Source organism: Cupressus sempervirens, chromosome 1 (genome assembly GCF_028749045.1).
Source record: "Cupressus sempervirens isolate cs-2001-9-10 chromosome 1, ASM2874904v1, whole genome shotgun sequence".
NCBI lineage: Eukaryota > Viridiplantae > Streptophyta > Pinopsida > Cupressales > Cupressaceae > Cupressus > Cupressus sempervirens.
Genome location: NC_143118.1, coordinates 90,449,734 through 90,521,822, shown reverse-complemented (window position 1 = coordinate 90,521,822; position 72,089 = coordinate 90,449,734). Strand labels below are relative to the sequence as shown.

The 72,089-nt window shown below is 32.5% G+C and overlaps 1 pseudogene; it reads left to right on the top strand.

Annotated features, from left to right (window-relative positions):
* The first annotated feature begins 53,469 nt into the window (after window positions 1-53,469).
* LOC149576372 (uncharacterized) lies at window positions 53,470-67,773 on the top strand (annotated as a pseudogene).
* Window positions 67,774-72,089: the final 4,316 nt, after the last annotated feature.

Here is a 72,089-nt window from a genome sequence, read left to right as displayed (position 1 = left end):
AATAGTATCATGTGAACTTGGTCATTGAAGAGTATAGTTGCTAGTGATAGGTATATAGAATGGCCAAGTAACCAGTGTCTATATAGCTACTTGTTCTTCTATTCCAACAGTCAACTTTTCCTCTTTATCCTATTCATTCCACTATTTTTCTTCATTCTATTGAAATGGGGTTGTTGTTGGGATTTCTTCCTTGTCATTTCTATTCTCATTTCCTTCAACATCAACTTCCACAATAGCTGGTAGTCTTGAACTTTGTAAACTTGGTAGTAATGTACATAATGTGTCTGCCTTTTTGTCCTTCATATGAATGACTATGGTAGGCATTTTAGATGGTGCTTATGTGGGATTTTCTTTCTATTCAAGAGTTACACCTTGATCTTTGATATTGTCTTGTAGCTCAACTACTTTTCCCATTGTAATGCTTTATGGCACTGAAAATGTGTCTTTTTTCTTCTTAGTCTTAGTAGATGCAATGTCAACCTTTTGAGATTCAACAATATTCACCAATAAAAGATTTGTAAATTTTTTGTATTGGAAGATTCCTATTGCAATTTCCTTATTGCCTCCTCAATCAATGGATTGACATTCTAAGTGGAGTTATCTAGTATGTCCTCAATAGTGACTATGTCCTCCTGACTTTCATTAGCTATATGTCGAGGACTAGTGCTTGGCACTTGAGCATTCTAAGAATCATGTTTCTCTTCTTCAGCTATATCAACCTTATTTGTTCCTTCTTTAATTTCCTCCACTATACCTTCTTCTGTTTGATCTTCAGTAGTTTTTACCACCTTTCTCTCCTTTTTCTTTAATAGCTTTTGTGGATAATTGATAAATTGATTTCCAAAGAAGTGTGCTCTTAGTTACCACATCTTCTACTTGTTTCTTCAAGATATGAAATGCTCTATATTTCAGAGAAAATTTTCCTTAGTGTTTCTCCATTGCCTCTACATTCATCTACTTATCCAAAGTAGGTATAACTTGGGCTAGTATAGCCTCTCTAATTTTTCTTTCAGTGGTTAAAATGAATTGCCACTTTTCTCAACTCTATCATATAAGCTCTTTGGTATGGAGTTGGAAATCTCTAGAGGAGTGGTCTTGAATGTTAACATAATATGTTATATGGTCTCTTCTATATTATTCTTATCCACACTCCCGATCTTATCAAAATCTATATCTAAAATCCAAATAGATCTACATTGGTTTTAATATTTTCACATAGATTGTCAATGTCAAAGGAAGGATTGTGGTTTGCCACTTTGAATTGACTGTTGTCATTTGATTTAGTCCTTTCCTCATCTATTTCCCCTTGTGGCTTGTATTTCTTCCTCAATCTCTTGGTAGGATTTATTGACTATATTGTAGCACATTTTCTCTTATCTTTTACCTTTGATTCTTCTTTCACATGTGCACTGGGCCCTTGTACTTCACCTTGTTGGAGTTATTGTTGGATTCTATTGTGACTTCTTCATAGTCTTCTTTGGCTTGTCCATTGACTTTTTTTATTCTTTCCTCTTCCTCTTTGTAACCTTGGGTGCTTCCTTGTCTTATTCTTTATTGACATTTCCTCCTCAACATCTTTGTCTTCACCCAAACCTTGAGTTAATTCAAGAGGTCCTTGACCTTGTTTTTATTCTTCTTCTTCTTCTTCTTCTTTTTCTTCACCTTCACCAAATTTCTTAGTTAGTTTCTTTACCATATTATTCTTTTTCCTAATGAATAAGGTAGTCTAAAAATTGATTGTAATTATGGATTTTGCCTCACCATTGCTTCCAAAGGATGTAGCATCCTTATCAATTTCTTCTCCTAGTAGTACAGTGATGGTTTTTGAAGCTTCACCAACATTTATTTCATATGGTAAGAGTCTCAACCATCTTACCCTAGGAATTCATGCTTGCACATTTGTGTAGTTGACATCTACAAAAAAAAATCATTGTAGTGTTTTTCTACTAGGGATAAAAGTATTCTTAACCTTTTCTTCATGGTTTTCTTAAAATCCTCAAAGTAACTAGTCATAACTAACTCAAAATTCTCACAAAGTTGTTCAATAAACTTTGTTATCTGGTATGTAATTGGTATTTTTTTTTCAAATGAATTTTCCAAAAGTGGGAAAAGTGTTCTGCACATAAAAGAATATGAAAATAATCACTGAGCAAAACTTACATGATGCACTTTTGGCCTTCCTAATGGCTTCTAAATTCTCTAAAAGTTGTTGAAGCTACAACTCAGCTAGGTCATATGAGTGGTTTCTCTTTACAATTTTATAGCCTAAGTCAATTGCCATGTAGGATACACTATTCAGTCAGCTTGACTAAAAGAATTTGTGTGCTATAACTCTAACTGCAAAGGGTACCATGGGATCTGAAATTGCATCAATTGACATTCTTTTTTTAATCCACATGACTCTAGTATTCTTTTTGATAAGTTCCTTTGCATCTCTTCTCATACTCTTTGGTCAGTCAAGGGTAGGATACCCCATCACTCTATGTATGGTTCTCTTTGAAATTCTAATTGGTCATCCATTCTCTAATCATATATGGTTATCATGTATTCATCTCAAAATGATCTTAATCCATTCATTTTTAAAAACTTGAGGAAAACATAGGGCATGTGTCAACCCTTTTCACTCCACAATCTTATTTTTCTCCTTTAGCACTCTATTCTAACATAGCTTTCTTTAGATATTCGTAATCTCCATGTCTCCTACTTCTCCTACCTTATTGGTGTAGCAACCTCACACATCTTGAATCATTAACACTTTTGGTGGTATCATGGATAACGTACCAGATGGATCTCCCTTATACACAATCTTAAGAATTTCACAAAATGAGGGCTTCCTAATATCATTTCTAATCAATTTCAAATTAAAAAATTTCTTCCTCTCTTCCTAGGTGCTTCTAAAGAGATGGTTGTCATTTTTGACTGACCGCATTTTGCAAAAATGAAATAGCATAACTTGGCGCAAGCTAAATACCTTTTGAATCCATGAAATGGTATTCAATAGAAGTTGAATTTGGTTCACAAACACTTGAATCTCATTTTTCTAATCTTCATGCTCTCCATGCTCTTCAAACTCTAGTAGGTGAAAATGAGTCAAAAATTAACTATATAACCCTTCAAAATCAACATTAATTACTCATTGCTTATACAGTTGTAAGATCAACTATCATAGGACTTTCAACATGCTTTAATATCATAAGATGTTTAGTATGCTTGGCTAACATAGCGAGCTCAAAAAAAACTATAATTCCTTTCATGCTCTATTGCAATTGTAATTTTTTCCATGCTTAGCAATAACATAGAAAATAACATATCGATAGAATAACTCTTTCTTCTAACTTCTTCATTTCATCTTAATTCATACATATATAATATTTTCATATCTTAGATATTTGGCACTGATGCATAATTTTATATTTCAAATATCAACTCCACACATACATTTGATTGCCTAGTTAGGGGTGATGTGATCATCCAATCCACTAGATAAAGTGACCTCATCTAAACTTGATGTGCTACAATCTTCCTTCTTTCTCCATGTTTTATTCATCTGCATCTTTACCTTTTTAGCATCAACCTTTTCTTTACCTTACCTAGATTCATTTCTTAGTATAGGTGACTAAGTTGGATAGTTTCTACTGACATGACCAGTTTTAAGAGAACTAAAGCATACAATCACATTCAACCATATGTTGTAGTTACCTCTAAAGTGTGTTCTAATGCAATTTCAAGGATATGACCATATTCTTGGCAATAGTGACAATTGTACCCTATATTATAATCCCAATCATAAGAATTTCAATTATGGTGTACCTTTGTCTATTTTTTTGATGTCCACTTGGATTTAGACCTATATTCATATGTGTTGTGTCCATATTTATGACATTTGTAATAATAACCTTCAAATCTTTGAGTTTTGGTGATAATTTTCTACATTCATGTGCCTGATGTCCTTTACATCTTGTAGTTATGATAACTTTCCTTGAAGTTATGCTTAGAGTTTTGATTTCTAGTGTTGCTCCTATAGACATTTATTGTGTGACCAAATTTTCCATAGTGATGACAAGTGGGCTTGATGTTCTTTCCCTTATTATTCCTTTTTTCACCAATCCTAGATGATTCTCCTTACTCACTAGTAGAATATCCCAAACTAGTTGTGTCATTTCTTGAATTTGGTGCTTCCATCTACCTTTGAAAGTACTTAATGACTTCACTAGACTTGTTAAGCTTTTCTTTCTTAGTTTGTAATTCATTCTACAATAGGGTATCATGTGTTTCCAAAGTTGTAATCTTAATGTCTTTCCTGTTTAGTTCTTGGTTTGCAATCATCTATTGATTCATTGCATCTGATTGCATGTTTGTAGAATTTTTTACATCTAATGTCTTCTCCTCAAGTCTATTATCCAATAGTATTTTATCTTCTTCTATCATAGATTTTTTTTTTTCAACTTTCTTTTTTAGTTTAGTTGTCTCACACAACAATATTGATTGTGCTTTTTGTTCTATTTTTAGATTCCTAACTTTTTCAATTACGGCATTATTCTTTCCCATTAGATCTACAATTGGTGCATCAAACTCTTCTAAGATTTCATCCTCAAATAATCCAGTATTGTCTACTTCTTGACATTTAGTGTCATCTCATTGAATAACTATCTCCTATCTTCTCTTCAATGAATGTTGTTGTTCATCTCTTGTCTCCTTGAGTTGATGTAGGGAAAGCAATATTTTGATCTTCTAGTTCTCAACAGTCTTTCACAACTTGTAGACTTCCATCTTCAAGATCTTACCTCCAAAGTTGTCAAACTTTCCTTTCTAGAGAACAGAGCCATGATACCAATTGTTGGAAATACCAATAGGAAAGTAAGTTCTGGGGGGTGGGGGGTGAATCAACATTTAAAACTTTTAATCTTAAAATAATTCACCATACATGCATCACATAGCTTTACATGTAAACTAAAATAACTAATCATACATCACATCCATAGCATAAAGTAAATCAACACATACCACATAAGATTTTGTTTATCTAGAAACCCTTTAAGGAGAAGGTAAAACTAGGGTGGGGATGACACCCAAAAATCTTCACTACTGTAATTGTAAAGGGTGGCCTATTATGGCTATAAAGTTTTGATCATAAACTATGATATAACCTATGAGGGGTTTGCCCTGTTAAATGCTTACAAAGACTATTATGACTCACCTTGCTAAAGGATTTTAACTCATAATAAAGTAAGCACTTGGTTAAGAGATTTACAATATCATGTTAGGACTACTCTACTAAGATATTTACTCTATATCACTTGTTAGAATGATTTAACACTTGATCCTTCAGTTAGTACCTTGTTGCTTAATGTTAAATATCCTCTTTACTATTTAAATCTTAATCCTTTGGATTAGATATCTCTCCTTTGTCCTTTCACTTCTTCACTTTGTTCTCCTTGAACTGATTCTACAATGTATGACTCTATCATAGCCACCATAGCCACCATGAATGCTCTCTATACTGTTAGTATTCATCTCCTAGCATACCCATAAACTCTTTTTGCTTTTACCTCCTTAAATAGGCATTGGCGGAGATGGGCTAGGTTATATATAATCAATGACTGTGGTTGATCCTTATTTCCACCTAATGCTTCCCTTAATCTAATTGGTTGCATGTATTGCATAGGGATAAATAATATGATTGAACCTTATCCCATAATATCAAAATTTCATGTTTATGTCGGCCAAAAATGGTTTACATAGAATTTTATACCATAACAAATATCTATGCCAAAAACTATTTACTTGGCATCAATAGTATTTGATGCTTGTCCTTCACTATACTCTAGTAACTTGACTTCTATATAACTTGACACTTGAATCACTCAACATTTATAGACTACTCAACACTAGAGTGAGTTGACACATATTATCTTCTCAACATATACTAGTGCTCAACATTGATTAATCATATTACTCAGCATGTACTCTCTGGAGGCTTATGCTCGACATATGTTATGTACTCGACTCACACTATTTTATGTTAGATAATGACTAAGTGTTTGATCAATGCCTTGTCAAAACCAAAAATGAGATTAACTAAGATCAACCAAGGGAAGATACTTGAGCTGGTCCCCATACATCTATATGCACAAGCTCTAATTTCTCATTTTTCTTTTCCTTCCCACTCTTCACAAAACTCACTCTCTTTTATTTTCCATACACACAAATTTCATAGAAATCTATACTGACACATCTCAAACCTGATTAAAACTTCTTTGAATGAAGTAATTTCATACCTTTCTTACTCATGTGTCCAAGTCCATTCTACCATAGCGTTGTATTAGAATCTACAACAATTGTTTTGTTCTCCCTACTCAACTGCAACAATTGTTCCTAAACTCATTTTTCTCTAAAATAATTAAAGTAACTATGCAACCCTCATCATCCAATTACTTTGCTGAAATTAAATCCCTACTTAGTCTTGGAACATGTCTTACCTCATGTAGTATCCAATGATTCTCATTCTACAACTTAATCTTAAATTTTCCCTTTTCAACAATTTGACAAGTTTCATTATCCCCTAAATAAACAAGCCTAAAATCTCTTTGGACATAATCAATAAAATAACCTCTATGGGGTGTAGCATAAAATAGAGCCATGATATCTAAAACCCAAAAATCATCAACACTTCCTAAATAAAGAAGAAAAGCATCCTCTTTGGATTCGTTACTTAGCACATTTTCCTCCATGTTCCCTTTTGTTTTGTCTCCTTCATTGTTCTTTTGAGTCCAAGAATCTTTCTTCTTATGCCCTGGTTTCCCACAATATCAACAATCTCTTTGTCCTCTAGATTTAGACCTTTTTCCTTTTAACTTTCCTCTTGATTTTCCATGATTTCTAGAATTACTTCCTCTCTTAGTCATTATGTCTCTACTTTGTTCATTTAAAGTACTTCCTAATGTAGATCGACCTAATTTTTTCCTATGAGTTTCCTCACTCAAAATAATACCAATCACATCATCAAATTTTAGGGTATTAGACCCAAAAGAAAAATTACTCACAACCATTACCAAGCCATTCTAACTATCAAGAAAAGATCACAAAATCAAGAGAGGCCTAATTTTATCATTAAAATTAACATTTACAAAAGATAATTGAGTAGTAACTGCATTAAAGTTGTTTCAATGATCTAGAATAGATCCACCTTTTGCCATCTTCATATTAAATAAATGCTTCATGAAAAATACCTTATTTGAAGTGGAGAGCTTTTCATATAGCTTTTCTAGGTTTTGCATCAACTCTTCCTTTGTCTCCACTTTTCTAATGTTAAATGTCATTGATTATGCCATGCATAATTGAATACTTTCACATGACTCTGTATCCAAAATGTCACACTCCTCATCTATCAAAGTTCCTTGTTTCTTTTCTTTTCCTTCCAATGGCTTCCATAAATCCTTCTGATAAAGACAATCCTTTATTTTCATTTTCCATAACCAAATTTTTTTCCCATTAAACTTCTCAACCTTCATCTTACCCTAATTTTCCATCACTCCCACTCAACTATGAGACTTTTCTATAGAGGATAGCTAAAAAAAAAAATGACAATCTAGGCTAAAAGCAAATGATGATAGTTTGGCTCTAATACCACTTGTTAGGATTAACCATAGACATAAATAAAAATTACATGCAAAACCAATATAAGAAAATAATAGATTGCATAGAAGAGAACACAAGACACAATGATTTAACATGGCTCATCCAATCCCTAGGCTACATCCACCAATAATAAGTCCAATATTATTATTATCCAATGGTTACAATCCACAATCCCTTACAATTCAATAATACCACAAGAAGCTACAATATCATCATACATTATTAAATCCTAACCCTAATATATTTTATACAAGACTTTATCACTTATAAAAGTAGGGCTCGAATAAGTTGTCCAATAGAAAAATAGTCGCACTACCCCAAGACCCCACAAGGAGCACTACTCCTTGAACCCATCTTGGGGGTGTTGCCCCTGAACCCCTATAGATATAATTTGGGGAAAAACCATGCTGAATAAATCTCTAAGTCTGATTAGGTTCTACATCACAATAATTCCATCATACTTTCTCCTCATTAATGAACAACTAAACTAGTTCACATGGTTATCTCTCTTTTCAAATCCTCTTCCTCAATCAACTAATATGGCACTCTACATTGTTAGTAAATGTCTTTCTAGTAGGTTTTACATCAATAAAAACATAATACTTATTCCAATTTTAATTTCCAATAGGAGCGTGCATTGATCCAAGGTTCGATGATTATAATGAGGACAATTAGTATGGGGGTCCCCTATTTATAGATGTGGTCCCTTGGAGAGGTGCACAATACACACCTTGGAATTTTTGGTGACCAAGGAGAATGATGAAGGTTGTGCACCCTACACATGTGCCCATGGTGTACACTTTTCCTTTGTGCATTGAGATTTCCTTTCTAGCTATTAGGTTTCAAATGATGTGAACTTTCCTGAATCCTAAACCTAGCTCACAATAGTTTCACTCCTTCAGGAACCTTAGGAGATACCCTATTTTTAGGGGTAGGCTTATGGTCAAAAGGAAAAAGGGGGGCCTCCCTAATTTTGAAGTAAAAAATGGGGTGTGCATTGTGAGACCAAAATATCTACCTAAAGATTTTTTCATCCTAGAATTCCAAAGGAAGGATAGAAAGCCTTACCCAAACTACATAAAGGATACAAATATCTATTATTGTATGAAACTTAGGACACCATTTAGCCAAAGCTAGATTTTACTTCCCATAATTCTAGGAACCAAAAAAGAAAAATGTAAAATCTTCAACAATAATAAATTCAAACAAGAAGAGGCCACCTAACATAGCTGAAGTGCATGTTCTACCATTTAGTTTCCAACTTTGGCTACACCACTTTCAAACCATGTCAATCAATGGTCTAAACTCAATGAAGCATTCAACAAAGTGTAAATAGGGAGATACATTAATAATTGCCACCACCTATTGTGAAAGAAGGATCTTTGGTTCATCAGTACCTTGAAAATTTTTGGGATCTTCATTTTTGTAGTTTCATGTTTGCTTACCCACCAAGATATCCTTCCATTTTCCCACACTAAATTTCAAAGGTGTTTCAAACTATTCTTGTTAGATAACTAAGAGAGTGGGGGGATGAATCAATAATTTTTAGTTATGATATAGTCTCTCCAAACAATTTCAATACCAAAAACACTTCATAATCATCATAAACATTCACTCGATATACTCATTCATCTTCAAAATTAATTCAATCAATCAATTTACTCCAAAATTATATCTCTATGTTTCATTTGTTACCGTCTGACAATAATAAAAATAAGTTATTACCAAATATTAACCTAGTTGTAATCGACTTATAGTAAAATACAACTAACATGAAAATAAACTTGTAACATAACAACAATCACACATTTGACACCAAGATTTTTAATGTGGAAACCCTCTAAAGGGAAAAACCACCTGGGTTCAGTGACCCAAAATGTTCACTCTTCTGAAATGAGCTCTCCTAGGAGCCAACCTTGTTAAAGGTTTACATAAACATTGTTAATGTAACCTTGTTAGAGCATTTGCACCAAAAGATCATCTAGAGCTTATAATTCATTGATCTTGACTAAATAATGGCTACCTCTAAAGGACTTTAAAATACTACTAATCAATGTCACCATATAGGATTTCATAGACTTGCTAGTGTTCAAATCTAATTGAAAAAGAGATAGTTAAGAAGGAGATTGTTGAAGAAAATTCTATGTTTCAATCATTATTTTATCACTGATGTCAAACCTACTATTTTCTGGTAAGGCAATTACTTATAAGATTCGAGTGCTATCACCTAGTTGATTGATGAGAAGGATTTGATCAATAAGATGTATCAAAAGCATCTGGAGGAAAGGTTGAGTTATGATTATGTAATGTAGTACAAGAATTAGTTAATACAATGATAACATGGTGAATTGATGATCTACTTAAGGTTCCAAAATGGATAGATACACTTAAAAAAGTTTAGAAGAATAAGTTAAACAAAGTTTGTCTACCAAGCTTGATCGAGTGGATAGTAGGTGCTAAGAAAAGTTAGTGCAAGCCGAGTAGAAATTCAGTTAGAGCCAAGTAAAAGAAAAATCTAGTAGATGCCAAGCAAAATAGTTGATTCCCAGTAAAGTTCAATTGAGGCTAAGCACTAGTAAACTTTAATTGATGCTGAGTGATTTTAAAGTTGATGTCGAGAAATGCATTATGTGTTGAGCATCAGAAGGTTGATAATGTTGAGCTGATGCATTATGATAAAGATCAAAGATTCGCCAAATATAAGCCAACAAGATTATTTTCTTGAAACTTGTGAACTAGGAGGAAGATAATATTGACGAGCTGGTGACACAAAATTTGATGTAAACTATTTTTAGGTGAATTCAAATGGATTCTAGGAAAAGTTTCTAGAAAAGACAAGATATGGGTAGATACGTTATATCCTACCTAATCCATCCAAAGCCCTAGTTTGGATGATGGATAATGAGTAGGAAAATATATTGATTTCCTATTTATAGGAATGTCTAGTCATGAAGCAAAATAGGTTGATGTCATGTGCAAGGACCTAAGGAGAAGAAAGAATTAAGGGTTTCACTTCATCAAGCGACCCAAGAGAAGAGTTTGTAATGGCATATTAAGCAAGAAGGATTAAGGAGATGAATGCTTAAAGGGTGAAAAAGTTGTCAGAGTTGCAAAGTATGAAAGCCAAGTAGAATTGAGGACTGAACAAAGATCTATAATCTACAAGAGAAATTGTAAGTTGTATTAGATCAAAGCTCTACTATTACTCTCTAATAATTGTATCAGTCTAGTGTAAATCCTTTGGGGTAGGGTTGATCTAATAGTGATTAGAAAATCCTTTAATAGGGTGGCATTCCAAGTGAATAGCCTAAAGTTTTCTAACAAGGCTCACTTTTAACAGGGTGATTGAAATCCCTTAACCATGTCACATTCATCAACATGTATTGTAACATTTAACAGGGTTGGCCTACATAGGGCATCACTTCAGAAGAGTGTAAAGGAGTAGCATGTTACTAGTGGTTTTTCTCAAATTGGGTTTCCATGTAAATCATTGTGTCAAGTGTGCTAATGAATGTGTTGTGTTTCATGCTTTACACTTTTGCAAATTGACTTGACACTAACATACAAGTTTTAGTAAATACACAATGGATGCATGCATGAGAATGAATATTTTATGGGTTCACTGAATTGTGAAATTTTTTATTTATACATATAGACCTTGGATAATTGATTCATTAGTTATTCTAAATTAATTCCAACAATTGGTAACAGAGCCATCTGCTTAAGCAGACTAGTTTTAAGGTACTAGAAGCACAAAGATTGAGATGTCTAAAAGATAAGTACCTGAGCTCAACAAAGATAACTTTCCTACATGGAAAAGTTAGATGAAGCTACACCTTGGAGGACTTAGAGATCATACACAATCTACCATTACAGTGGAACATGTTGATCTAGTTGGAGCCCTAACTGCTGAAGATATGAAGAAGAAAAAGGAACACAATTAGGTGACGTTGGAGATTGCCTCTACCCTAAGCTATGCGGAATTTGATGATATCAAAGGCTATGAAACTGCAAAGAAAATGTGGGATGCCTTGAACACCATCTATGGAGGAGACAAAAATGTTCAAAGAGCCAAATATGATAGCCTCAAAGGTAAGTTTGATGATATGAGAATGGAAGAAGGTGAAAATATTGCTCAATATGTTGCTAGGATAAAAGAATTTGTTAGTCCAATAAGAGGAGCTACTGGCCATATAGATGATGATATTGTCTTAACTGAAGTCTTGAGAACATTACTACTTATTTATGCTATTAGAGTTTCTACAATCCAAGAATTGAGATGTATTCCAAGAAATAATCTAACTCTTGAAGGTCTGGTAGGTAGACTCACTACTTTTGAGCTATCTAACTTTGAAAATTACAAAGTAGAGAGTCTTGAGTCTGTTTTCAAAGCTAAGTTGTTGTTGAAGGATCCTGATGAGGTGAAGTAAAAGAAGAAGGAAAGAAAGATGAGATATGTATCCAGTGATAATGATACAGATGAGGAAGATGTGGAACAATTGGAAGCACTACTAGAAAGAAGATTTCACAGAGGTAAAGGCAAGTTGAAAGGTAAGTTACCCATCATTTGTTTCAATTTTAATGAAGTTGGTCATATTGCTCCAAGATGTACATAGAAGAAGAACTACAAAGTAGGAAACAAGTACAAAAATGAAAGAGAAGATGGCAACATAGATTACAAAGACAAAGGAAAGAAGTCATGCTACATCATTGATAAACATGATTCTGATGAACATGATGATGAAGTGGTATATGTTGCAATGAAGGATGAATTTGATGAAGATGAGGCAACTACATTTGTGACTTGTGTGAAAAAATGATAGATGGATCATTGATAGTGGATGCTCACATAACATGACTGGAGATAAAATTAAGTTCATTACCTTAACTTGTTATGATGGAAATAGTCTAAGATTTGGTAATGATGCACCGTGCTTGATAAAAGGAAAAGGCTCTATCAAACTCACAGAAAATATTTCATGTGAAAATGCTTACTATATTGAAGGACTAAATTATAACTTTTTAAGTGTATCACAATTGAATAATCTAAGATGCAGGGTTGAATTTGGAAACAAAACTGCCAAGATATATGACACAAATGGGAAACTGATTAAAAAAGTTGATCAAACTAGAAGTGATTTGTTCTATCTACATATAGAGGATGCTACTTATTTTGTTTCAAAACTTGATGATGTATGGCTTTGGCACAATATATTATGTCATGTTAATTTTGATAACTTGGTTAGTATCAGTAACATGAAGAAAGTTAGAGGATTTCCTAAGTTGAAGAAACCTGATAATATAGTGTGCAAACAATGTTAGCTAGGCAAAATGTCAAAGTCAAGCTTTAAGAGTAAAGCTTATACCTCTAAAGAAATATTAGAGATTGTTCATACTAACTTATGTGGACCAATTGAAGTGAAAAGCTATAGAGGAGATAAGTACATAATGCTATTTGTTGGTGATTACTCTAGAATGATGACAGTCATGTTTCTAAAATAGAAATATGATGTTTTTCAAATATTTAAGTGGTACTTGAAAAGAGTTGAGAAAGAGATAGGTAAGAGTCTAAAATTCTTGAGATTATATAGAGGAGGAGAATTCGCCTCAAACGAGTTTGAGATGTTATGTAATGATAGAGGAATCAAAAGACAAACATCTACCCCTAGGATCCCTCAACAAAATGGAATTGTTGAAAGGAGAAAGAGGTCTATAATGGACTATGCCAGAACACTTATGATGGAGAAGAATGTTGCTCTAACATACTAGAGAGAAGCTGTATCTACTATTGTATATACCTTGAACCATGTGCAAGTCAAGAAAGGTACTCATTCAACACCTTTTGAACTATGGTATGGATATCCACCCAATGTAAAATACTTTAAGGTATTTGGAAGTAAGTGTTATATTCTTAAAGATGTTAGGACTGGAAAGTTTGATGCAAAAAGTGAAGAAGGTATATTCCTTGGATACTCCATAAGAAGAAAAGCTTATAAGTGTTTAAATACTAACACTAAAAAAATTGTAGAAAGTGCAAATGTGAATTTTGATGAAATTACAGAAGTACATGTGGCTGAGCCTATGAAAGAATTAGAAGAATGCAAATCATTTGTATAATTTTATGAAAGAATGCCTATTGAGGAAGATGTTGCAAATCAAGTTACAAATTAATAGCAAGTATTGGTGACTACCGAGTCACACCCTATGAATGCTGAGTTGCATTCAAGAATCGAGCTACATTTAGATGTCGTGTTGGAAAATAAAGAAGATGCACATTCTGATTCCAAAACTAGGTCACATGAAATAGATGTTGAGATACCTTACAAAGATGTACACAGTGACTCTGAAGCTGAAAGACAAAATTTAGAGACAAGGGCTCAACCAAGCTTGTCTAAATAGGTCAAAAGACATCATCCTGCTAATCAAATCATTGGAAACAAAGATGCTAGGCCAATGACAAGAAATTGATTAAGAAGTGAATAATGTTTGTTAAGCATGAAGGAGCCCAAAAAAGTAAAAGATGCATCAGAAGATTATGACTAGTACAAGGCCATGGAAGAAGATATTCAACAGATAGAGAAGAACAAAACATGGAGTCTAGTTCCTAGACCAGAAGACAAGATTGTGATTGGTACCAAGTCGGTATTTAGAAATAAGTTAGATGAGAATGGTGAAGTTATAGGAAACAAAGTAAGATTATTTTGCAAGGGATATGCACAAGAAGAAGGAATTGACTATGGAGAGAAATTTGCTCCTGTTGCAAGAATGGAAGGACTAAGAACTCTACTTGCTTATGCTGCATACAAAGGTTTCAAAGTTTATTAGATGGATGTGAAATCTCCATTTCTAAATGACATACTAGAAGAGGAAGTCTACATAGAACAACCAGAAGCATTTGTTGATGATAATAATAAGAACACGGTATGTAAACTACACAAAGCCCTATATGGATTGAAGCAAGCACCAAGAGCATGGTATGAGAGACTTCATACTTATCTTGTGAAGATTGGATTTGAAAAGACTGATGATAAAAAAAACCTATGCATAAAGAATAAAAAAGGAAAAGGTATTTTTCTATCTAAAATATTTTTTGATGATATCATATTTGGAGGACAAGTTGCTTTATGTAAGGATTTTGCAAATTACATGAAGCAAGAATTTGAAATTTCTATGTTTGGAGAAATCAAACTTTTTGTGGGATTGTAAGTATATTAGATGAAGTATGGTATATACATCACTCAGTCAAAGTATGGCAAAGAGATATTGAAGACATTTGGATTAGAGGATTCCAAACTAGTAAGTACACCCATGGTCATATGACACAAGTTGTCAAAGAACAATGATTCAGCTAAGGTGAATCAAATATTGTATAGGTCTATGATTGGAAAATTATAATATGTAGTACATAGTAGCCTTGATATTGCATTATCTATAGGGATAGTTTCAATATTCTCTTCTAATCCCAAGGAGAATCACTTAATGATTGTGAAGAGGATAATGAGATATTTGAAAATAATAGAAGAGTTTGGTCTACACTACAAGAAGAATGAAAGGTTTGACTTAAAAGCCTTCACTGATGTTGACTAGGCTAGAAACATTGATAACAGAAAGAGCACCAATGGAGGAGCATTATTCTTAGGCAAAAGACTAGTTACATGGAAAAGCAAGAAACATAGTTGTACTTCACAATCTACTGCTAAAGTAAAATATGTTGCTACTGCTATAAACTGCACAAACATTGTACATATCAAATAGGTGCTCAAAGGAATGAAGGAAAAAATCATAGAACTAGTGACACTTTATTGTGATAATACAAATACTATCAATATATCAAAGAATCTAGTGATGGACACAAAGATAAAGCACATTGCAATCAAGTATCATTATATAAGAGAATTAGTTCAAGACAAAGAGGTGAAGATGGAATATGTTAACTCAAAGGAGAAAATCATTGATATCTTCAAAAAACCATTACCTAAGGATGCTCATGAGTATCTAAGAGGTAAACTAGAGGTGATACCCTATCAAAGGATATCTAAGAAATAGGAGTGCCCTGCATCAAATAAGCTGATGTTCATATAATAAAAATTGATGCAGTAGATCTTACTTTAGGAACTGCCTAAACTAATCATAGAGATGAAAATTCAAATTAGTCACAAGCAAGGTGACAGAGGGAGAAACTGAGGAAATTGCAAATTTTATATCTGCATATTTTAAGGATGACAAGTTTTTGGTATAGGTCTTTGGCATTATTGTCAAAGAGGGAGAAAGTACATTAAAATGATCATCACTAGAAGAAGATTTTTACTGATCAAGTGCAAGAGATAAGAGGGAGAAAGTCCTAAATTGATCTGTTGATTAGAGAGGAAGAAAGATATCAAGAATTGAGTGAGAACAAAGAGGGAGACATTGATTAGAGAGCCAGAAAGATCACATCAAAGGGAAATACTCTACTAATCAATCTAGTATATAAGAAAGAGGGAGAAATCATAATCTACCTAGTAAGGGGGAGATACAAGAAGGAACTCAAAGGGAGTTTTAAGAAAGAGTTTTGTAATCTAATCAGAAGATGGAAGTTGTTGATAAAGGGAGGAATACAAGTTCTTTCTTTGGTATTGCCTTACTATTTTAACCTAGTCAGATTAGTTGAACAAGATGTTCATCATTTGATTGACTTGGTTGATCAGTTTGGTTTGTCATCAATGCCAAAGAGGGAGATTGTTGAAATTTGATTGAAAAAGATATTGTTAAGAAGGAGATTGTTGAAGAAAATTCTGTATTTCAATCATTGTTTTTTCATTGATGTCAAACATGTTATTTTTTGGCAAGACAATTTCTTATAAGATTCAAGTACTATCGCTTAGTTGATTGATGAGGAGGATTTGATCAACAAGATGTAACAAAAACACCTAGAGGAAAGGTTGAGTTATGTTTATGTAATGAAGTAGAAGAATTAGTTGAGACAGTGATGACATGATAAATTGATGATCTACTTAAGGTTACAAAATGGCTGGCTACACTTAGAAAGTTTAGAAGAATAAGTTAAACAAATTTTGTCTACCAAGCTTGATTGAGTGGATAGTAGGAGCCGAGAAAAGTTAGTGCAAGCCGAGTAGAAAGTTAGTTGGAGCCAAGTAAAAGAAAAATCTAGTAGATGTCAAATAAAATAGTTGATGTCGAGTAAAGTTTAGTTGATGCCAAGCACTAGTAAACTTTAGTTGATGTCGACTAATTTTACAGTTGATGTTGAGAAACACAGTATGTGTCCTGCATCAGAAGGTTGATAATGTTGAGTTGCTACATTATGATAAAGACTAAAGATTCACCAAATCTAAGCTGACAAGTTTATTTTCTTGAAACTTGTGAACTAGGAGGAAGATAAGATTGATGAGTTGGTGGCACAGAATTTGATGTAAACTATTTTTAGGCAAATTCAAATGGATTCTAGGAGAAGTTTCTAGAAAAGACAAGATATGGGGTAGATACATTGTATCGTACCTAATCCATCCAAATCCCTAATTTGGATGATGGATAATGAGTGGGAAAATATTTTGATTTCCTATTTATAGGAATGTCTAGTCATGAAGCAAAAGAGGTTGGTGTCATGTGTGACAACCTAAGGAGGAGAAGGAATTAAGGGTTTTGCTTCATCAAGTGCCCCGCGAGAAGAGTCTACAATGACATATTAAGAAAGAAGGCTTAAGGAGATGAATTCTTGAAGGATGAAAAAGCTGTCAGAGCTGCAAAGTATGAAAGCCAAGCAAAATTGAGGACTGAACAAAGATCTATAATATGCAAGAGAATTCATAAGTTTTATCAAATCAAGGCTCTATTGTTACTCTCTAACAATTGTATTAGTCTAGGGTAAATTCTTTGGAGTAAGGTTGACCTAATAAGCATTAGAAAATTATTTAACAGGGTGGTATTCCAAGTGAATGGCCTAAAGTCCTCTAACAAGGATCACTTTTAACAAGGTGATTGAAAACCCTTACCAGATCATGTTTAACAGTGTGTATTGTAACCTTTAATAGGGTTGGTCTTTCATAAGGCATCACTTCAGAAGAGTGAAAAGGAGTAGCATGTTACTAGTGGTTTTTACCAAATTGGGTTTCCATGTAAATCATTGTGTCTAGTGTGCTGAAGAATGTGTTTTGTTTCATGCTTTACACTTCTGCAAATTGATTTGACAGTAACATACAATTTTAGTAAATAAACAATGGATGCATGCATGGGTATGAATGTTTTATGGGTTCACTGAATTGTGAAATTTTTTATTTATACATCTGGACCTTGGATAACTGATTCCCCCCCCCCAAGTTATTCTAAAGTAATTTTCCAATAGTTAGGTCCACTCCATTAAGATATTTTTCAATTACAATGATTAGAAAGTAATAATAAAAATGATTTGTTAGTTATAGCACTACCTTACTTGTCTATATCTCCTTTTTGTTTGATCTCTTTCTGATCGCAATCCTTTGATCTCTTTACTTTGCTAATTCACTCATTCAATCATTCTCTTTCTTTCAAATCTTCTTGATCTTCTCTCTTTTCTCATTGGTACACCTAGTCTTTTTTTCTTCTTTCATCTCTAAAAAATTTACACAATCACCACCTTAACAATAGCAATCAGCAACATCAGCAATCAAAATCTTGATTTAACTCCTCCTTAAATAGTAGTCTTTGTGGTTCCCAATTCTTCCAATTATTGGGGGTCTTAATCACGATCATTGATCTTAGATTCACACTAATTGCAATGAATTATCAAGATATTAAAAAAAAAAAAAAATCATAGAACTTTGTTTCCATCCTTATCCTTCTTCAATCTCCATCATCATGTCTTCTTTGCAGTTTCTTTGTTGTTGATCTTGTAACAAAGTTTGACTTGTGCCTTTGAACATCTCAAACATTTGTTATTTCTACCAAAAGTCAGCCTCAGATTCCATCTTTACAATCTTGTTGTTCTTACTATAACTTGGTGAGAATTACATTTTAGTAAAGTAATTTATCACTTGGTCAATACTAAACTTACTCAGGCAATACTTAACTTCCAACTTTACTTTGCCAACTGTTTGGTGAACACTCTAGTCAATTGACAAATATTGCCTTCCTTCTTTAACCTTGTCACTCAATGTAGTTTGTGTAGCATATTACATTACAATATTCTATGATTGTAAAAATAATCAAACCAACATTACATTATCATTTTCCAACTAATTCAAGTTCCCATTGAATAACATACTTATCAACTTCATCTTCAACATAGTTTCTTCAAATCCTCTTCATCAATCAAATGATATTTCACTACTGAATTGTCATAATGTATAATGAACTAAGACTCTACATCAATGATAACATAACAATTGAGATGATTCTTTTATATACATTTGCAACAATCATTAATTACATTATAAGTTGGTGCTAACAATTCCTTCTGAGATTCACATACTTAAAGGAGGTGTCATTTATGCACTTGTTGTATGCACTCAATTATTTCTAAGTACTAAATTACTAAGTGCACCTTGTTCTAATTTGAGCTTTGAATTTTCATATATTAGTGCTTATATTAGTTGATAATTAGTTATGTGTTTTGATAGAAAGAGGATATTTTGCTCTCACACACATGACATGATTCATAATTCTAGGCTGCAATACCTAAATTACTAAGTCAAATTCAATAGACTTGGAGAGCTTGGATAGGCATGAGTTCATACAATATTTTATTAATTTAAAAATTGGTTTCAAATAGAAAACCATGATTCTAGAATTTGATTATAATCTTTAATATTTCTTTAATGCAAAAACACTTATGCCTCTAACATCTTTAATTGTGTGGCTTAATATTCTTTTTTTGCCTTTTCTTTACGTCTTGGAAGGTTTTGAAGGTAAGCTTTGCGTAATGCTTCTTCCTTTGTATTTGCAATGCTTTATTTTAATTCTTTGTTAGTTATAATCATTCATATTTTGGAATACATAATGCTTTCTTGGGTATCTTCTAAAAGTTGGTTTATATAAAATAATCTTTATAAATGAAGATTCTTAATGAATAGACTTGGACACTATGAAATATAGTTAAATTCTCAAGTAAGATCATTTATATATTGATAAACAAATGTGATGCATGCTCAATCCGAGTAAACTTAGTTTAAATTTGAAGTCTAGTTACATTAATTAAAGGATTTCGCTAGAGGTACCACAAGAATAAATGTTAAGAACTAAAGAAACTTGACATCCTTTATGTAGAACAACGCTAAGAAATTGTTTTTTTAAAAATAATTTACCCTTTGGAAGAATTGTATAAGTTCTATGAATGAATGATAGTTGATTACTTCTTAAATGTCAACAACGTTATATTTTTTTTCTCAAATGTTGAAACAATAGTGTATGCATTTTAAAGTTGTGTCACAACATTATATTTAGAATACACATTCTAGCATGCTAACTTAGACAATAGCTATTGGGAATTTTTTTTTCATCAAAGCCTCATTAGCTCATTCACAAGGCCTTCCATTCTATAACCATGCCCATGAGATAGTTTTTGTGCATTTGTCCAATCTGAACACCATACTATGCAATCTCTAAGTTGCCCAACCCAATCTCCTTAATAAATCTAAATAAATGTATATTATTTTTGTTCTATGACTTATTTTTATTTAATTTAAATACATTTATTTAAGTTATTTTGATTTTTTATTGTGATATTGCTATCAAGATTTCACTGTGTAGTTTTTGAGTCAATGAGTTTGACCCATGTTTCACGAGTAGTGATTCACACGAATCCACCTCATGAGAATAAATAGAACACTTAGCATTCATTGGATCTAGATGATGCTCACAGAGGTGAAGCACTGATACTTCTCGAGAGGCCACCCATCCTAACACTTCTCAACATGAACACACTTAACTACAGAGTTTCCTCCATAGTTATACCAACTCTACTTGCAATAACATTTGCAAGACCTTCAAAAAAGTTTATAGTTCTTTTTTAAAGAAACCTTTATTATTTTAATGTGAACATATTATATTTTCTTTTACAATTTTTACTATTTTAATATCAATATATATTTTGTAAGACTTAAAAAAAATAAAATTTTAAGTATTTTTTAAATTCTAAGCTATACTTACATTTTTGAATTCCTAAGTTAAGAATGAACTCAATACAAGTTTTCGGCCCCATAGCTATCAACATAACCTTTGTATCCCTTTTAGTATATCTTTATTATTATTTTAATAATACTCCACATTTCTAATTTATGACCAAGCAATTGAACTTTCAATGTAGATACACCACTTACCCAACAAAAGAACACAAGATAGATTTGCTTTTCTCTAAAGTAAATTAGAGAATAAGAAACCACTTGGTACATGAATTTGGAGGAATTTGGAGGAAGATAGGCCGGCTGAGGAAAAGTTTGCTTTGTCGCATGTCATCTGAAATGAAATGACTCGAAAGGAATATATTACTTTCATATCTTAGCTTATCTAATAGAATCTTTGCTTTTTGAAAAAAAACAAGATTTAAGGAGATGACGACAATACATTTATTTATTTGTCATATAAATTCTTTTTCAAAGTTAGAAGTCCTATAGAGTGACTTTGAAGTTAATAATATACCATCTTGGCTCTCTCCAAGTAAGATAAAAAGAAAAATTCAACATTACGTTTGCAACAAATTCCTTTCCTTTTATTTTCAAAATATAAAGCCACGTCAGCATAAGCACTTTTGTTCATATGCATGGTAAACAAAGGTATCTTTGACAAAACTGATTCCACTCCTACCAATTCATAATATTTTTAAAAAAAAGATGAAAAAAATGGAGAAAAGATTAAACACAAATTTCAACGATGAATTAATAATAATAATAGTTGGCCCAACTTAAATAAATAAATAAATAAGCAATGACTTATTCGAGGGAAGGAATACTTACCAACTTTACACACAAATATATTTAGTTACATTTCAATTAAATTTTTCAAAATAAAAAACTGTTAATATTATATTATTATCATTATATTGTAAAATCATTGTCTTTTTATTTTTATTTATTTTTAAATAGATTTTGTGTAGCATTGTTTCAATTTTTAATAATTAATATTTTTTTTTACAATATCATGATATGATTATCTTATTGTATTTAAAATAATGTATAAGTAATTATTTATTTATATTTTAACAATATTAACAATTTTATCTTGTGATGATACATTTATGCTTCTCTATGGAAATGGATTGGTGCTTTTGCTTCTATTATCTAATCTTCCTTGTGTGCCTCTTCCACAAACATGGCTGATTGAGAGTGGTGGTTTGGGGTATGCTCAATGGAGGGACCAACTTCTATTCTTTAGTTGACTATGTGTTATTTTGTCTGCACCTCTTGAGTTTCTCTATTTCACATGGAGAGTAGATGCTTTGACTTTGATCAAGGGTGTTACCTTAATACATTAAACACATAACATAAACAAAGAAGAAACAATAATATGTGAGAAAAAAATATGGGCTCCTTATTATCATTGCAAATTCAGAATTATAGAATTTAGAATTACAATATACTAACCCACGTGGGCGTCTTCATCATAGTAATCTACAAGACAAAGTTATGAACTATCGCCTAGAGCTATCATAAACAATGTTCGAACATTTCTTAAGTAGGCAATTTTATGCTCCCTGGGAAGGTTCTAGACACTCAAACTTAATACCTAGGACTGACAAACTCTAACAGTGCATATACAGTCAGCAAAATACATTTTTGACATTTATTTTGGAAGTTTTGGTCAGCCCAACTTTGGACGGCCATAACTCTCAAATCGTTGCTTCGATTGGATATTATAACCACTTTTTAGAATCCTCAACTTCCAATCTATAGGCTTGGTTCCATGCAAGCACTCGTCTGTCAAGTTTTTGGGCCTTCAACAGTGAGCTTGAAGATTTTATACCAAAATTACAAATTGAAAATCCACAATAAATCCATGAATACTCAAGATATGGCACTAAACCTCAACTAATAGGTTGATATATCTAAGATGAACATCCACCTCTTAAATTAGGACATTCCAAGCACGTATGACTGACTTACTAAGCAGAACACCTCCACAACCAGCAACTCTGCATTCAAACAACCGAAATGAAATATTTTTGGTTGATACAAGATTGTTCTTACACCCAAGATGCTCCTACATTAGACACCCCGAGTAATTTGAGAAGTGACCTCATCATGTCTCAGGTATTTAGAGGAAAATCAAGACAGTTAACCTTCTCCCTTGCTAGCCATGATGAATCTTCTACTAGCCTCTCTTTGAATTTGACAAGGTATTCTTCATATGTACTATTCCTTGTAATTTTTCCAACATGACTATCCAATATCTCCTCAATCTCCTTTGTAGTCAAACTAGCTACTGGAATAATCCATTGCGCTTGTGCAACTTCATCCCCATCACCTCCTTCATAATACTCTGTCAAAAACGTTAAATACTAATGAAATATTTAATTCATCAGGCAACTCCACTTCATAGGCATTTCTAGAATCATGCCTTTTCACTATCTTGAATGGTCCAAACTTCTTCATTTTCAACTTATTATATGTACCTATTGAAAAGGCTCCTTTCTTAAATGAACCATGACCTGATCTCCAATATGAAATTCATTATACCTTATTTTCACATCTACCTTAGTCTTGTATTGTGTATTCATCTATATAATATTCTTCCTCACCTTCTCATTGATGTTCTTTAAATGTTCAACAAATTATTTTGCTTTAGCTCTACTTATTTCTCATTTATCCAACTACCTTAGTTCATAAGCATTTTTGGGACTTGTCCAATATGCAATCTGGAATGGTGATTTACCAATTTTCCCATTGAAAAAATTATTGTATGCAAATTCTACATGTGGTAAAATTAGATCCCATCCTTTTGGTTTATATCCAACCAAACATCTCAGCAAGTTTCCCAAACTATGATTCACAACTTCTGTCTGCCCATTAGTCTATGGATGATGTGATGAACTTTACTTCAAATCTATCTTCAATTTCTTCAAAAATGTATGCTATAAATACCCAAAAAAATTGGTATCTCAATCTAAAACTATACACTTTGGTAGGCCGTGTAGTCTCACCACTTCTCTAAAAAACAACTCTACCACATGAACAATGTCTTTAGTCTTCTTGTAGGGAACAAAATATGCCATCTTTGAAAACTTGTCAACCACCACAACATAGAATCATGCTCTCACTGAGTCCTGGGTAATCCAAGAATGAGATCCATGCTGACATCCTCTCATGGCTTCTCTGGTACATGTAACATGGCTGATACAACCCTATATTTTTCTTCACTCCTTTTTCCATTTGACATACTCTAAAACTCTATACAAACCTCTTCACATCTTGTTGCAATTGTGGCTAGTAAAAATTCTCAACAACCAAAGCAATGGTCTTATCTCTCCCAAAAGGTCTAACCAATCCTCCACTATGCTTCTCCTTGATGATATTCCCTCTCATTGAACTTCTTGGAATACAAAAATCACTCCCTTTGAAAAAAATACCACTTGGATTATGAAATCCAACCACTTCATCTTGTCAAGCGTAACAGATTTTGTGCAAGCCTTCCAAACTTTACAAAAATTAGCATCCTCTATATACAAATTACCAAATTCCTTGAACCCTGCCACCTTAATGTGCAGTTCTATTAGTAAAGTTGTCTTCTACTAAGATCATCTACAACTATGTTAGTCTTTTAACTCATATGTTTCAATACAAATGTATAACTCTATAAAAACTCAACACACTTCAAATTCCTTTGGTCTAATTTTCCTTCACTATTAAAATGTTGCAAATCTTAATGATAAGTATACAAAAAAAACTCCTTAGAAAGAAGATAATGTATCCACTTCTTCAAAGCCTGAACTATAGGATAAAATTCCTAATCATAAACACAATATTTTCTTTTGGCATTATTCAACTTCTCATTGAAATAAGTGATAGGCTTGCCTTCTTGGCTCAAAACAACTCTTATTGCAGTACCACTAGCATCACAATCTACTTGAAACACCTTGTTAAACTATGGAAGTACTAAAACATGCTATAACTTTCTATTTCAAAAAATTAAAACTCTTATCCACTCCCACAATCCACTTAAATTCTTTCCTATCTCATCTTATTATTTCAATGAAGGGTCCACAAATACTGGTAAAACCTCTTATGAAATTTCTATAAAAACTAGCCAATCCATGAAAGTATCTTACCTCTCTAGCACTCTTTTGAGTAGTTCACTCAAGGATAACCTTCACTTTCTCGAGGTCCATTTTGGGACCCTATGTTGAGACTAAAAATACAAGGTACACTAATTCCTTCACAAAACTGCACTTCTTCAAGTTTATTAGCAAAATTTATTTCTTCAAATTACCAAACACCTTTTGAATATACATTAAATGATCCTCTAATGTCTTACTAAAGATCAATAAATCATCTAGGTAAATAATGACAAACTTACCCAAAAATTCCTTTAGTGCCTCATTCATAAGCCTCATGAAAGTCCTTGGTGCATTAGTTAGCCCAAAAGACATGACTAATCACTCACACAACCATTCCCTTTTCTTGAAGGTAGTCTTCCACTAATCTCCTTCTTTGATGTGAATCTGATGGTACCTACTCTTTACATTTATCTTTGTGAAATACACAACTCCACTCAAATAGTCTGTAATATCATCCATCCTTGGCACTAGAAATTTGTACTTGATTGTGATCTTGTTCATAGCTTGAGAATCTGTAGACATCCTCCACTCTTCATTCTTCTTTGGTGCTAATAACTTTAGGTACAACACATTCACTCAGACTCTCTCGAATTAACCCCTTTTGTAACAACTCATGCACTTGTCTATTCAACTCTTCACCTTTTTCTGGTGTCATTATGTGTGCTGCCTTATTTGGAAAACTAACTCCTAGAATCAAATCCATCTGGTGATTGATCTTCCTCACTGGGGTAATCCATCAAATATGTTATTTGACACAATATCAAGGAACTCTCCGAACAAATTTTCAACATATGCTGGTACCTCCTCTACTTCTTCATTTTTATCTTTTGGAATTACATCAAAACACATATGCTCATGCTTCACACCTTGAAGAAACTCCTTTCCATCAACCAAACATATTCTAGTAGCACTACAAACCTTTTCCTCTTTCTCCTTCGATGACTTCAACTTATGTTTCACTCCATCCTTTGCTAGAGTGTAGGTATTTTCTCACCCATCATGTACAACATACTTGTAAAACTACCATTGCCTACCTAGTAATATATGACATATTTCCATAGGTATGATATCACACAACACCTCATCCTAGTAAATTTTAATCTTAAACTTCACTAAGCATTGCTCACTGACCATGACCTTGTGGTCATCTTGCACCCAGACAATATGGTATGGATCAAGGTGTTTCCACATCTTGATATTTAACCTAGTGACCATCTTTTCTAACACCACATTGTTAGTACTTTCACCATCAATAGTCACATCACAATGCTTATCTTCAAATTTGCACCTTGTGTGAAACAAGCTCCTCCTTTGATCAAGTCTAGTCTCACCACTTAGCAAGAATCTTTTATTAACTTGGCCTTATCCTCTTTCAACATCTTATAAACAAGATGATTTGACATTTTTATCAACTACATAAATCTAGCTTTTCCTTTTATTCTTTGATTTTTTATTCCTTGGTGCTAGGAACATTCAAATTCCCTATGGCCTTCTTTTCTACAGTGAAATTTTTTTCCACAAAAACCTCCACTTCAAGATTCTCACCCTCTTCCCCTTCCTCTCTAATCTCTATTGTTTTCATCATGGAAATTATTAGAATTGTCTCCTCTCTAGTTCTACTAGCTAGTGCTAACCCTGTACTTTTTTTATTGATCATCATTTTAGTCTCCATAAGGCCATTTGCCAGATCTTCCACTCTAACCTCTTTGACTATTCTTATTATCAATCTTCTTGTGCATCTTTTCCTCAACTCTTAGGCAAAAATTGGTATGCCTCTTCAATATTGTTCATTCAAATCAAACTTAGCTCCTCCTAGATTCCTGCCACAACCCATTAAGACGATATATGACTTTATCCTTATCAACACCTACATGGTTAGTTCTGATGAGAATTCTATAGAGCTCATCTATACACTCTTAAATAGATCTTCTCGCTTGATTGAATCCTTTCATTTTCTTTAGAAATCAATCTCATAATCTATAGGAATGAATTGTTCATGTAACTTGGCTATCATTTGATCACATTTATTAATTTTTTCCTTCCTTCTTCTATTTTTCTCCAATTGAATCTCCTTCCACCTGATCTTTGCATGTCCCTTTATTTTCACCTTCACAATCTTGACCCTATCAAGATCCTCAATATCTTCATACTCAAAGTATTTCTCCAATTCATTGATCTAATAGATCAAATCCTTTGGGCTAAAACTTCCCAAAATTGAGGGAACCTCAAACTTAGGTCTTTTTCCATTCTTGGAGATGACCTTAAAAATTATTTCTTCTCTAGAGTTCAAAATTGCCACTTATTCAAAAAAAATTTCTTCTTCATCCTCATCCTCACTTTCATCTCTTATTGAAAGATTATTCTTTGTTGCATTTGTCTTTGGAGGGCTCTAAAAACCTCAGGTGTAACACATGCAGTGCTCTTCCACCATGCTCTCTTCATTGAGGCATTTTTGCACTTCCACTAAAACCCTAGTACAAACCACCTGACAATCGATGATTTATCTACATGCTCAGCCCAAACCACAGTCTTGGTGCAAGTGCCTCATAGTCATAAATTTTCTTAAACAATTAGGAACTCCTACTTTGATACCACTTGATAAAGAGTGCTCCCCTTTATACCACAAAAACATAACAGAAACAAAGAAATAACAACAATTTGTGAGAACAAAATATGGACTTCTTATTATCGCCACAAATGTGGAATTACATAATTTTGAAATACAATATGCAAACCCACATGGGCACCTTCCTTAGAATAATTTTCAATATAGAGCTAAAAACTATCACCCTAAGTTGTCCTAGAAAATGTATAGGCATTCCTTGGATATGCACTTCTTACACCACCTTGGAAGTTTCTAGAAATCAAAGCCTAAGCATTGAGACTGACTAAATCTAAAATTACATATAGAGTCTTCCTGATACACCTTTGACATTTATTACAAATTTTAATCGACCCAACTTTAGAAGGTCATAACTTTTGAACCATTGTTCAAATTGGCTATTATAACCACTTTTCTGAATCCTCAACTTCTAATCTATATGGTCTAACTTCTGCAAGCTTTAATCAACCCCATATTAGAGCCCTTTTGGGGCCTCTAAGGTCTTCAAAATTGAGCCTAAAATTCTTATACCAAAATTACATACCAAAAATTTGTAATAACTTCACTAATACTCATGATATGGCATTGATCCTCAACTAGTAGGCTTATATATCTAAGATGAACATCCACCTCTGAAATAAGGAAATTCCAAGCTTGTATGACTAACTTACTAAGTAGTAAGCCTTCATAGATAACAACTCTACACTGAGAAAACCCTTACTTAAGAAACAAAAAGGAAATATTTTTGGGTGAGGCAAGATTGCTCTTACACCAAGGATGCTCTAGAATGAGATGGAATACTCTATTGAACTAAAAAAATGGAAAAAATACAAGATGAGTTAATTGAACTAATTTAATATACAATGTAGAATTTCCTATGCATATAAGCATGCCATAATAATTAGTAGATAAGAAAGATAATACTTCACCCATACTCGGTAGAATCACATCATCACCAAATGTGGATCATCCTCTATTTGTGATGAAGTATGTGAAAATATGCACAACAAAATGAGGATGATAATGCAATAAGTGATGAAACATCTTAATGTATTAATTTTGATATAGTTTTTATAGTCTAGACTTACTCTTTGTGCTTTGCTTAAAAACATTTCCAAAACATTTGTATGAATATCTTGTGAACTTATGCCGTAGACAGCTAAAACTTACTAAACCTATGGGTAGTGTGTATGACATACTTTTCTTAGTATTATACATAGAATGCAGTATTTCATATAAATATATTTTAAGCTATGTTCTAATATATGAATAAGAGTAGATATGTTATCTTGTATATGTGTTTCAGATGTTTCTAACTTTTAGGAAATGAAGAGCGACACAAAGGGTTGTGATTATTGCATTAAAGGAAGAGGAATGATGGAGACCAATCATGGAAAGGAAAGTGCAATTCAGTTCCTACAGATAAGATGCACCTATAGAGGAGTTATTATTCTTGAAAATCCAGGAACACTGGACTTGCTATATTTCCTATGAGTTGTTATTCTGATGCTTGATAATAAATGTATTATGTCATGGTTGATCTTCCACCTTCTTTTCTACTAATGTTTGTTCAAGACTTTTTATGTCATTTTAAAAATAAGTATCCAATCCTCTATATAATGGATTTGGATCATCTTAGTGAAATAATGAGAAAATAGACAATGCTAGTTTAAGGTTTAGAAGTTACTCTTTTCCTATTCTTCATGAATTATTCAGTCGACGTAATCAAAGAAGGATTTTATTGAAAGAGTGATTTGGGAATAATTGTTGTGTTCTTAGCTAGTTGAAACCAACCAAGGGGGGCCACTTGGGAGGTGTAATAGATTTAGGTAGAGTAGACTCATTCCTTGCAATTTCCTATTTTCAAGATAGATTTACTATATTCGTCCTATAGCATTGTTACTGTGAAAGTTCCTACAACACTTGCGAAAAATGATCATTGTGGATTTTTTGAGTTGTTAACTAGTTTAGACTCATTTACCAAAGCTTTCTATAGCTATATGTTGTTAGTCCAAGTATATTTACTATTTTTTCATAGTAGTATAGATTCATTTCATGCATTTTACTTTCCTGCAACATAGGTGTTAAGACTCTTAAAGAAAATTAGTGCACATACCATGCTGACCCATTTCAAGTCCTACATCCTTGGGTTGATAATTCAAGTTTATTTCACGATGGAATAGGTAGTCTTTAGAATAGATATAGTATCCTTGAGAAAAACAATTGTGTGATTATCTTCAACTATTATGAAACCCTTACATTTTTGGTGCCATTTCCAGGGATGGTGTCAAACTAGGAACCTTCATGAGTCCTTTATTTTTAGGTTAGTTTGTTAGCTACAAAAATAGAAAAGTTGTGGGCTTGATTAACAAGTCACCAATTCAATTACATGCATTGAAGAGAAAGACAATGAGATGAATATGGGGGATTTCTTCCATGGGGGTCTCTTAATTTGAATGAAGAAATTGAAGAAGAAGAAGAGTTTCCTTTTGAGGACACAAGCCTTGATTTTCCTATAGGATCTTCCTCTAGAGAAAAACTCTTGAATAAAAGCGGTCTTCAGTCTTTTACTAAAATTTTGGCCCATTTTCTTGGTAGTTCCTATCTAAATCCACCTTTTGTTAACAATCTCATAGCCAACTTTCCTTTTTAGTAGCAACCCCATAATCAAATACCTCCAATAATGACACAACCTACTTTTCCATTTCCTCTCCCAAGCCTCATAACCAATGTTAATGTCAAAAATATACCCACAGCTACTCTTCCAAAGTTCTATGGCCTTGCAACTGAGGATCCTACTACTTTCTTTTTTGAGTTTGACCATATCTTTGACTATAATATTGATGCCCATAAGATCATGTTGTTTCTAGGAACACTAAAAGAATTAACTTTAAGATGGTTCATGGGCTTAGGAGCCAATACAACAAGTACTTGGGATGAAATGCAAACTCTATTTCTAGAGAAATACAAAGAGTATTACAAGGGGAATGATCCAAGAGGAGATGATATCTTTAAAATATCTCAAAAGGAGGATGAAACATTGGAAGACTATGTTTCACATTTCCAGTATACACTACAATAGAACCCCCAACATGTATTAGTGGAGGATTCACAAAAACTAGTCTTCTTGAGAGGGGTGAACGATAATTGTCTCAAAGCATTAGACCTGATGGCTAGTGGTGACATATATCAATCTTCTTGGGATGAACTCAAGAATTTTTTTCTTAATTATTCAAGGTTAACTATGAAGAAAGGCAAGGGACACCAGTCCATAGCCACTAAAGGGATCAGTTAGGGTGTTTCAAAGCTCAAGATATCTAATCTACTCTTAGATTTCAAGCAGGACATCATAAATGATATCGCTACACATCTCAACATAATGAATACAAAGAAGAAGCATGCAAAGGCTAAGGTGTAGTTAGTTGAGTGTTGCCCACACTGCCGAAAGTAGAAGAAAGATTGTCAATGCAAATTGGTCACTAGTGTAGAGAACCAACATCTTCCAACTGAGTACATCAAGATAGAAGTAGAGGATGAGCAAGTATTCTTCATTTCTCAATGACACCATGGGTGTCACAATAAGGTATGCCTCAAGACCCTTCAAAAATTCAAATCCATATGGTAATCAATGTAAAACTCATAGTGCCCAAGGTCCTCCATAATATAGTCAATCTAATTAGAATAATGATTGGCAAACAATAGCCTCAATGGCCTCAGTACTCCCAACCAAGAAAATAACCAATGGTCTAACTAGCAAAATAATCAATGGAAAAATCAATAGAACCAATGAAAACCACCCCAAGGGAATTGGTAGTCTACAAACCAATGGAGAGGACCTCAACAATGGCCTAACCAAAATCCTAGTAATCCACAACTACTGACTCTAGTCCAATAACTTGTACTAATGCCACCACCTGAAAGTTCTAGACCTCAAAAGTAGACTCAGTTTCCTACACAACCTCAACCAAATCAAAATAACCAATAGCCACAACAACCCATGTATTCTATTGATGCTTAGCAATATCTTGCTTATGCTCTAAATGTTGCAGATATACATTTGAGATCTTGTACAACCCTACCAGTGCCTAAACAACCTCTCATAACTAAAATACCATAAATTCCTATAGCATTAGAACCAACAACTTCTCTACCACAAATGGTTGACCCAACCAATGTAACTTACTTAGCTCAAACTCAAATAGTAGTTGAACCTCCTTTTGTACAAAAGCTCATACAAAGTAAACTTACACAAACAGAGGAACAATCTTTTGACATCATTGATTAGCTAAGATATGCATGCCCAAGTTCCTTTATTCCAAGCTATTAAAGATGTTCCTATTTATGGAAAAGCCATTAGAGAAACCTATCTTAAAAAGCCTAGAAGAAAGAAAAAGGACCCAACCATAGTCCATGTTGTAGGACAATTGTCTGATATTATGTTAGTAAATTTGGTTATTCTTAAATATTTTGATATAGGAAGTCGAGTTGTCAATGTGATTATAAATGGTTAGTCTATTAAAAATGCTTTGATTGATCTTGGTGCTACTATAAATATTATGACTAAGGATACTATGAAAAAGATGAATATAGAAGGATTAAGGGCTACCCCAATAATTTTGTGTTGGGTGATGCGACGCGCTCCCCTACCCTGAGGTGGTTAGTTACGTGGTGTTCCATGTTCACTAACAGTCATGGCTTTTGGTGCAATGGCAAATGGGCCCCACAATTGGTATCAGAGCCTGATTTTGGCTTGGTCATGGGTTCAAATCTCCCTGGTGCCTTCCCAACCTGCATAAGCACCTAGTATGCGCGTCGAGGGGGAGATTGTTGGGTGATGCGACATGCTCCCCTACCCACAGGTGGTTAATTACGTGGTGTTCCATGTTCACTAACAGTCATGGCTTTTGGTGCAACGGCAAATGGGCCCTTTGTTACTTGCAGATAGTTCTACTATCACTCCTGATGGGATGATAGAAAATATAGTAGTAACCCTAGACTCTCTAGAGTACCCTATAGATTTCATGATTCTATCCCCAAAAGTTAACTTATCTAGTTACCCTATCATTTTAGGATGATCATGGTTAGCTATAGCCAAATCAAATATAAGTTGTAGGTTAGGGATTATGGCCATATTAGATGGATAGGTAGCAAAGAAATTTGACCTGTATCCTCTAGCACCACCCCTACTAGATTTAAGCATATCCATATGGCCAAATTTAGCGGATGGAGAAGAAGAGTTATACTATAGCACAGATTATGATGTTACATAGATAGTATTTTCTAAATCTAAGGAGGAGGATTCAATAATTCAGAGTATTCTTAATAATACTTGGGTGGTAGAAAAGGATGTATCTGACAGTTTTGTGTTGGAACTAACTATATATGAGAATTTAATGATAATTTTTTTTTGCCCAAGGAGCTAGACATTATTCATCAGCTTTTACCATGTGAATTAGATACAAGTCCAATCTTTGAAGTTGTTATGGTTAATCTCACAACTACTATTGAGTTGTCAAAAAGTCATAATCTCCATGTCAATCACAAACTACCTCCCAAACAAATGAAACGGTTAATAGAGTTTCTTCAAAAAAATGAAAAGGATTTTGCATGGGACTATGGGGATACAAAAGGGTTAAGTCCTACATTATGCACTCATAGAATATATATCAATGAAGGGTGCCTACCACTCTGTCAACCCCAAAGGAGGATTAATCCAACACTTAGAGAAATAGTTAAAACTAAACTACAAAAGTTTCTTGATGCTAGTTTTATATACCCTATATCTAATAGTAGATGGGTCTCACCTCTAGTTATAGTACCTAAAAAGGGAGGGAAACGGTAGATTTGTGTAGATTATAGAGAATTGAATAGGGAAACTAAGAAGGATCACTTTCCTTTACCCTTCATCAATCAAGTTTTGGACACTGAAGTTGGTAAGAAATATTTTTCTTTCCTAGATGGGTATAGCAGTTATAATTAGATAAGTATGGCTCTAGAAGATCACGATAAAACCACATTTATATGTTGATGGGGTACTTTTGCATATTTTGTCTTTCCATTTGGCCTGTGTAATGCTGCTGTAACATTTCAAAGAGTTGTAATCATCATTTTTGCTATATATTGCATGACTACATGGAAATATACATTTGGAGTCACCTTTGAGGAAGTCTTAATGAATCTTGAAAAGGTTCTTCTCTAGTGTAAATAACATAATGTATCACTCAATAGTGAGAAATATTTCATACTCATGCAAGAAGGAGTCGTGCTTGGTTATTTTATATCAGCTACAAGGATACAAGTGGACCCAACTAAGATAGAGGTAATTTTAACATTGCCCATACCTACAAAACCAAAGGATGTAAGATCTTTTTTAGGTCATGTTGGCTATTATAGGAATTTCATCAAAGATTTCAGTAAAATAGCTAGTCCTTTGTATGCATTTTTAACTAAAGAAGATGAATTCAATTGGACACCCATATATAATGAAGCCTTCCTTCAACTTAAGAAACTCCTTACCATGACATTGATACTGAAGGGACCAAATTGGCCAATTCCATTTCATATCTATACTAATGCATTAGACTATGCTATAGGTGTTGTATTAGGACAAAAGCCTACTAATCTTGAAAATGCAATCTACTATATTAGTAAAATCTTCCATGGTCCTGAACTAAACTACATAGTAACTAAGAAAGAACTTTTAGCTATAGTTTATGCACTGAAAAAATTTAGATATTATGTAATTGGATATCCTATTTTTGTTCATACTGAACACTTAGCTATAATGTACTTAATGAACAAACCTACTGTAACTAGTAGATTGGAAAGATGGCTCTTATCTTTGTAGGAGTTTGATATTACCATTGTTGATAAGCTAGGCAAGTCCAATATAGTTGTTGATTATTTGTCTAGATTGCACAATGCTAATGAAGATCTGACTCTAATTGAAGAAACCTTTCATGAGAATTTGTTCCACTTAGCAACTCATAGACCATGGCATGCAAACATAGAAAACTATCTTGATGCAAATTGAATTCCCCCATACTTCTCTCACAAAGAAAGGAGGAAGCTAGCAGAGAAAAGTTTTCATTATTCATGGATAGATAACAATCTCTTCTATACTGGACCAAATTAGCCCATGAGGAGATGTGCCAAATAGGATGAGATATATGACATACTACATGCCTATCATGAGAACCATGTGGAGGCCATTTTGTAGGAAAAAGAACCACACTGAAGGTACTTACAACCATATATTATTGTACAACATTACATAAGGATGCAACAAATTATACCACCAAGTGTGACAAATGCTAGAGGATGGGCTAGCCAACCAAGTACGATGAGATGCCACTCAATCCACAAATTCTTGTAACACCCTTTGACAAGTGGGGTATGGAATTTATAGGTCCAATTGACCCACCATCAAATGGAAAATCCTACATCTTGGTATGCATGGATAATTTAACTAAATGGGTGGAGGTCAGGGCAATGAAAAATGTATAAGATGAGAAAGTAGCTAAATTCTTATATGAGGAAATATTTACATGCTATGTAGTTCCTAGAGAAATTATCATAGATCAAGGTACCTTGTTCACATCAAACTTGATCATTTAAGTTATGAAAGAATACATCATAAGGCATCAAAATTCTAGTCCTTATCACCCTCAAGAAAATGGGCAAGCAGAGGTCATCAACAGAGAAATTGTAGCCATTCTAACCAAGACCGTGTAAATACACATAAAAGATTGGAGTAGTAGGTTAATTAGAGTTGTATGGGCATATTAAACTACATGGAAGACAATAATTGGATTCACTCTATTTGAACTTGTATATGGAAAAGCAGCAATGTTTCCTATTAAATTTGGACATAAAATATTGTGCACTACCTTGGAATTGAACATCAATCTTCTTGCATCATAATAAGAGAGACTTCTCCACTTGAACTCACTAGATGAAATGAGGAATACAACATTGGAAAGAATAGAGATCATTCAAAAACAATGAAATAAGTGGCATGACACACATATTAGTAATAAACAATTCCAAGTGGGATATTGGGATCTCCTATACGATTCTTGTTTCAAATAGAATCTAGGGAAGTTGAAAACTTAGTGGCTAGTGCCTTATGAAATTCAGTATATATTTGACAACAGAGAAATCTAGTTGACAACTATTGATCATGTCCAATTCAAATTGGTTTTAAATGGCCATAGGTTGTGCCTCTATCATAAACCACAAACCAAAGATGAGTTCCTATAGTAGTTCCAACTAAACTATTTACTAGTTCCTATAGACATAATTCCTGTAGTAGAGGGTACAATCCTTCTTCCTACAACTGTACCATGACAAAACCCTCAATGAGAACTCATAATAAAATCTCATCTAATTTGAGGTCCATTCTTTCATTAATTTTCCTTTTCTTCATATAAACTCATCTCATTTCTTTATCTATCATCCACTCACACTCCACATCACCCACAAATTCTATTTTTACCGCTTTCAATAAACCATACTGTTAGCACCTTTTTTGCGGTCATCAAACTTCATCACCTCATTAGTTTGCATGGAGAAGTATACTCTAAAATTTTAGGTACAATATTTTTTTTCTTTATTCATTATAGTGCATAGGTTTCAATATTTATATATAATACTACATTAAATGTATCATTTAAGCCTTAAGCTAGTTTATCATTCCTATGTGAAATTTTTTAAGTGTGGGCACTTGTCAAAATTTAGTGGGGTGCTGAGAAAGTGTATTAATTTACAAATGTCATATCCATGTCACCTTAGTCATTTCCATGTTATAGGTTGTACTTTGGTGGAGATCTAATTTTAATTTTTTAAAATCTTCTTGTATTTGTTGTACATTTTCATTATGATTTTGGGAAAGAACTCCTATGATTGACATGACTAAAAAAGGACTACAATTTATTATGAGAAAACTTCCACTTCACCTTGATGTCCTTCATAATTGATTGCATCATTGTTTTACATGCTACACATAATGGAGTCTTGTCAAGAGAATGTGGTATTGATATTTCTCAAAAAGATCAACTTGAAATTTTGAGAAGAGGGTATTTGCAGAAGTGTAAAAGGGGTAAAACTTATCAGGGTGGTGAGAATAGATAAATTTAAGGCTAGAAATTTTTAAGATGGGAGGACAATTGTAGAGACACGAGCTGATTGTTCATAGTATTTTACTTGGGGATGTAGAAGCAGTCTGATGATTTCATGCATGTGGATGGCTTGGCTACTTCCTGCAGTTAGCTAAGTTCAATGAAGAAGTAGCAATGGAGTTTACTTGAACATTTGATGAAGGGGAATCCATAGTATGGGGATTAAAGGTAATTTCTACTAAGGAGTAGATAACAAAAGTCATAGGACTACCAGCTAATGGGGAGCATTATTCAAATGAACATGATGCCATGTCATCACAAGTGTAGTACTCTCAACCGAGTGATCATCTACTAGATATCTCAAAGAAAGGGTGTAAAAGACTCCCTATTTCAGCTCCATATCTAAAATTGGCAACCCATATCATCAGGTATTTGACTTGCAAAAGTAGGTTTTCAAACTTGCATGCTCACCATTTTAAGCTAATTAATTGTATAAGACATAGCATTCAAGTTAGTGTCCACAATTTCCTTTATAATATGTTGTGTATTAGCATTGAAGAAACTCATAAAGGAAATGTAAATTCTATTTCTCATCATGCCCTAATCAAAATTTTAGTTGAAAGGTCTCTTAGGGATTCCTCGCCTGTATCATGGGCAAAATTTCTTGAATTTAAAACCTTGCAGCCTCAAGCTAATCCTATTCCACAAAACTTAGGGAATGAGGAAGAAATTGCATAGCCTAGTTAGAATTTGACTGAAATAAAAAATGAACAAGCATTACCCTCTCTTGATAAACCTGTTGAGCCTATTTTAGAGGGTGATATGCCTAGCTCTTCTAGAGACAAAGGCAAGTGTAAGGTTGGTAAAGAGAGCCCTAATCTTGAAAAGGAAACCCAAAACCCTTGTGTTAAAGCAATAAAGAGAAAAAGGTTTGCTCTTGCAGCAACCACTACTGCAGTGTCTACCCCAGTCACACCTAAACCAAAATAGACCCACAAAATAGTAGAAGTTAAAGAGGTTTCTATGCATCAAATCCATTGTATGTGAGATCGAGTACCCCTAGTTTCCATTGAAAACCTAAATTCTTCAATTTCAAAATCTCATACAAAATCAATAGTTGAGAATATTCCAGATGACTCTCCTATATAATTGGAACCCCAAAATATGGAAACAAATGAAAATGAGCATGTTAATGATATGCCATAGGGAAATCAGGAAATCTGTGAATTAAACCCTACTGTTGTCTTAGAAAAAAGGCCCTGAAAATGATCAACCTACCATGCCACCAATCCCTACAAATTATGATAGGCAGTTAGATACCTATAGAGATCTTGAGAAATTTGAACCATTACCACTATAGGCTGAATCATGCAAGCCTGATGACCTTCTAAGAGATTGGTTTAGATTAACCTGTGGAAGACAAAAATTAGAGATTAGGGATAAGGTGTTTGTAGAAAGAGAAAATGTTTATTGAGAGTACCAAACACTTCCAAACTTTACATAGCAAAGAGCTATTGCAAGGCTTATGAGCTGATGGAACCAATTGCCATAAGCTTTCAAAAAGGTACAGCCACATAGCCCTATCAATTATGAGACAACTCTTAATAGAGTAGCTAAGCATATACAATTGGGAGGACAAATTAGAAAGGAAATATGGATGCCATTGACTTTTTAGCCTCCTACCCTTCTTTGGCCTCTTTATGATAATAATGCTAATAGATTGGATCCATTAGTTGAGGAACACCTGGGTGAACATTGGAAGTGTACCAAAGGATTCTTCTACACTTTCAAAAGTTGGAAGCAAGGGAAAACTATAGTGGGAGATTTTAGAGCTATGGCAAAGAAGTATAATGCTTGAGGACAAGCATTTGAATAGTGAGGGATAGATGATGGGGAATATTAATGTCTTAATTTTGATATAGTTTTTATATTTTGGACTTACTCATTGTGCATTGCTTAAAAACATTTTTAAAACATTTGTGTGAATATCTTGTGAACTTATGCAAGAGACAGCTAGAACTTACTAAACTTGTGGGTAGTGTGTATGACATACTTTGCTTAATATTATACATAGACTCTAGTATTTCATATAAATACATTTTAAGTTATGTTCTAATATCTAAATAAGAGTAGGAATGTTATCTTGCATATGTGTTCCACATTTTTCTAACTTTTAGGAAATGAAGAGTGACACATAGGGTGGTGATTACTGTATTAAAGGAAGATGAATGATGGAGACCGATCATGGCAAGGAAAGAACAGTTCAGTTCCTATGGATAAGTCATGCCTATAAAATCCAAGAAGACCCAAATTTCTATATTTCCTGTGAGTTATTATTCTATTTCTTAATAATAAATGTAGCATGTCATGTTTGGTCTTTCACCTTCTTTTCTAGCGATGTTTTTTCAATTATTTTTATGTCATGTTTTTAAGAATTATCCAATCCTCTATATAATAGATTTGGATCATCTTAGTGAAATAATGAGAAAATAGACAATCCTGATTTAAGATTCAGAAGTTACTCTTTTCCTATTCTTCATGAATTATTTAGTCAATGTAATCAAAGAAGGATTTTAATTAGTTGTTGTATTCTTAGTTAGTTGAAACCAACCAAAGAGGCTCACTTGGGAGGTGGAATAGATTTAGGTAGAGTAGATTCATTCCTTGCAATTTACTATTTTCAAGATAGATTTATTGTATTCATCCTACAACATTGTTACTGTGAAAGTTCCTACAACATTTGTAGAAAATGATCATGGTGGATGTTTTGAGTTGTTAACTAGTTTAGATTTGTTTACCAGAGCTTTCTATAGTTATATGTTGTTAGTCCAAGTGTATTTACTATTTTTTCATAGTAGTATAGATTCATTTCATGCATTTTACTTTCCTATAGCATAGGTGTTAAGACTCTTAAAGGAACTTAGTGCACATACCATGCTAACCCATTTCAAGTCCTACATCCCTAGGTTGACAATTCAAGTATATTTCATGATGGAATAGGTAGTCTTCAAAATTAATATAGTATCCTTGATAAAGAAAATGGTGTGATTATCTTCATCTATTTTGAAACCCTTATAATAAGTACACTAAAGGTGTATCTCACATATAAAGTTGAGTGTAATAAAAAACTAAATCACCATCTAAAGTGGTATATCTCCCACACCATGTGCATGAACAAGATGCAACCTACTAGGTGTCCAACATGCAAGATTCTATGGAATACATTGATCTAATTAATCTTAAGTAGAGTTTAATTATTAATATCTAACTATGCCAACACCCCCTCTTAAAAGAAACTTAAAAAAATACACTTAATCTCATAATGCTAGATAGTAAAGCAAGCTGGATCCAAATTACTATACCATGCTAGGTACCCATGTACAATATGCTAGTAAAAATGAACTGCAATCTCTTATAAAAAGGATAAAGGAAGGAAACTAAATGGGAAAAAATACATAAAATAATTCTCAAAGAATTATGAGGAGGAAAAAAACCATGTGAGGGAAAATTTCACCTTAGAAGAGAGAAGAAGAGGAAGAGAGACCAAGTAACCCGCCACCATCTATGTAGAATACACACCAATGGTAGATGCTCAAGCTTAATGTAAAAATTTACCCATGAATATTGACCAAGATTACTTTCTTATAAAGAAACAAAACCACATGTATATGTATGAAGCCTTCCTAATCTATAGAAAGACACCTCAAAATGTATAGATCTCTAAAGAGTGCTCTAATTCCCCCATATCAATGTTGAATGGGGCCTCCTCTAAAATGGGTGTGTTTTAAGTCTATTAGAATCCCTCATTGGAATTGCAACATGATTTAACACCCTCCTATGGATTCTATAATTTTTATATTGGTATTTATAATTGACAAGTCAAAATTTTGGTGCAATGACAACCATACTTGTAACAAGTGGTATTAGAGCTTAGTCAAAGGATTGAATCTCCTCAGTGAGTTATGCAAGACTATTATGAGTGATATTGTGATAGATTAATGGTATTGTGCTAGTGTCTATTATAGAATTATTGTAACCACCTCTTTGGGATCTTACAATTCTAGTGGTTATATCAACCATTGCACTCCAACTAGATCTCTTACTACCAAATCTTTGCAAGACCCTTCATTTTGGCCTTTGCAAACTTGACCCAATATGGATCTTCAATATCTTCATAGTCAAATTACTCTTCCCATTCATTAATCCAATTGATCAATTCTTGTGGGTTAAGATTTCTCAAAAAAGTGGGAACATCAAACTTAGGTTTTTTTCCAATATTAGAAAGGGCTTTGAAAATATTTTCATCCTCTGGGTTGGAAACTTCATCTTCTACTACTTGATCAATGTTTCCCTCTTCTTCCCTTTCATCCTCCCTTTTGTCACCACCGATGACCAAATTCATTCCTCTACACATTTTTTCTTGCAATTCTCGTATTTTACTCTGGAGGGCTCTAAAACCCTCAAGTGTAACAACTACAACTCTCCCACCACCCTCTCTTTGTGGAGGCATCTTCATGCTTCCACTGAAACCCTAGTGTAAACTACCTCACAATCAGTGATCTATATATAGGTTCACTCCAAACTACAATCCTAGTGTAAAATACCTTATAGTCAATGATCTATCCACACACTCGAAAACTCTAGCTCTGATACCACTTGAAGAAGGGTGCTCCCCTTAATACCTTAAACATATAACATAAAAAAGGAAATAACATAAATCTATGAGAACAAAATATGGGTTTCTTATTATCACCACAAATGTGGAATTACATAATTTAGAATTACAATATGCTAACCTACATGGGTGCCTTCATTACAGTAATCTACAAGACAAAGCTGCAAACTATCCCCTAGAGTTGTCCTAGATAATATTTAGGCATTTATTAAATAGGCAATTTTATACCACCAAAGAAGGTTTTAGACACTCAAACTTAATACCTAGGGCCAACAAGCCCTAACTATTCATATATAATCAACCAAATACATTTTTTATATTTATTTTGGAAGTTTTGGCTGACCTAACTTTAAAAGGCCATAACTCTCAAGCCATTGATCTTCTTGGCTATTACAACCACTTTTTGGAATCCTCAACTCGTGATCTAGAGGCTTGGATTTTCACAAGCACCCATTCATCAAGTTTTTGGGCTTCATCTGGGCACATTTAGGCCTTCAATGGGAGCTAGAAGTTTTTATGCCAAAATTGAAAACCAGAATACACAATAAATTCATAAATACTCATGATATGGCACTAAGACTCAATTGGTATGCTGATATATCTAAGATGAACATCCACCTTTGAAATTAGGACATTCCAAGGTCATATGACTGATTTATTAAGTCCTCAACAACCAAAAACTCTACATTAAGACAACCCTTATTCAAACAATAAAATGAAATATTTTTTGGTTGATGCAAGTTTTCTCTTACACCTAGGATCCTCCTGCATTAGACTTATAACCCTAAGGAGGTTTCTTTAGCTATAGGTATCACTAATTCTAGAAGCACTATTAGTTGCATTCTTATTGGTTAGGTGCTTATTTGAAAGTATGTTATCTTTGTCTCCTACTTTCTCATGCTTGTTTATAGAGAGGGAAGATTCATCTTCAATGTTGACATTATAGTTTATTCATAGAGTCTTCAAAATACAAGGTCCCTTGAGCTCCTCCTTCACAACCCTATTTCCTTGTTTGTGCACAACAATTGTGTTTTGGGCTCTATTGCAGACAGAGTTATTCAAGAATTTCTTCCATGAAATGGAAGAATATGCCAAGGTCTAGAAGCCTCATGACACTAGTATAAAAGCAACAATATATTACTAAATAAACTACTAATTTTTTTAGATATGTGACTAATTTTGATCACATGACCAATGGTAGTTTATTGCTAGACATTTATCTCCCAACCAAATTTATGACTAAACTATTTTAATCATTGATTAGGTTATTGATTTAGTCATTTATTGTTGTTACTTGGTAGTATATTTGGTAGTTTTTTGGGTAGTATATGTGGTATTATATTTGGTAATTTATTTGGTAATTTATTTGGTAATTTATTTGGTAATTTATTTAATCATTAATTTAGTCATATTAGGGCACATTGGAATTGAACCACCATCCTCCTACTTATAAAATAGGCACTCTTCCATTGAGCTAGTACCCTTTAAAGAATAATGTAAACAAGTAACAAATTTGTCTTCCCAACATTAGATCTACCATGATCATGGTCACTGTAATATAATATACTCTTTTGAAAGAACACAATTTTTAGTTATTATGAAAAACAATAATCTAAATCTTTATCAATATAAACTAAATAATTTTAAATTCTTCTATTCAAGAATTTTAAAATTATATTTCATGTCAATTACACTTCTCTAAATTATTGTAGTGATAAACTCTTATAAAATATAATTTTGAGCATTTTGGCCACACACAAGTATTGTTTCTTGGGCTAACTTCTCAGAAAATTTTGGATGTTCATAGTAAAAAAATTGGTAATGAAAAAATTGGATTTTTTGTTTTGAGTCTTGTATAACATTTTGATATATTTTTAGTTGTGCATAGAGAAATTCTCATATTATAGACATGTTTGATTAACCAAGTCCACATGCTTGTGTTATTTGTAGAATTCATACATTTTCTATTTAGGGTTACAAATAACTACTAATTTTATATCTGGTAGTTGAACAGACATATGTGAGTTTACTAGACATATACAAGTAAATACAACTTTTTAATTACTATTTTGGTACGAGCCTCCTATTTCAAGTTTTAATTTTCATCTTCATATCTTTTTATTCTATTGTTTAATTTTTGGTCTATCAAGCAATGTTAATAATGAGATGTAATAGTTAAAAGTGGATCACACAATATTTAGTAGCATTTACTATTTAAATCTAATATACTTATAAAATTTTCAAATATTTGAGGGATACCATATCATATTCTAAGTACATGATTATTAGCAATGATTATGCAATTAGTACGATATTGATATGTATTGTATTTGCATGTATATGTTTCAATTATTAGTGTATAAGAGAATATATGATTCAATAGAAAAATTTATCAACTAATTGTTTAAACTTAAGCATGAAAGAAGTGTTGAAATAATTGATTAATTATGTATTGTATTTGATGTTACACAAAATGTCATATCATTATGAGTCAGTGTATGTCGAGTTCACTCAGGTAGTGAAGGAATTTTTTTGTGACTACCGAGCATTCCAAAATTTTCCTAGTTTAGAAGGCAATATCTACCAAGTTCACTTGGGCACCAAAAGGAATTTTGTAGAAGATGATTTTTAACCGAGGTCACTTGGTTAATGAAGGAAATATTGGATGGAACTAGTGCTAATTGAGCTCAATCTGTTACCAAAGGAACTTTGCAAATATACAGTGTTAACCAAGTTTACTTGGTTAACACAGAAAATAATTTCTCAGTTAGTGTCTACTAAGCAGGGTAAGCTAACAAAGGATTTTCTTGTTTTGGTATATTGAGTTCAATTGATTTGATTTTTGGTTCTTGCTGACTAAGAAGATGAATATTAATTATTCTAAGTTGTATTTGAGTTGACTTGACAATATGAAAGATATAAGTATAAGGTCAAGTTGAGAATTAGAGTGTGTGTAAGAATGTGAATGCATGGAAGATTTTTGAAGATCTAATGATGCAGTGAGGAAGTGAATTAGAAGGATAAGCCAAAAATCCTTGTAAAGCTAAAAAGATTTATTCGATTAGGAAGGATCAAGTATTCAAGCCAAAATTGAGATCTGTAATCAGCAATTTAGTTGTATCTAAATTAGGTCATGTCATTATTTCTCTCTAATCATTGTAGTAGTGATCTAAATATTTTAATAGAGTTGGATTAATGACTATTTGTAAATCCTCTAACAACATCACAATTCTACTGAATTGTCTAAAGAACTCTAATAAGGCCACTCCTAATAGGGTGACACCTAATAGTGTTTTTTGTAACCTTTAACAAGGTTGGCTCCTAATAGGGCTCACTTTAGAAGAGTGAAAAATAGTAGCTAGTTGAAATTAGTGGTTTTCTCCAAATTGGGTTCTCACATTAAATTCTAGTGTCTAATGTATTCATGTTATTCCTTTTCTATGTTTTCTACTAGGTTAAAGTAATGATAATCACTAATAATATCTTAAGAGTTACATGTTAAGAAATTGCTGAGCAATTATAGTGTTTATTGAGTTACAACATTTCTTTGTTTGCTGAGCATCAATAGAATCAAGTTTTGAGAGAATTATTTTATACTAACATCTAAGGGATTTGGGATTTATTTTGTAGTATTGATTCACCCCTCCCATCTCAGTTACTCCTCTTATATTTCAAACAAAAAGATGGTGTAATGTGTCAATTAACATCTACATACCAACTCCACTAACTATTTACACTAACTTTAATTTTTAACTATTAATCTCCCTTGAGTCACTATTTATATACTAACCACTTTACTAATTACTAATATCAAATTTCCACTAGCAATTTTTTATTACATCTAAACTTACTTACCAAATTACAATTTTATTTTAATTTTATTAAGATCTTTACCTTACCATTTTTCTAATAGTGAGACCTCAAAGCGCATTACAAATCAATGTGTAACATTATATTTTCATTTACAATTTTGTAACAATATTAAAGGACTATACTATATATTTAAATACTATATGATATATATAATCCTCCTTTAGCAACCTTACTAATCATCCCATAATTAGATTTCTAGCTATATTATTAATATATCTTTAAATAACAATCATAACTACCATATTATATATATATATATATATATAAAATATAATATAATATAATCCATCACTAGTTATCATTATTATCTATACTCAACTAACCTAATGCTAATTACTAACTCTACTAACTATAACTAAATAATAACTACTCACATACTTCTTGATTTAATAATTGCCTAAATTCCTAACACCCTAGAACTACCAACTCTGATGCAGGGTGCTCCTCTTAATACCATAAACTCATAATAGAAACAAAGAAACAACAAAAAATGCAAGAAAAAAATATGGACTTCTCGTTTGTGCCACAAATATGAAATTACAGAATTCATAAGTACAATATGCTAACCCAAATGGGAACCTTTAGTATAATAATTTGCAAGACTAGCTATGAACTGTCACCTAGAGCTATCCAAGACAATGTTCTAGTCTTTCTTAAATAAGTAGTTTTATGCTACTTGGGAAGGTTCTAGTTGCTCAAACCTAATACCTAGGGCCGACAGACCCTAGCAAGGCATATAGAGTCGGCCAAATACATCTTTGACAATTATCTTAAAAATTTTGGGTAGCCCAACTTTGAAAGGCCATAACTCACAAACCATTGGTTCGATTGGCTATTATAACTACTTTTCAAAAATGTCATCTTTTGATCTACAGGCTCAAAATTGTGCTAGCACCATTCTGTCCAATTTTTGGACCTCATTCAAGCACTTTAAGGCCTCTAATGATGAGCCTAAAGATTTTTCCACCAATTTTTCCATAAAAAATCTGCAATAACTTCTTTGATACTTAAGCTAGAGCAATGAGATTTTTATTGTAGGCTTATATATCTAAAATGAACATTCTTGTAGAAAATGAGAACATTCTGAGCTCATATGACAAACTTATTAAAAATAGCAAGTTCTCATAAATAGTAACCACCCTATCTACTAGTCCTTATTTAAATAGAAAAGATTGAAAATAAAATATTTTTGTGTAATGCAAAATTGCCCTTACACCCAGGATGCTCATGCATCAGACACTTGGGATAATTTGAGAAGTGGCCCCATCACATCTCAGATATTCAAAGGAAAACCTTTTCTAGCCATGATGAATCTTCATTTGGCCTCCCTTTCCATTTGACTAGATATTCCTCATAAGTTCTATTTCTAGTACTTTTTCCAACACAAGTGTCCAGTATCTCCTCAATCTCATTTGTAGCCGAAATAGCTATTGGAATGCTCCACTACACTTCTGCAACTTCATCTCCATCATCTCCTTCATAATACTCTATCAAGTCTAAAATATTAAATACTAGTGAAATATTCAATTCAGTAGGCAACTCTACTTCATACGCGTTTCCAAAACCATACCTTTTCACTATCTTGCATAGTCCAAACTTCTTCATCTTCAGTTTATTATATGTACCCATTGGAAAATGCCCCTTTCTCAAATTAACCATGAGTTCATCTCCAATATGAAGTTCCTTATATCTCCTTTTCACATCTACCTTAGCCTTATTCTCTGTATTCATCTTTATGATGTGCTTCCTCACCTCCTCATGGTTGTTGTTCAAATATTTAGCAAAATCTTTTGCTTCAGCACTACTTATCTCTCCTTTATCCAACAACCTCAATTTAGAAGTGTTTTTGGGACTACTCCCATATACAATCTAGAATGGTGATTTACCAGTACTCCTATTGACAAAATTATTATATGCAAATTCTGTCTATGGTAAAATCATATCCCATCCTTTTGGTTTATCTCCAGCCAAGCATCTCAGTAAGTTTCCCAAATTGAGATTCATAGCTTTAGTCTTTCCATTAGTCTATGGATGATGTGATGAATTAAACTTCAAATCTATCTTTAACTTCTTCCACAATATACACTAGAAATACCCAACAAGTTTTGTATCTCTATCTAAACATATACTATTTGGTAGACCATGTAATCTCACCACTTCTCTAAAAAACAACTCTATTATATGAAAAAAATCACTAGTCTTCTTGATAAAATGTTCCATCTTTGAAAACCTGTCGACCACCACAAAAATAGAATCGTGCCCATGTTGTGTCCTTGATAATCCAAGAAAAAAATCCATGCTAACATCCTCCCATGGCTTCTCTAGTATAGGTAATGGTTGAGACAACCCTACATTCTACTTCACTCCTTTTTCCATCTGACATACTTTACAACTTTGTACAAACTTTGCAACATCTTGTTGGAATTGTGGCCAGTAATAATTTTTAGCAACCAAATCTATAGTTTTATCTATACTAAAATGTCCAACCAATCCTCCAATATGCTTCTCCTTGATAATCTATTCTCTCTCTCATTGAACTTCTAGGAATGTAAAAATGGATTTCTTTGAACAACATACTATCCTATACCATAAAATCCAACCACTTTGTCCTATCAAGTGTAACAGGTTCTATACAAGCCTTCCATGCTTCACCAAAATTAGGATCATCTAGATACAAAGTACCGAGTTCCTTGAACCTAACCACCTCAATCTGCATTTCTATTAGAAAAAGTTGTCTTCTACTAAGAGCATCTACAACTTTGTTAGACTTCCCACTCTTGTGTTTCAAAAAAAAATGTATAACTCTACAAAAACTTAACCCACTTTAAATGCCTTTGGTTCAATTTTTCTTGACTATTCAATTATTGCAAAGCTTGATGATTAGTATAAAAAATTAACTCCTTAGGAAGAAGATAGCTCACTTTTTTAATGCTTGAACTAGATCATAAAATTCTTGATCATAAATAGAATATTTTCTTTTTGCATCATTCAACTTCTCACTAAATTAGGCAATCGGTCTACCTTCTTGGCTCAAAATAGCTCCTATGGAAGTACCACTAACATCATAGTCTACTTGAAACACTTTATTAAAATCAAGAAGTGCTAAAACAAGCTGCTTAGTAACTTTCTTTTTCAAGAGATTAAAACTCTTATATGCTCCTATAGTCCACTTAAACTCTTTCCTATCTCCTCTCATTGTTTCAATTAAGAGTCCACAAATACTACTAAAACCTCTTATGAAATTTCTATAAACTATAGCCAATCCATGAAAAGATCTTACCTATCTCACTCCTTAGAGTAGGCCATTCGAGGATAGCCTTCACTTTCTCTGGGTCAATTTTTAGACCTTCTGTCGAGAACAAATCTAAGGTACACCAACTCTTTCTTTACAAAACTGCACTTCTTGAGATTTATCAACAACTTTTATTCCCTCCATGTATCAAACACTTGAAAATATGAATCAAATGATCCTCCAATGTTTACCAAAGATCAATATATCATCTAGGTAAACAATGTCAAACTTTCCTAGAAATTCCTTCAGCACCTCATTCAAGAGCCTCATGAAAAGTGCTCAGTGCATTGGTTAGCTCAAAAGGCATGACTAACCACTAATACTATCCTTCTCTTATCTTGAAAGTAGTCTTCCACTCATCACCTTCTCTCATACAAATTCAATGGTACCCATTCTTTAGATCTATCTTTGTAAAATACTTGGCTCCACTCAAATAGTCCATAATATCATCAATCCTTGGCAATGGAAATCTATATTTTATTTTGATCTTCTTGATAGCACAAGAATCTATACACATCCTCCATTCTCCATTCTTCTTTGGTGCTAATACTATTGGTACAACACATGGACTCAGACTCTCTCAAATCAACCCCTTCTGCAATAACTCATGAACTTTCTTATTCAACTCTTCACTTTCTATTGGTGTCATTTTGTGTACTGCCTTGTTTGGAAAACTAGCTCCTGGAACCAAATCCATCTGGTGACTAATTTTCCTCATTGGGGGCAATCCATCAAGTACATTATCTGATACAATATCAAAAAAACTCTCCCAACATATCTGCAATGTCTATAGGTTCCTCCTCTACTTCTTCTTTACTATCTTTAGGAAATATAGCAAAACATAGATGCTCATGCTTCATACCTTTAAGAAACTCTTTTCCATCAACAAAACATATCCTGGTAGTACTACACATCTTTTCTTCTTTATCCTTCAACTACTTCAACTTATGTTTCACTCCATCCTTAGTTAGAGTGTACGTATTTTCCTGCCCATCGTGTACAACATGCTTGTCAAACTACCATAGCCTACGCAACAACATATGACATATGTCCATAGATATGATATCACATAGTACCTCATCTTGGTAGCTTCCAATCTTGAATTTCACTAAGCACTACTCATTGACCATGACCTTGTGGTCATGTTTCACACAAGCAATACGGTATGGATGCAAGTGTTTCTGCCTCTTTAGCTTCAACTTGGTGACCATCATTTCTAACACCAAATTGTCAATAATTCCACCATCAATGATCACATCACAAAGCTTATCTTTACATTTTCATGCAAAACAACCTCCTTCTTTGCTCTAGTTCATTCTCACCAAATAGGACTACTCAGTTAACTAGGAATTCTCATCTTTCAACATCTTCAGAATGTGAGGATCTAATGACATCTTCACCAACATGCACAACTCTAGCCTAGCCTTCTATTCTTTGAACTTTCCTTCCTTGGTGCTAGGTACATTCAAATGCTCTTTTCCATTCTTCTCCATAGTGAAAACATTTCCCATGAAAGCCTCCTCTTCTAGATCCTCATCCTCTACCTCTTCTTCTTTGATCAATATTGTTCTAATCATGGAAATGATTGAAATGGTTGCCCCTCTGGTTCTAACTACTAATTCTAGCCTCATCCTTGTTATTTTGATCATCATTACAACCACTATAAGATCATCCATTATATCTTCAACCATGACCTCTTCCACTATTCTTATTTTCAAACTTCTTGCTTAGTTTCTCCTCAACTCTTAGGGAAAATTGTTATGCATCCTTAATAATGCTCATTCAAACTAGACTTAGCTCATCCTAAATTCCTAGCCTTAACCCATTAAGATAATGGGAAACTTTCTCCTAACTAGCTTCTGTATGGCTAGTTCTAATAAGAACTTGGTAGAACTCTTCAATATACTACTGAATAGATTTTCCTGCATCTTTACATTTTCTTCAATAGATGAAGACCATAATCCATAGGAATAAATTGACACTTTAGTTTAGTTACCATCTATTCCCATGTGATGATTTTGTCCTTTCCCTTTCTATTCCACTCCAATTGAACCTCCTGCCACCAAATCTTTGGATGTCCCTTTAGTTTTTCCTTGCAAACTTGACCCTATCAAGATTTTCAATATCCTCATATTTAAATTACTCCTCTAGTTCATTGATCCAATCAATCAGTTCCTCTAGATTAAGACTTCCCAAAAATGCAGGAAATTCAAACTTAGGTGTTTTTCCAATCTTGGAGATGGACCTAAAAGGCCTCTCTTCCTCTTGGTTTAGAACTTCCTTTGCTCTAACATTTTCTTCTACTTTGTCCTCATCCTCACTTTCATCTCTTATAGGAAGATTTATTCCTCTGCACATTTGTTCTTCTAATGCTTGCATTTGTCTTTGGAGGGCTCTAAAACCCTTAGGTGTAACACCTACAACTCTTTTGCTCTTTATGGAGGCATTTTTCACACTTTCGTTGAAACCCTAGTGCAAACTACCTCACAGTTGGTGATCTATCTACACAATCAACCTAAATCATGATCCTAGTGCAAACTACCTCATAGTTGGTGATTTGTACACACATTTAAGAACTCTAGCTCTGATACCACTTGATGCAGGGTGCTCACCTTAATAACATAAACCCATAATGGAAACAAAGAAACATAAATAAATGTAAGAATAAAACATGTACTTCTCATTTGCGTCACAAATAAAAAATTACATAATTCATAAGTACAATATGCTAACCCACATGAGCACCTTTAGTACAATAATTTACAACCATCTACAAACTATCACCCAAAGCTATCTTAGACAATGTTTTAGCCTTTCTTAAATAGGCAGTTTCATACTACTTGAGAAGGTTCTAGATGGTCAAATTTAATACCTAGGGTGAACAGACCCTAACAAAACATATAGAGTCGGCCAAATACATCTTTGAAAATTATCTTAGAAATTTTGGGTAGCCCAAATTTGGAAGGCCATAACTCATGAAGCGTTGCTCTGATTGGCTATTATAACCACTTTTCAAAAATTCCAACTCATGATCTATAGGGTCAAATCAATGCTAGTACCCTTTCATCAAGTTCTTGGAACTCATTTAGGCACTCTAAGGCCTCCAATAATGAGCTTGAATATTTTCTACCAATTTTTCCATCGAAAATTTGCAATAACTTCTCTGATACTTAAGTTGGAGCAATGAGATTTTTATGGTAGCCTTATATCTCTAAAATGAACCTTCCTATATAAAATGAGAATATTCTAAGCTCATATGACAAACTTACTAAAAATAGAAAGTTCCCATAAATAGTAACCACCATGTCTACTAGTCCTTATTAAAATAGAAAGGACTAAAAATAAAATATTTTTGGGTGATGCAAGATTGCCCTTACACCCAAGATGCTCCTACATAAAACTCACTCCTAACTAGCCACTCACATGGCACCCACATGATTTTCCCCTCTCTTCCTAAGAAAAATTGCCCCATGTCTAAGGTTCCCTCCAAACACATATGTGCGCCTTTCAATGCACAACTTCCAAGACCCATTCGAGCACTTCTCTTTGTCTCCTCCTTCCCATTCTATTTTCATGAGATTAAATTAGGGTTGTGGGGTCCATGAAGGATAAGATGGCATGCAGGTTGGTGGGTACTATTATCTAGTTCAGCAAGATGATGACTTTACATATAGGTCACGTGACTTGACATGAGTTTCTTATATATATATATATTGAAATTGTGACACAAGAAGGTCATATGTCTTCTATGAGTCATATTAACCCTATATTGTACATAGGTCTTGTCATCCCTATTTATTTAAATGTTTATCAATTACTTAGACAAGATTTTATGGTATATTCTATTATTATTTTATTAGACTATAATAGGGAGGGAAATTATTTCTCTCTCCCATACAAAATCCAAAGAGAAATTTTGCATGCATAGGCCTACTCTACTCTCTCTTGATGTTTTATGCATTTTTTTTCCCTACTCAATTTAGGAGGCTATGAATATGGTTTTAGTGGTGGTTTGATGTGACTAACATTTTCATTGATGTTGTTTAGTATGGTGTTGTCAATAACATTTTATTGCATACATCTAAGTCATTGGAGTTCTATATAAAATTACAAGAACAATAAATTTGGGACATGCAATACATTTGCAACAAGATCCAATATATTACTTTATTGATGTGAGATTTTCTCACGAAACCAATACATAATGGAATTCTTTTCATACTCAACTATGTCTATTATGATACAATGAACTTTCTTTGCATTACATCTAAATACACAATATAAATTTTTACAATGGAATCACCTATGATTATGCTCAAAATTCCCTTCATTTCTTTTAATGGAGTCATTCTTCAAAATCATGTACATAAGATGAAAATTTCACATCTTCAATAAAATACACAAAGACACAAGTACAGAGTTCAACTCTTACAATACAACATACAATAACATGGGGAAGGATTCATCCTTTTATGTACATTACAAAGTTACACATTTCCATAATACAACATCAATATTAGAGTTTACTATCGGCACTTGTCATTCTCTATTTGCTCAACTTCTTTTCCATGAATTGCCATAGGTCCAAGTTGCATGTATCAAAATCATTTCTCATCTATAGAGGCATGTATGTAAAGGTATTCTTGAAAACTATGGATAAAGTACCTAGTAGTTCTTCCAATTTGTAAGAACAAAGTTGAAAGAGAGGAAATTTTCTCATAAATTGATTTCTTCATTGAGAAGACTATCATGGATAGTTTATTTTGAAATAACAAAACATGTAATAAAAAAGAATAAGATAATATGCTTAGAATTTTAAAACACTCTTTGACAACTACTAAGGATCAAGATGTCTTTAAGACTTTGCTATAGAAAATTTCACAAATCATGAAAGCAATTGATGTTGATGGAAATTTGTTATTTTTTTCTCCTTAGCATTGTTGATTGATCAACTTGACAATCCAAATATTGGCATAAAAGTAACAACTTCTAGTCTAATCCATAACTCAACCACTTTTCATTATAAATATGAAATGCAAGTAATTCTTTCAAAATTTAGAAGTGTTTAGGATGAGTTGTTTGACTACTTGAATGCAAGGCTTGTCACACATCTAGTTTTAATCAGTGAATTCATAGAGGCTATTTTGGGCATACCAAGTGTAGATCTTGTACAAAGGACTTAGTGGAAGCAATCCATTGGGTTTCCTTACATGCTATGGCTACTTTTTTGTATGGACCATGCTTTAATGAAAATAATGAAATATGAGTGATCTAGTTGTAAACTAGATCAATTATCTTTTTCTTGAGCCTAGCCCAAGAATGCCATATGGTTATTCATCAGCAGCCCCTCTAACTCCTCCAATTTCTAAGTTTTCTATTAGAATTCCTTTAGAATTCCACTATGAGGGAGGACAAGATCTACAAAGAGGAGGCCAATTAAGCATCATGCTTGTAAAAACAACTCTTATGAATTTTCTTCATACTAATTTGGACCTTTTTCGAACTTGTATAGATCAAGTAAGTTCCACATATTTTATTCTTCTACGTACTTTTTATTTCCATATTTTGTTGTGTTGATCTTTGAAAAGGTGGGGCAGATGCAAAGAATTATGTCAAAGAGATTCTTTAAGATTTTCTATTCTATTATTTTGATAGGAAGAAAGTTTTTGTTATTTCAATGTAGTGCTACTCCTTAGATCCATCCATTGCAGATGGATGCTTCACTATTTTAGTAGAGGTGTATTTGCAACATGATCTTCCAAAATGTGAAATATAGAGATTGTTAAGCATTATTCTTTACAAGGTGGTTCATCCCTAAAGGAAAATTAAAGATGATGCATTGAAAATTCTTGAGATGATTTCTATTAGAGAGTGGGTAGAAGATGGTAAAGGTGCTCATCATTATAGGGCAGTAGTTGTAGGGAGTCTTCAAACCTCTTACCATCAATTTTAGTATCAACTTTTTACAAATCTAGAAAAAGAATGTTGGAATTCTTTAAAATAACTAAGAGCGAGGTGGGGGGGAATCAGTTATCCAAGGTCCAAATGTATATTTAAAACTTTTCACAACTTAGTGAACCCATACCCATAAAACATTTTCATCATGCATGCATCCATTAGATTATGCGATGACTAAAACTTGTAGGTTATTGTCAAATCAATTTGCAAAAATATAAACATGAAACATAATAGATTCAATAATGTATTTGACATAATAATTTAATGTGAAAACCCAACTTGGAAAAAACCACTCGTAACATGCTACTCATTCTCACTCTTCTAAAGTGATGCCCTATGAAAGGCCAACCCTATTAAAGGTTACACTACACATTATTAAATTTGACCCATTTAAAGGATTTCAATCACCTTGTTAGGAGTGAGACTTGTTAGATTATTCACTTCAAATGTTACCTAGTTGAAAGATTTACAAATGACTGTTAGGTCAACCCTAACCCAAAGGATTTAACCTAGACTACTGCCATGATTAGAGAGTAATAGTAAGGCTTAAATTTGATAACAACTTATAACTTCATTTTCAGATTATGAATTTCTATTTCATTCCTCCATTCTACTTGGCTTTCACACTCTTCAGCTTTGGTAGCTTGTTTGCACTTCAAGAATCCATATGCTAAAGCCTTCTTGCTTTGTTTTCCAATGTAGTCTCTTCTCTTAGGTTTATTTAATGAAGAAAATACTCTAGACTCCTTGTCTTCCTTAGGTTCTCATACATCAACTTTTTCTTTTGACCAACCATCTCTATAAATAGAGAATTAAGATATTTTTCCATTCATCCTCCATCATCTATTTAGGGTTAGGTTAGATTAGATAGGATTCAATGAATCTAACCCTCATTTCATTTCATTCTCTTCTAGAAACTTCTCTTCAATAGTCTTTGAATTCAACTCAAAATGGTTCATCTTAAATTTTATGCCACCAACTTATCAATCTTATCTTCCACATGGTTCACACAATCCAAGAAATTAGATTTGTCATCTTAGATTCATCGAATTCTCAATCTTTCTCATAATGTTGATACTTGGCATTAATTGGCTTCTCATGCTCGACATATACTACATTGCTTGGCATCCACTATCAAAACACTTGGCATGAACTAAAGTTTACTGGTGCTCAACATCAACTAAACTTTACTAAGCTTACACAGTTTAAAATGGCTAACATTGAAATTAACTTTGCTTGACTCCAATTGATTTTTGTCTTGGCTTGCACTAACTTTTCTCAACACCTATTGTCCACTCAGTTAAGCTTGGTGGACAAACTTTGTTTAACTTTTTCTTCTAAACTTACTTAGTAACTAACCTTTGCCACCTTAAGTAGTTATTAATGCACTATAATATCACTGCCTTAATTGATCCTTGTACTCGTTTTCATATCATAACTCAATCTTTCCTCTAGGTGCTATTGTTACCTTATTTAATTAAATCCTCTTCATTAATCAAACAAATGATATTACTTAAATCATATAAACAATTTTCTTACCAGCAAGTACTAGGGTTGACATCAGTCACAAAACAATGATTGAAACATATTTATCATACTTGTATCAATTTGTTCTCAACAATCTACCTCTTTAAAATTGATGAAAAACCAAACTGGCCAAACTTAATCAATATGACCAATCAGATTATCAAAAAGAAAATAATTCCTTGTAATGAAATCTCCCCCTATATAAACAACTTTCATCTTCTGAATAGGTTACAAAATTCTATTATGATCAAGAGACAATTAATATGTGATATCCTCATTTTGACATATAATTATATTATTAATATAATTATTACATTATAAAAAGACATAACTCTTACCATTGAAATATATAAAGAGGGAATAAAAACTTTAGTAAAGGGATCATCAAATAGAAAATAGAAAATATATGCATAGTACTATTTTAATACCTAAAGTCCTGAAACAGGACATTCCAAGTGGTATAGAACATGATTTTTTTATTCTATAAATAAAAATTAATTAATAAATCATCTCAAGCATTTGCACGAAAGCATCGACATTAATTCTAATAAATATAAAAAGAAAAAAAAGGTCAAAATTTGAAAAGAAAAATGTATCCTTGTATAGTAGGGAATTTGTAAAAGAAGTTTACAAAATCAAATCCCTCATTGATAATGGCAACAAGTTGATGACATGAGAAATGGTTGAATTTTGACAAAAACTATACTTTCTAAAAAAGATTAGATCTACATTTCCCTCACATTTCCTTTCCATATTGGCCCTCCTTACTCTAGTGGGTTGTCACTCAACGCATCTTAGAAGATTAGATCTACTTGTCTTGGACACCCGTGACTTGACATTCAACAAGACCTAAAGTAGCAAGTTGCTCACAGATTGGAGATTTGGTATATTCAAATTTCATTTGACATTCCCACTCACACTTGTGCACCTTTCCTTCTATCTATATTGATAGTGACATAATGGTACTCCTGATCCAACTATGGATACAACAATCTAGGCATCACAACTCAAGAATTGGCAACATTGGAGGCCATACACTTCCATTCGTTACATCTCGACATTAAATGTCATATTTGATTCAGTGATTGATTCATCTATCCTAGAGATCTATGGATCCCACCCTATAATTGGTCCTTTTAACATTTGAGGGGCATATTTCATCTCATTGCATGAGTTGTGCCACTCACAATTTAAGAAGCTTCATTCATCATTGAGGCTTCAATTTTCATTATTTGTGGTGGTGGGAAATTCATAGAGTACTCCATAGTGAAAAGGAACAAGATACTCTTAGACTAAATCTAGTGAAAGCTCTCAAAGCACCAGTGGACATTCATAGACCAAGCTTGATGTGCCTTGAGTGTGACCCTTCACATTGCTTTACCATTTAGAAATTTTTTTTGAGTCTCAAGAGAGATTGATTGCTATTACTACCCACAACCATGTGATGATTAAGTAGGAAGGATGGTGCCTATGTCAAACAAAAATGGAAGGAAATCACATTATTTGGTCAAAGAAATAACACAAGATAAAGTCTTGGCTTGAGGGAAACAACAAAAATTATAAGGAGGAAGGTCATAAAGAAGAAAATGTGATTTGACCCACCATCAAGGAAAGGGATAAGAAACAACATCATCATTGAGATTTGAATTGGCATAAAGAGGGATGTAGAATGAAGGCAAATGAGCATAACTAATAACCTTGTAGGCACTTAAGAACACTATAAGAATTTTAGAAAGTGCAAAACCTAAGATATTTAGGCATATGCAAACTCACCAGTTATTAGAGGGTATGCCATACACAAACAATGAGCTATAACATAGCCATTTGTAGAAGCCAACACATGGAGTGTTAAACTATTATCTTGGGAACTGAGGTAAGGCCCTATTGCCACATAGTTGAAACTTTAATTTATCAATTATTCAATATTATAAAACTTATTTAATATATAAGTGAGATTTAGATTTGAAATGGTTAATTAAAGGATAAGTAAATTTCTTCTCCATGCTTTAATTATTTAGTATTATAAATAGAAGTTTTAATATATTATAATGTTCTTAAGTAAAACAAATTAAATTATCTAAGATCATTATCTTCCAAGATAAGATCAAGTCGATAAAGGAATGGGCTGGGTGACACCATTCAAAGGTACAAGGTGAAGCCTGTGGTAAGATGAGCATTGAGCTACATCATCCAAGGGTACTAGGTAAGGCCTACAGTGGAGAGAATACCCCAAGGTACATCATACAAAGCCACTATCTTAGAGATGATGATCAAAGAGAGTTAACAATAACAAGGGAGAATAGTGAGGCCCATGATTAGGTAATAGGGCATCCTATTATAGTTTCTCCTCCCATACTCAGGAAATGATGAGTTAATAAATGAACTATACTTTTGATTGAAAAGTCACTAAATTGAGACCATAAATGATTTATTAAGGGATTGATATAAGGAAATCCTAAGAAAGGGGAAATTTATAAATAAATGTGCATTAATGATTTTTTTTGGTTGCAGGTTCATAATAAAGGCTTCATGTCTTCATCTATTTGTATTGTGTTTGCTTCATATTTTCATACATTTGCATGATGTTTTCTTCATGTTTTCATTTTTCTACATGTATGCCTTGTGATTTCATGCATTCATGTGACTACTTTTGTTTGCTTCATGTTTTCATTCATTAAGATGTATATCTCATAAATCTTTCAGGCATTTTGTATGCAAATGTGTTTTGTATCTATGAAAGAGCTTGCATATGAATGATTTTTCATGAGGACAAGAAAATTTGAGAGGGGAGGACTATGATATCTCTATTTTGACATATAATTTAATAATAAATAAGTATTATACATAAGGTTTATAATATTAAAAGAATAAACAATATATATGGATAATATAACAATACTAATATGAAAATATAAATTATTATAGATCATAATAATATAAATACTATCATATAATTATATACATAGATATATATATATATATATATCCATATTATGATATAAATAAATAATATTTATATCACTAATACTATTAAGAATAATGATATCACTATAGATATAATATATGTTATGTATAATTTATATAGTATAATCTATATTTTAATATAATTATATTATTAATATAACTATTACATTATAAAAAGACACAACTCTTACCATTGAAATATATAAAGAAGGAATAAAAACTTTAGCAAAGGGATCATCAAGTAGAAAAACATAAATTATATGTGTAGTACTATTTTAAAACCTAATGTCCTGAAATGGGACATTACACAACTTATCCTTATGACTCTCTCTTGATCACTTCTTATATCTCTTGCAAAATTATCTTCCTCTTAGTAGGTAGATGTAATTAGCAGGTATACTTTCTCCCTCAACACACTTACTTCTTCATAAATCTCTTAGCACTCCTTAGTATACTTTCTCCCTCTTTGACAACAATGCTAAAGATTTGTCATCTTAATATGTAGATATGAATATTTTTAGTTTCTCCCTCGATCACCTTTCTTGTGACTTATTTGTAGTTATAGCTCTTTGATTACTTTACGTAGCTCCTAAAGTAAGATCCACTACATCAATGTGTAACATGTGTTAATCAACTTTTTTGATGCAGGGCACTCCTCATGCTTCTTAGATATCCTTTGATAGGGGTATCACCCCTAGTTTACCTCTTAGACACTTATGAGCATCCTCAGGTAATGCTTTTGTGAAGATATCAGCAATTTTTTCTTTGGTGTTGACATATTCCATCTTCACCTCTTTATCTTGAACTAATGCTCTCAAGTAATGACACTTGATTGTAAAGTGCTTAGTCTTTGTATGCATCACATGATTCTTTGATATATTTATAGAACTTATATTATCACAATAAAGTATCATAGGTTCAGTGATTTTCTCCTTCATACCTTTGAGTATATGTTTGATCCATATAATGTTTGTACGATTTACCACATCAAAAAAATATTCAACTTCAACAGTAGATTGAGAAATGCAATTTTGTTTCTTGCCAGTCAATGTAACTAGCCTTTTTCCTAAGAAAAATTATTCTCCATTGGTGCTCTTTCTGTTATCAATGTTTCTAGCCCAATCCGCATCAATTTAGGCTCTTAATTCAAATTTCTCATTTTTCTTGTAGTATAGACCATACTCTTCTATTGCTTTCAGATATCTTATTATTCTCTTTACTACCATCAAGTGATTCTCCTTGGGATTAACAAAGAATCTTGTAACTATCCCTATAGATAATGTAATATTAGGTCTTCTATGTACTACAAATTGTAATTTACCAATCATACACCTATATATTGTTTGATTCACCTCAATTGAATCATCATTCTTTGACAATTTATGTTCTATCACCATAGGTGTGCTTACTAGCTTGGGATCTTCCAATCCAAAATTTTTTAGTATCTCCTTAACATACTTTGACTGAGTGATGTATATACTATATTTCATCTAATGTACTTTCAAACCCACAAAGAACTTAATCTCTCCAAATATAGACATCTCAAATTCTTGTTTCATTTCATTTGCAAAAGTATTAAATAAAGTATCTTGACTCCAAATATGATATCATCAATAAAAAATTTAGATAACAAAATACCTTTACCTTTCTCTGCCTTTAAGTACATATTGATGTTATCATCAGTCTTGTCAAATCCAATATTCACAAGATAATTATGAAGTCTCTCATACCATTCTCTTGGTGCTTGCTTCAAACCATAAAGGGCATTGTGTAGTAAACATACCATGCTTTTATTTTTAGCATCAACAAATCCTTTTAGTTGTTCTATGTAAACCTCTTCCTCCATTCAGAAATGCAGACTTAACATCCATTTGATAAATTTTGGAACCTTTGTATGTAGAGTAAGAAAACATAATTCTTACTCCTTCTAGTCTTGCAACAGGAGCTAATGTTTCTCCATTGTCTATCCCTTCTTCTTGTGCATATCCTTTATAGAATAATATTTCCTTATTCCCTGTGACTTCACCAATTTAATCTAACTTTTTTTTGTATATCCACTTGGTACCAATCATAGTTTTGTCTTCTAGTATAGGAACTAGAGTCCATGTTTTATTTTTCTCAACTTGTTCCTTGTCATTGGTCTAGCATATTTATCACCAATGATTTGCATAGTAGGATGATGTCTCTTGACATACTTAGACAATCTTGATTCAGTTTTGGTTCTACATTTGGTCTCTTAACCTATGAATCACTATGTACCTCTTTGTCAGGTAGTTCAACATCTCTTTCATGTACACTAATTTCTAAATCAAGATGTGCCTCAACTTTATTATGTAACTCAAAATTTGAATCTAGATCAGTTCCTAAATGAAACTCAACATTCATAGTATGTGATTTGACAGTCACTAAAACTTGTTGTTGGTTTGGAACATGATTTACAACATCTTCTTCCATAGCCATACCTTCATAAAATTATACAAATGATTTGTATTTTTCTAGTTCCTTCATAGGTTCAACCTCATGTACTTCTATATATTTATTAAATTTCACATTTTCACTTTCCACAACTTTGTTAGTATTAGTATTTAAACACTTATAAGCTTTACTTCTTGAGGAATAACCAAGAAATATACCTTCTTCACTTTTTGCATATAGTTTACCATTCCTAAAATCTTTGAGAATATAATGCTTTCTTCCAAATACCTTAAAGTATTTTACATTTGGTGAGTATCCATAACATAGTTCAAAAGGTGTTGAATGAGTACCTTCCTTTAATTGTACATAGTTCAAGGTATAGATGGCTATACTTATAGCTTCTCTCTAGTATTTCAAAGCAACATTTTTCTCCATCATAAGTGTCCTAACATAGTCCATTATAGACCTATTCCTCCTTTTAGTAATTCCACTTTGTGGAGGGGTTCTAGGAGCAAAAGTCTTTCTTTTTATTCCTCTATCATTACAAAACATCTCAAACTCATTTAATGTAAATTCTCCTCCTATATCAAATCTCAAAAATTTCATTCTTTTACCTTTTTTTTTCTCAACTCTTGCTAACTACCACTTAAACATTTGGAAAACATTAGATTTCTGTATTAGAAACATAACTATCTTCATTCTAGAATAATCATCAACAAGTAGCATAATGTACTTATCTCATTTTTATCTTTGCACTTCAATTGGTCTACATAAGTCAGTACAAACAATCTCTAATATTCCTTTAGAGGTATGAGTCTTAGTCTTAAAACTTGACATTGTCATTTTGCCTGATTGACATTGTTTTCAACTTATATTGTTAGGCTTTTTTCAACTTATGAAAACCTCTTTCTCTTCTCATGTTACCAAACCAAGTTATCAAAATTAACATGACATAACCTCTTGTGCCATAGCCACACATCATCAAATTCTACAACTAAACAAGTAGCATCCTTTATATCAAAATAGAATAGATTACCTCTAGTTTGATCACCTTTTCCAATTAGTTTACTTTATTAGTATCATATATATTAGTATTTTTGTTCTCAAACTCAAACTTACAACCCAAATTATTTAGTTGAGATGCACTCAACAAGTTATAGTTAAGTCCTTCAACATAGTAAGCATTGTCACATAAAATCTTTTTTGTGAGCATGATAGAACCTTTTCCATTTATCAAACATGCTGCATCATTACCAAACCTTACACTATTTCCATCATAATAATTCAAGGTAATGAACTTACTTTATCTACAGTCATGTGACGTGAACACCCACTATCAATGATCCATCTACCATTCTTGTCCAGACAATAAACTTGTACAATTGTATCATCTTCATCACATTCATCCTTCATTGTAACATACACCACTTCATCATCATAATCTTCAGATCCATTTTTTGTTTCCTCTCCAACAATGTAGCAAGATTTCTTCCCTTGGTCTTTGTTTTCCTTTTTTGTCTTCATCTCTTCTACTTTTGTACTTGTTACCACCTTTGTAATTCTTCTTCTCTAGACATCTAGCAACAATATGACCAACCTCATTTTAGTTGAAACACATGATAGGTAACTTACCTTTAAACATACCTTTAGCTGTATGAAATCTCCTTGGTAATAGTGCTTCAAGTTGATCCACATCTTCCTCATCTATATCACTGTCATTGGACACATATTTTAACCTTTTCTTCTTCTTCTCATTGGGTTCCTTCAATTACAACTTAGCTTTGAAAGAAGATTTAATATTTCCAGGTTTGTAATTATGAAAATTAGATAGCTCAAAAGTAGTGAGCCTACCTACTAGACTTTTAAGAGCTAGATCATTCCCTAGTATACATCTTAATTCTTGTATTGAAGAATCTCTAATAGCATATATGGGCATAATTTTTCTCAAAACTTTGCTTAGTATAGTATCATCATCTATTTTACTAGTAGCTCCTCTTATTATATTAACAACATCTTTTATCCTAGAACAATATTGAGCAACATTTTCACTTTCTTTCATTCTCATATCATTGAAATTACCTCTAAGAATTTTAACTTTAGCTCTTAGAACATTTTTGTCACCTCTGTGGATATTGTGTAGAGCATCCCAAATTTTCTTTTCACTATCACAACCCTTTATATCATAAATCTTGGCATAGCTTAGGGTAGAGGAAATCTCCAACATTGCTTGGTTGTGTTCTTTCTTCTTTTTTAGATCTTTAGCAGTTAGGGCTCCAATAAGATCAATATTTTCAACAAAAAAGGTACATTGTACATGATCTCCAAGACCTCTTAGCTATATCTTCATAAGTTTTTTCTGTGTAAGGAAGTTATCTCTATTAAGCTTGGGTACTTCTCTTTTTGACATTTTGATCTTTGTGCTTCTAATACATTCAAACTAGTGCTCTTAAGCAGATGGCTCTGATACCAATTGTTGGAATTCTTTAGAATAATTGAGAGGGGGTTGAATTAGTTATCCAAGGTCTAGATGTAAAATTAAAACTTTTCACAACTTAGTGAATCCATATCCATAAATCTTTTTCATCATGCATGCATCCATTAGATTATGCAATCACTTAAAGTTGTAGGTTACTATCAAATCAAATTTTCATTAATGTAAACATGAAACATAATAGATTCAATAACACATTTGATATAATTATTTAATGTGGAAACCCAATTTGGAAAAAACCACCAATAACATGCTACTCATTCTCACTCTTCTGAAGTGATGCCTCTTAAAGGTCAACCTCGTTAAAGGTTACAATACACACAGTTAATTGTGACCTAGTTAAAGGATTTTAATCACCTTGTTAAGAGTGAGCCTTGTTAAAGGATTTTAGACCATTCACTTGGAATGTCACCTAGTTAAAGGATTTACAAATGACTTTTAGGTCAACCTTAATCCAAAGGTTTTACCCTAGACTGATACAATGATTAGAGAGTAATAGTAAGGCTTGATCTGATAACAACTTACAACTCCATTTTTAGATTAAAAATCTTTTTTTTAGTCCTCCATTATGCCTGGCTTTCACACTATTCATCTCTGATAGCTTGTTCACCCTTCAAGCATCCATACCCTTAAGCCTTCTTGTTTTGTTTGCCAATGTAGTCTCTTGTCTTAGGTCAATGAATAAAGAAAATACCCTAGACTCCTTATATTCCTTAGGTTCTCACACATCACCTCTTGCTTCTAACCAACCATCCTTATAAATAAATAATTAAGATATTTTTTCATTCATCCTGCATTGTCCATTTAGCGTTAGATTAGATTAGATATGATTCAATGAATCTACCCCTCATTTCATTTCATTCCCTTCTAGAAACTTATCCTTCAATCCCCTTTGAATTCACCTCAAAATGGTTCATCTTCATCAAGTTTATCTTCCACATGATTCAAACAATCCAAGAAATCAAACTTGTTGTCTTAGATTCACTAAATTCTTAATCTTTATCATAGTGTTGACACTTGACATTAACTTGCTTTTGATGATTGACACGTACTATGTTCCTTGGCATTCACTATCAAAACACTTGGCACAGACTAAAGTTTACTAGTGCTCGATGTCAACTAAACTTTACTCGGCTTATACTAAAATTGACTTTTCTCAACTCCAACTAATTTTTTCTTGGCTTTCACTAACTTATCTCAGTACCTACTATCCACTTGATCAAGCTTAGTAGACAAACTTTGTTTAACTTGTACTTCTAAAATTACTCAGTGTAACCAAACTTTACAACCTTAAGTAGATTATCAATGCACTATAATATCACTATCTTAACTAATCCTTGTACTCTTTTATATATCATAATGCAACCTTTCCTCTAGGTGCTATTGTTACCTCATTTGATAAAATCTTCTTCATCAATCAAACAAATGATATTACTTAAATCATATAAGCAATTATCTTACTAGCAAGTAGCAAGTTTGACATTAGTGAAAAAAGAATAAATGAAGCATATTTATCATACTTGTATCAATTTATTTTCAACAAGAACATATAGAGCTCAACCAACTCATCTGTGATGAGATCATGTAAAGATAATTAGATGTTTTTTATATCATTATTTAGCATCAAGTATTGGCATGCATGACCCTATGGATAGAAATTTTCAACTTTGTTATACTTTTGGAATTTATATGGAGTGAGTAGTTGTTGAAGAGCCTCTACTATATTACCTAGCAACATGGTGATCAATTTCCTAATAAAATTTAAAAAATTAGATTACATTAAAAACTAAATAAAAAAACATTATTCCTATGCTTGATTTTCCAATAACAAAAGGCATTGAGAATTTTCACTCTAATTGCTTTGGTGAAATAAGTGGAGCTTTTGAAACTTAATTTTCAATGGCTAAGAGAAACAATTTGTATTTGGCACATATGTGTCAACAAAAAATAATTGATAATTTAGTTTATGAACTCTCACAGCAAATGCTTGAAGATCATCTTGGACAAGTAAAGAGGCCAAGTGACTGAGTTATAGAGGCTGACCACAATAGTCATGTGTTAGAATTTTCACATGGTCTAATTCTAATGAAAATGTTTGATCAACAACCACATCTGTCACCTTTATTAGTTTGAAGTTGTCTAGAAGCTCCTCTTCAAAATACAAGTGGTAATATGAGTTGGAGAACAAATATTGGCCATAGCATGTTTGGTCCTCTTAATAGTATGTTTAAGTTAGACACAGGAAGATGTGGATGACTTTTTAAAGGTTTTTCTCTATTGAAAAATATGTCAGGTCCATTAATGGGAGTAAGGAGCTCCATAGGTAGTCTAAAAGCCTAACACATGTTAGGTAACAGTGGTGACTATTATGTCAACACTCTAAATTCACCAGAGGAAACAGGTCTAGCACACTTGTTGTAAATGCAAGTGAATTATAGTCCACATTATGGGGCCACCATCATTGGATGTCCCATGATGATATAACACTAATTATTTCAGCATAAATAGCATATGAAAATGATGAAGACTTTTGATGCCATCTTCCTTTTCTATTTCATGCAACTTTTTTCTTTATGGATAACTCAAAGGATATTGTACATGAGCATTGCCAACATTTTCTTGTGAACCTACTTTACTCTCTTGTAGGGAAGTACCTCGAGCTTTATAATGTTGGGGATTATGGTTAAGGTGGATACACGCAACAAGTAGTGAGCTTAATTAAATATGTCTAGTCCAAAAACTTTACCAGGAGGTGAGAGAATGAGGCCATGACTTAAACTCAAACAAAACTTCCAAGTGAACTGCATTATTGTCTATACTTGTACTTAGTGTTGTTGATGCAATTTTTTTCAAGGTGATCTTCAGGAGAATTGAGGTGAAGAGGCATTGAAGTGTGCTATGGAATGTACCTCTCTACATTTAGCATGTCACTCTCATCAAATATATTGTGCTTTGCACCCAAGTGTTATAAGTTATACTTATGTCTCAATATTTTTGTGCATTTATTGATGTTTTAGCAACCCCACTCACAAGTCCTTAGTTTCATTATAAAGAAATTAATAAATTTACAACTGATGGTTGAGATTATGGAACTTGAGAAGGTCATTCTATACCCATAGTTTTTCTAGAGTTTGTGGAAATGATGCATACTATTTTTTTCTATGTTTATACACAGGTACTTAAGCTTTTTGCTCATGTGGTTGATAGATTATCATTTTAGGACCAAATTGTTGAAAACATGTTATTATAAAATAATCTTAGAGATGACTTTGAAATCAACTAGTAGGATAAATATTTAGGTAGGTTGGATTCCAAAGGCTTTGAAAGCCAAGGATATGCTAAAAATAGAATAGAATCAGTAAAGGCTTGAGCTTTTGAAGAAGTTCAGCCTCTAGTACTAAAAGGTCTTATGTCTATTCCTAGTTATACGTTAGTTTTTGAAGTTCTATCACACATAACACTTCAATCATGTGATTGCATATTTGGTGGTTCTGAGGCTAGATTAATCATGCATATTGTTAGTTTGATTCCCTAGCTTTGTTTAAAAATTTAGAAAGAAAGGATCATATCTTGGCTTTTGAGTCTCCACTTTAGCAACAATACTAGAATTCTTGTTTTGTTGCTATAAAAAATTCTCACTAGTGCAAGGCAAAAGGTTTAGATGAGCTCAGTTGTGTATTTTTAGCATATGTTGAAGGTGGTATAATAACAAGTGAGGACTTGTTGAGTAATGTATCTCTTCTCCTATGTGTAGAATGTTCCATCAACATTTTTCTCTTGCATTTGGGAAATTTCTTTGACTTCTTGAGAAGGGTTCTATAGAATATCAATGATTGATTCCACTCACACTTAAATCCCTTCTTCACCACACACCAATAGATATAGTAAAAAGTCCACAAGATTATGTAGTTGTTTCCCAGTTAGTGGAGAACACTTTATGTTGAGCGACATTAAATGTTCTTGAATCTCTTTTTTAAATGTACCATAGTGGAAAATCTAATAGTGATTGGAATTTTAATTATTTTCTCCTTTCTCATTAGAGGTTGTTGTAGAAGGTGATGTACAATCTATAGCTATTATATATTTTGTAGCACTTTGGCACATATCATTCTCCCATGTTTTTCATAGCAAATTCCCCTCCTTCCCTTTTTTTTGATCAGAAACTAATAGTTGAGCTAGTGAGCAATCAAATAAATTTTTTTCATTCTTCTATTTGTTACCGCATTATCTTCATCTCTCTATAGCTTGATAGGTGGGACTTTGAATGGGAATAATCTTAAGAAATTTCAAAATAGAGAGCAAAACCTTACTAATAAAAAGCATGATAAACCCTTGAAATATTAAAAAAAGTGAGGGAAGACATACCATTTTAATTAGAGCCATAATTTACATAAGCATAACCAAGAGAAGTCTTGGTGGTGACATCCTTGTGAATACAAAAAAAGGTAATGGGAGTAATCTTCTCAAAGAGATTGTAAATTTGTCCATCTGTAATATTGGGCTCTAGATCCCTCACATACATCAAATAATTATTGCTCACTAGTTGTGTAGTCACACCTAGGGCTTGGAGTTGGATTTGAACCTGTGTCATTCCTCCTCTAATTCTTACCTTATGTTTAAAAAGTGCTTTATTATCTTCTTCAAAAATAATTTTTGAGCCACCATCAAAGTCTTTAAAATACAATCTTAAACATTATCCATGGGGAGATGCCACAAAGAATTCAAGGAAAGGATCCAACTAATGAGAGAAGGAATGGAATGGTAATTGTTTTGAAATCTATGATGATTTTTTTAAAATTATATTTTATTTTAAAAGTGGTATGGATAGAAGCTACACCATTAATAGAGATATGAAGGTCTAGTGGTTATAAAAAATTACACAAGATTCAAGGGTAATATGGGTTATTTGTCACAAAATATTGAGTGTTGATGGTAATTGCCACTCTTATGGCTTAATTTTTCTTAGAATTTTATTTGGATTTTATTATTAAAAGGGGAAAATAGGGGAATGAGCTAGTTGTTGTTCATGTGCACATATCTACCACATCTAAACTCCCAATTATGACTACCTTCCCCCCTAATTATCTCCATAAAAAGCTCCAAAAAATAATCACACATTTACTAATAGTTGATTATTTTTTAGTTTTCTTGGTTGTTGATTGGTCTATTTGTGTAAAAAGTACTATCTTTTGGGTGAACGACTATTGGGGGCTATTAGTGGTGAGTATCGAGTGAATATTTTAAAATGACACTTTTAGACCACCTCACACTCTACAAGTTCTAAAAGAGCTTTGTGAATGCAATAACATTGAAAGGTTATCTTTAAGCTCTTCACTTACTTATGGAGGTTCACCAAAATAATTGAAAAATTTAGATATACAGATTAGAAATTGTAGGTGTACAAAGTTAGCCTGAGAGGCTACTAGGTCATTTCCCCAAGTTTTTATTTATCATAAACCTCTTATTGGACATCTCTTTTGTTTTCTAGAGGTGGTACATTGAAAAATTATTGATTATCTTCTTCATTGTTCATTTATTTTTTAAGTCTAGAATAAATTTCTTCAAAATAATGGTGATAGTGGTGTCAATATTAATTAATTAAAATCTTTTTCTTAAGATAAATTAATTATAATATTATATAATGTTTCTTGAAAGTGTGATGATATATATGGCTTTAAAAAAATAAAGTTTAAATAAACTAATAGGAAAGAGTAAGAATAATTAAACTTAAACCATATTAGAAATAAGCATGAATGTTATTTAAATATCTAATTATACTAGTATATTGGATTGAAATATGGTTCTTTTGAGGATTCATGTATCTAGCTAACCCAAAAGTAGTAAATTGAGCTTCAAAAGTTTTGTCTAGCAAAAAATATCTTGCAAAAATGAAAGCTTGATAGCTACTCCTTTAATAATCCTAATCCTCTTCCTCTAATACAATACCTTCCTAACAACTTCCCTTTCATGTAGTCATTCTTCCATGCTTTCATTTTCCATTAACATATAAATAACCAAAGTCTCCTGCCCAAATATACAATACCTTAAAAACTCAACCAAATTTGGGTGTTGGATTCTCCCTAGATTTTTCATTTTAGCATGGAATTTTTGAATCTCCCAACATGCATCCATGCTCATCTTCTTTGTGCAACCACCACAATCCCATCTAGAAAAAAAACCTTATAGACAAATCCAAATTCCCCATTCCCAATAATCTTATTTTTATCAAAATCATTGGTTGTAGTGGCCAAATTAGTCATACTCATTCTGGGAAGTCTAGGGTTAGAAGTGACACTTTCTTCCTTGGGGTGTTGCATGACAACCCTTTTCTCTTGCTTAATCTATTGGTTCCTTCTCTTCTTCTAGTATTCAACTCTTAGGCTAGATGAGTAGTAGTAGTAGCAAAAACCCCATATCCAAAAACCCTCCAACCCCACAACAATCGTAAAAGGAATAGTTTTGTCATGTTTATCCTTATGGTCAAATAACAATAATATTTCATCACTAGGAAATTTTGACACAAAATATCCATAGATTTTTTTAAAATGATTCTATTATTTCAATATTATTTTAAATAAGAATATATGTTAGAAATATTTATTTTAAAAAATTTGATTTGTGGTTAGTATAGAGTAATTGTGTTAGAGGGATGGGGTGAATAAGATAGATCGTTAGAGATAATGAGATATAAACAAAGAAGGTGGGGGAGATAATATAAAACCCTATACCCTTAGTCTAGTTACAAAATAGATGCTAATTAGAATTATATATCTTAAATAATAAATCTTAGCCTTAATTTTAGCTTAAGTTTTATGACAAACATGGAATCTTACAAACATGGAATCTTAACCCTAGCAAAATTCTAAAAAAGAAAACAACTCACATTATAAATAAAATCCTAATCATAATAATAGCATAAATCTAAGTATCATCCTCATCTTAATAAACCTATAACTTTAACCATAAAACTAACCACAATCCTAACTTTAGCCCTAACATAATACTAATAAAACATAAACCTTATTTACTACCCTAACATAAACCTTGACCCTTTCCTAAATATTGATATTTTTTTTCTAAAATATAAGAATTTAAAAAGTTCCATAAAATTAGTATCTAATCAACTTTATATAATTAAGAATAAAATAATAATACATTTTTGGTAAAACATTATATTTATATTTAAAGAAAAATAAATTGGTAATTTTTTTAAAATTTTGAGGGAATACATCGAGACAATTTTAATTTTTATGTTTCTCAATAACGTGAAATTTATAAATTATAATTACTATGAACAATAGGCAAGAACCTACAACACAATGGTGAATTGTGAGCCTATTAATTGGGAGGTCTTGGGTTTGAATCTACTTAATATTAACTAATAATTAAAATAATTGATCACAATAAATAATTATTATTATTAACGTTGTCTTCAGCCTCTTATCGATCCACTTTTCTTTTTTTACTCTAAACAATAAATTTTTCATATTTATATTTTAATTATTAAGTGGTTGAAGCCAAGATACATTATTATTGTGTGATGTGATTAATTATTATTATTTATTAAGCTTGTGTAGAGTCAAACCCAAGACCTCTTAAGAGGCTCACAATCAACACTTGTGTTGTAGGCACTTTCCTACTAATAATTACTTTTAATGTACTATTTTTTAATTTTAAAATATAACTAATATAATTAAATAATATTTTCTACAAAATTATAATCATAAAAAAATAGATAAACTAATGTAGTCATTTCTTCATTTAAAATATTATTAAAATAGGTAAAATCTATTTTCTTATAAAAATCTATGATTCTAAATTTTTTAATACAAAATATAATTATTTAAAAACAATAATAAGTATTATTGAATTATTTTTTATTAATAAAAACATATTTTTTTTCCTATAATATTAAATATATTTCTATCAATCCCTTCAATAAAATAGTTTCCGTCTATTTTTAATTGAATATTGCATATCCCTCTAACGAATGGCTTTACATTGTTACCAAGTATCGTTGCATAGCATAATGCTAATAATAATGAAATAGATGAGATATTAATGGTATGTCATGACATGCCTATGAATTATATGGATGTTGAGGGAATTCATCAACTAGAGAATCAGCTCTTGGTTACTTGGCAATGACTTAGAATTGATGTTTTCCTTTGAGTGCATGGAGGTTTTTTATTTTCTTCAAGAGTTCATAAATAAATTTCAAGGAGTTTGAGTTCATAAGTGGGTGAGTATTAAAATTTATAAAAATTTTAAAGAATGAATTAATATGATAAAA